The sequence below is a fragment of the Macrobrachium rosenbergii genome, chromosome 27 (genome assembly GCF_040412425.1).
Source record: "Macrobrachium rosenbergii isolate ZJJX-2024 chromosome 27, ASM4041242v1, whole genome shotgun sequence".
Classification (NCBI taxonomy): Eukaryota; Metazoa; Arthropoda; class Malacostraca; order Decapoda; family Palaemonidae; genus Macrobrachium; species Macrobrachium rosenbergii.
In genome coordinates, this window is record NC_089767.1 from 33,884,082 (window position 1) to 33,956,170 (window position 72,089).

General features: G+C 35.2%; 5 protein-coding genes across 11 annotated transcripts in view; 3 read left to right on the top strand and 2 right to left on the bottom strand.

Moving 5' to 3' along the window:
• Window positions 1-23,514, top strand: part of LOC136853587 (serine-rich adhesin for platelets-like) — a 53,160-nt gene extending 29,646 nt beyond the window's left edge. Inside the window, 10 exon segments of the mRNA XM_067129328.1 lie at window positions 7,857-8,165; window positions 11,713-11,837; window positions 12,349-12,488; window positions 14,893-15,481; window positions 17,580-17,690; window positions 18,124-18,204; window positions 19,090-19,242; window positions 19,832-19,927; window positions 21,087-22,070; window positions 22,073-23,514. Coding sequence (XP_066985429.1) covers window positions 7,916-8,165; window positions 11,713-11,837; window positions 12,349-12,488; window positions 14,893-15,481; window positions 17,580-17,690; window positions 18,124-18,204; window positions 19,090-19,242; window positions 19,832-19,927; window positions 21,087-22,070; window positions 22,073-23,362 — 3,819 coding nt within the window. The 5' untranslated portion in view covers window positions 7,857-7,915 and the 3' untranslated portion in view covers window positions 23,363-23,514.
• A 3,599-nt stretch (window positions 23,515-27,113) lies between these two features.
• On the top strand, window positions 27,114-41,378 carry Aprt (adenine phosphoribosyltransferase). 5 transcript variants are annotated; one of them, XM_067129335.1, is made up of 5 exons: window positions 27,114-27,305; window positions 34,170-34,268; window positions 36,379-36,616; window positions 38,864-38,942; window positions 39,368-41,378. In XM_067129335.1, the coding sequence occupies exons 2-5, from the start codon at window positions 34,189-34,191 to the stop codon at window positions 39,502-39,504; spliced, it is 534 nt and encodes a 177-aa protein (XP_066985436.1). In that variant the 5' UTR covers window positions 27,114-27,305; window positions 34,170-34,188; the 3' UTR covers window positions 39,505-41,378. The 5 variants fall into 5 exon arrangements, with proteins under 5 accessions (XP_066985436.1, XP_066985434.1, XP_066985433.1 ...); XM_067129333.1 differs by lacking the exon at window positions 27,114-27,305 and adding an exon at window positions 30,439-30,689; XM_067129332.1 differs by lacking the exon at window positions 27,114-27,305 and adding an exon at window positions 31,056-31,343.
• Window positions 40,822-49,866, bottom strand: mTerf3 (mitochondrial transcription termination factor 3). The gene is made up of 7 exons (XM_067129331.1): window positions 49,684-49,866; window positions 45,886-46,203; window positions 44,959-45,078; window positions 44,139-44,321; window positions 43,823-43,946; window positions 41,968-42,058; window positions 40,822-41,164 (listed from the first exon to the last, which is right to left on the bottom strand). Exons 2-7 carry the CDS (start codon window positions 46,194-46,196, stop codon window positions 40,887-40,889), a joined length of 1,107 nt encoding a protein of 368 aa, XP_066985432.1. The 5' UTR covers window positions 46,197-46,203; window positions 49,684-49,866; the 3' UTR covers window positions 40,822-40,886.
• Window positions 49,867-50,024: 158 nt separating this feature from the next.
• Window positions 50,025-54,394, bottom strand: LOC136853592 (low affinity immunoglobulin epsilon Fc receptor-like). Of its 2 annotated transcripts, none has more exons than XM_067129337.1 (5): window positions 54,249-54,394; window positions 52,796-52,961; window positions 51,976-52,081; window positions 50,880-50,990; window positions 50,025-50,327 (listed from the first exon to the last, which is right to left on the bottom strand). In XM_067129337.1, exons 1-5 carry the CDS (start codon window positions 54,306-54,308, stop codon window positions 50,300-50,302), a joined length of 471 nt encoding a protein of 156 aa, XP_066985438.1. In that variant the 5' UTR covers window positions 54,309-54,394; the 3' UTR covers window positions 50,025-50,299. The 2 variants fall into 2 exon arrangements, with proteins under 2 accessions (XP_066985438.1, XP_066985439.1); XM_067129338.1 differs by having other exon boundaries at window positions 50,847-50,990.
• A 5,450-nt stretch (window positions 54,395-59,844) lies between these two features.
• The window catches only part of rngo (DNA damage inducible 1 homolog rngo), a 14,344-nt gene continuing 2,099 nt past the window's right edge, over window positions 59,845-72,089 (top strand). The window contains exons 1-9 of one of the 2 annotated variants that reach the window (XM_067129330.1): window positions 59,845-60,443; window positions 61,772-61,970; window positions 62,618-62,719; window positions 66,722-66,841; window positions 67,332-67,465; window positions 67,981-68,101; window positions 68,555-68,787; window positions 69,232-69,475; window positions 70,032-72,089. The exon at window positions 70,032-72,089 is cut by the window's right edge and continues 2,099 nt beyond it. In XM_067129330.1, the coding sequence (XP_066985431.1) occupies window positions 60,348-60,443; window positions 61,772-61,970; window positions 62,618-62,719; window positions 66,722-66,841; window positions 67,332-67,465; window positions 67,981-68,101; window positions 68,555-68,787; window positions 69,232-69,475; window positions 70,032-70,246 (1,464 nt within the window). In that variant the 5' untranslated portion in view covers window positions 59,845-60,347 and the 3' untranslated portion in view covers window positions 70,247-72,089. Of the gene's footprint in view, window positions 60,444-61,771; window positions 61,971-62,617; window positions 62,792-66,721; window positions 66,842-67,331; window positions 67,466-67,980; window positions 68,102-68,554; window positions 68,788-69,231; window positions 69,476-70,031 lie in introns of both variants that reach the window. The other variant, XM_067129329.1, reaches the window with a different exon arrangement.

Below are 72,089 nucleotides of genomic sequence, written 5' to 3' on the forward strand. Positions count from 1 at the left end.
GTTTTTATTTATGTTTTTTTTCGGACGGGGGTCTATTGTTGTTCATTTTTTTATCTGTGTCAGATGAAATCTCGGAATTTGCCTCGTCTTTTGTCGGGATAATGGATGAGTCAGTTTGCTATCTTGCAGCTGGCGAAGATGTTGTGCCAGTTATATAAACGATTTTATTATTATTATTATTAAATTCAATTGAACATAGATTTTAGGCCAAAGGCCAAGAACTGGGACCTATGAGGTCATTCAGCGCTGAAAGGGAAATTGAGAGTAAAGGTGGTCTGAAAGGTGTAACAGGAGGAAAACCTCGCAGCTGCACCGTGAAACAATTGTTAGGAGAGGGTTGAGGAAAGCAAGATGGAAGAAAGTGAATGTGAACGGAGGTAGAGTAAAAGAAATGAAAGGGGTTGTAGCTAGTGGCCGAAGGCATGCTGCAGAAAACCTTAAGTAATGCCTGCAGTGCACCGCCTGAGGTGCACTGACGGCACTAACCCCGTACGGGGCATTATTATTATTATTATTATTATTATTATTATTATTATTATTATTATTATTATTATTATTATTCAGAAGATGAACTTATTCATGTGAAACAAGCCCACCACAGGGACCACTGACTTGTAAATTCAAGCTTCCAAAGAATATGGTGTTCATTTGCAAGAAGTAACAGAATGTAATAGAAAACAGGAAGAAGAGATCACTTATTAGAAAAACTTAACAAACTAATAAATAAATATATAAAACTTTAAGCAAATTATTAAAATACAAGGAGAATTGACGTTTTGTATATATCATTCATTAGTGTTTCTACAAGCTCAGGTACAGTTAATCAGGTTTACTGCTTTTCTTAAGAAAAATAGAGCCCCTAATGTTTTCAGTCACAAGAATGTTTATAAGCCACAGACTTTTGCACTAGAGCTGTCAGAAGCCACAATATTTGTCAGCAGATATTTGCTGTTTACGTAAGTCTGAAAACTCACCAAATCACATAGAATTCTTCAGAGCATGATTTCATAATCCTGGCCCTTGAGTGCCAGGGTATAGAGCTGCAAAGGTATAGAGCCAGAATTTCGTGTAGTGCCCGTACTCCTTACCGTGCGATTCCCAGTAGGGGGTAGCACCGTCAGTGCACCTCGCGTGGTGCATTGTAGGCATTACTGAAGGGTGTTTGTAGAGTCCCTGCGGCCCAGAGCTGTACTGTGCAGTATATACCTTCTAGCCTTTTACTTTGCCTCCATTCCAGCTTCCTTCCTTCCATCTTGCTGTCCAGGCTCTCTGACTGTTATTTTTTAGTGCAGCATTGGGGTTTTCTCTTAGTTGAACCTTTAGATCCTTGCACTTCATGTCATTCATTTTCTGGATCTCTTATCTTGCTGTCCAGACCACTCCAACTCCTCTTTTCACTGTTTTCAGCGCTAAATAGCTTCATTGTTCCCTGTTATAGTGCATAAAGTTGAGGGGTATTTTCGAATAAAACCTGAGAATACAAAAGTAGTTTCCCCTCTGCATGGAAAGAAAAAGAAACTAAATAATAATAATAATAATAATAATAATAATAATAATAATAATAATAATAATAATAATAATAATAATAATAATAATAATAATTAAAAAATACAAAGCATGAGTCTTAAAATGGAGTTCCTCAGTTATGTATATGTACATATAGATGTATCTTTAAATAATGTACATATACAAATAATAATAATAATAATAATAATAATAATAATAATAATAATAATAATAATAATAATAATAACAGTATACAGATGGAAAAATTTGTAGTATGAAAGAAAAGTGTTGTATATTTTTGGATTATTCAAATACCTTTTTACGTACACACATTCAAATCGATACATTCTGATTTCGGAAGAAAGTGGCTGAAAGCGCATCGAAGATATGTGAATACAACTTTGCCATATCGAAAAAAATTCTCTCTCTCTCTCTCTCTCTCTCTCTCTCTCTCTCTCTCTCTCTCTCTCTCTCTCTCTAAAGAACTGATATGTCACCTTACAGTAGGACCTCAGGGATTTCAGAATTCCCAAACAATTCATTAATTTAAAATCCGAAAGATCTGACCAACATTGCTGAGAGTAGCATCTTAGGGACTTGAAATTCCTCGAAAAATTAATCAGAAAGAAGTGACCAACTACATTAATTTAGAATGTGAAAGCAGTGTCTAAAATTGATAACTACGTTGTCTTCTATATGCGTCATCTTTGGTTAAACGGTGTGCCACTTAGCTCTCTTCATCCTGAGAGTAGTCAGCCGGGACGGAATCGAGCCGACGGGAAGGCACAAATGGCGGGAGACAGGAGAAAAAGGGTTGACGCAAGAATGCAACATCATCATCACCATAATCATCACCATCATATCTTCCTTCCCCATTCCTCCCTATTTCCTAATACCCTCCCCCTTCCCCATACTCCCCAAAAACCAGCCACCTACCTAATACCCATACCCCGTCGAGAACTGGCACACAGATCATTAGCGTCTTGGCAAGGGGCATCATCGCTGCTTCGTTGGTCTTCATCGTAGTCATGCCTTAGCTACCCGTCTTGCCCTGAACGTCACTTTCGATCTCAGTCTGTGTTTGTGTACGTTTGTGTGTGTTTGTGCGTGTGTGTGTACGTTTGTGTGTGTCGGTGTATGTGTGTGTATATAAGTGTGTTGTGTACTTTTGTTGTTGTATGTCTGTGCGTTTGTGTGTGTGTTTGTGTACGTTTGTGTATGTGTGTATGTACGTGTTTGTGTGTTTCTGTACGTTTGTTTATGTCCATGTATGTACGTGTTTGTGTGTGTTTCTGTACGTTTGAGTGTGTGTTTCTGTACGTTTGTGTATGTGTATATGTACGTATGTGTATTTCTGTACGTTTGTGTGTGTGCTTCTGTGCGTTGGTGCGTGTGTTTGTGTGAGGGCTCTGGTAGGGAGATACTTGAACTTACGAACACACTCTTGTGTCTTGTTCGTAACCTATGCTGCATATTTATGCCGACATGGGATAAATAACTGGCGTTTGAAATCACTTCATCGCCAGAGGTATGTACCATAAGTCCACAGTGATCTCCCATAACTTGTCGATTACCTAACCCAAAAATCTTGAAGAAATCGGGAGGCTAACAGGTCCTTATGGCCATTATGGTACATAGTTCTGGTGGATGTGACCAGAAGGTTCGATTTCAGCCTATCTCATGCGGTGCACTGTAGGCATTACTTAAGGTTCTTTGCAGCGTGGTTTCGGCCCCTAGCTGCAACCCATTTCGTTCCTTTAACTGTACCTCTTTTCATATTTTCTTTCTTCCATGTAACTTTTCCCCATCTCCTAACAATTGATTCATAGGGCAACTGCGAGGTTTTCCTCCTTTTACACCTTTCAAACCTTTTTACTGTCAATTTCCGTTTCAGCGCTAAATGACCTCATAGGTCCCAGTGCTTGGCCTTTGGCCTAAATTCTATATTCAATTCAGTTCAGTTCATTTCAGCCTATCTGGCAATAACACTCGACATTGCATCACAATGGAGAAAGTAAGATAATTTTAGTCCCAGTAAAAGTTTGAAGTCGAGAGACATAAGTCTGAACGAGAAGTAAGTTTTCACTTTCAGGGAGCGCTGTGGATAAGCACTAAACTCTGTCCCTCGGTGATTGTAGATTCAAATCAACGTGGGAGAGGGAGCTTTTTATTTTTTCCTTATTTCGTTGTCACAGCTTTCAGCAAAGGAGGTCATGGTGGTATTTCAGTAGTGTATATACTATATATATATATATATATATATATATATATATATATATATATATATATATATATATATATGTGTGGTCATTGGAATGTGTGGTCATTGGTGTATATATATGTGAATATATATATATATATATATATATATATATATATATATATATATATATATATATATATATATATATCAATGACCACACATTCCTATGACCTCATATTCTACTACCTGTCCCATGACCTCACCTGAAGATCAATCGTACCTCCCTCCATATCTTTTCAATAGACCATCACTCACGCATACTTAGCCATTAGAACCGACGATATCTGTCTGGATCTGATCCATCGTCGCTTCCATCTCCTTTCGCGAGTGTCATCGTCTTGTTAAATCAAAGAAAGTGGATAAAAAAATGTATAAAAAAGTGTTGGGCAGACCTCCTTTGCGCTTGAAGCCGTCAGAGACTTTATTGGAGAGGAGGGATATATATATATATATATATATATATATATATATATATATATATATATATAATATATATATAATATATATATTATATATACTGTATATATATACTTTGCTATATTCTATATTTGGCAAGTCATTGAGGATGGTCTCAGCTATAGAAGGGATGTGTATATGTTTATAAATAAACTTTGCTATATTCTATATTTGACAAGTCATTGACGATGATCTCAGCTAGAGAGAAAGGATGTATATATAATGTATATATATACTTTGCTATATTCTATATTTGATGAGTCGTTTAGGATGATCTCAGCTAGAGAGAAGGGACGTATATAGATGCATATATATACTTTGCTATATTCTATATTTGACAAGTCATTGACGATGATCTCAGCTAGAGAAAAAGGATGTATATATAATGTATATATATACTTTGCTATATTCTATATTTGATGAGTCTTTTAGGATGATCTCAGCTGCTCTTGCGGGGGAGTGTGTATGGTTGGTTGGGAAGAAAAGTTAAACTGCAGCTGGAGAACTGCAGAATTAGATTTTGATGTAAACCGTCTTTGCATATGAGAAAGGAAAGTTAAAAACGTTTAAATTAACCTTTCTCTGTAACTGTGAATGTATTTGTATCATTATCCGTATTTATACTATTATTGTTATTATTAATATTACATCAGTTTTGTTGTCTCTTGTGTATATATATATATATATATATATATATATATATATATATATATATATATATATATATATATATATATATAAACATATATATGTACATATATATATATATATATATGTATATATGTGTATGTATATAAATATCTGTACACACACATATATATATATATTTATAAATACAGATTGATAATTGTATTGTACTTCAAAGGATACCCCCTTAATATCCAGCCAAAAAATCGAAGCAATCAATCAATCAGTCAAGAGAGAGAGAGAGAGAGAGAGAGAGAGAGAGAGAGAGAGAGTAAATTCAGCATCAAAGGTTCTTTCTCTCATTTACCGGAACGAAGCAAGGAGAAGGACAAATCTCTCAATGCCACTCAAAGGAGATAAAAAGGTCTTGACCTTGAAAAGAGGGAAATGATTCATTCTCCTTTTATTTTCATGAGAATATTTGCGAGTATCTGGTATTGGTTCTGAGGGAAAGCACGCCAAATAGATACTTATTTTAGGTACAAACATTCTTTATATTCTTCAGTGAATGTTTGTCCTATATCACCTATAAATATTATTGGATTAGTATGGCACAGAATGACTCGTTCTCATTTTATTTTAATGAGGATGTTTTTTGAATATCTGATATTGGTTCTGAGGGAAATGCAAAAGTAGATGCTTATTTTAGCATAAAAATTCTTCATATTCATCCGTGAATATTGTCTCATTTTACCTGTAAATATTATTGGACTGTTGTGACTTTGATGCACTTTTCAGTCAATTTTTTCCCCATGTTCCCTAGCTGATCAGCTTTTCTATTTAAAACCATATTTTCATATTGCTTTTTGATGATAGACATCCTCTCTGAAATCTATTTCCATTTCACCAGAAGTTCAGATACTTGCACATTGTCACCATATATATATATATATATATATATATATATATATATATATATATATATATATATATATATATATATATATATATATGTATGTATGTATGTATGTATGTATGTATATATATATATATATATATATATATATATATATATATATATATACATATATAAACAGACAACAAAACATTGATATAATACTAATAATAATAAAAATATAAACATAAGTAAATTAACAGTATTAGCGGTATTAAAACTAACTCATTTATTCAGTAAACTCTGCAACTGCCTCCAAAAATCATCGTGTTTTTTTTTCGTATCGTGATTTACAGCTTCAGAAGACTGACGTGGTATAAAAAAAAACTTTTCCTTGACTTATAAAAACCCCCCGTTGATTAATCAGCCAATTTTTTTCTTTTGTCAGTGATGTATTAGAGGGTCACATTTAACTAGAGGTAAACAGTTGCTTTATTTTTTGTGTATATATATATGTGTGTGTGTTTATATATATACATATAATATACATATATATATAATGTATGTATATGCATTATATTCATATATATATATGTGTGTGTGTATGAGTAAATATATGCATACATAATATTTAATGTGTATATATGTTATATTTACACATATATGTACATATGTATTTGTGTAAATATATGTATACATTATGTGTATATATCACCATACGTTTACTGTGATAATTCAGCATTTTCTAACGAGAGAAACAGATCATATTTTTTTTATTTTCAAAATAACTGTATAAGAAAATAGAAAGTTGAAAATGCTGAAATACCATGAAGCCTTCACAGTAACCTGAGAAAGAGAGAGAGAGAGAGAGAGAGAGAGAGAGAAGCTTACCTTAAATAGTACAGGAATTCGTCTTTTAATTAACCTCTCAGCACAGGAAGGTATAAGAGAATTAACTAAGAATCCAGTGAAATTCCTTCTCCCGTGCCAATACCTACCAAGGCCAAGGTGCCACGGTATGTGATGTGATCAACACCTGTTAAGGAACGTTAACGAAAAGAGAGAGAGAGAGAGAGAGAGAATTTTATCACTCTCTCTCTCTCTCTCTCTCAAGAATGATTGATCGAGCTAAGGGTATCAGAAATATTTTTCAGCTGGGAACGTTAAAGAAAAGAGCTCTCTCTCTCTCTCTCTCTCTCTCTCTCTCTCTCTCTCTCTCTCTCTCTCTCTCTCTCTCTCTCTCAAGAATGAGTGATCGAGCTAAGGGTATCAAAAATATTTTCAATTGGGAACGTTAAAGAAAAGAGAGAGAGATATCGAGCTCAAAATATCAAAAGGGAATGTTATTATTCGGCAGAAATATTTGTCAATTGATTTTAAACATTATTAATACATACATTTTTTTCCTCGGACATTGGTTAAAGTATCGTTTATGGCAATACAAAGGAATGAAGAAGGTTCCAGAAAGTATATGTTAAAAGGTAGAAACAGGTTTACCCTCACTGATCAGCTCATATATTTAAAAACATATTGTCTTATGACTTTTATAAGCGTTATCGCGGAAATCTGTGTTTATTTCACCAGACCAGATTCTTGCACACTTTCAACCAAGTGATTATTTGCTTGAATTTACAGAGATTTCAAGTTTATTTCTTCGTTATCATTAAAAAATTGTTTATATTCTTGCAAAAAGACTTCAGTTCTTCTCACTGTCTGTCTGTATTTCACCAGAATTTCAAATTCTTGCACACTTTCACCAAGTGATTGTTTTGTTGAATTTACAGACTTCAGAAATTATTTTGTTTTTATCATTATAAAATTATCTGTATTCATGCAATAAGACTCTCTCTCTCTCTCTCTCTCTCTCTCTCTCTCTCTCTCTCTCTCTCTCTCTCTCTCTCTCTCTCTCTCTCTCTCTCACCAAGTGATTGTTTTGTTGAATTTACTAAAATTTCAAGATTATTTTATCTTTACCAATACAAAACTGTTTATATTTCCAGATTATTTTGTCTTTACCAATACAAGATTGTTTATATTTCAAGATTATTTACAAAATTGTTTATATTCATGCAATAAGACTTCAGCTTATCTCTCTCTTTCCCCAAACAGGCTGAGCAAAACAGCTTCAGCAACATCAGCATCAGCAGCATCAGCGCGCCTGCGCAAAGATGGCCACGTGGACGCCTCGAAATGCCATGCGGGGTATAGCTGTGTCACCGTGGGGGCGACCCCCACCCCCGCCCTACCTCTCCCCCGAGTACCCGAGTAGCGAGACTTTGCCCTCGACACCTCCAGACTCAGACCTGGATGATGAGGGCGCCTCTTCCTCCTCCTCCTCCTCCTCCACGTACCCAGTAGAGAGTGATATGCCAATACCCATCTCCCCCTACGAGGAACCGGAAGTCGATGACTGGTTGGGTACGCAGCTCTCAAACAAAAAACAAAAACAAAAACAAATAAATATAACACTTAGCACCTGACAGAGAAACATGGAAACAAACAAACACTATTGCAAAGATAATATTTGAGCAGACACTGACATATATTCAAAGGCACGATCAGGGACAGGACAAGGAAACAGGCAAACAAAAGCAGGACAAGGAAACAGCCAAACAAAAAGAGACAGACAAAAACAGGACAAGGAACAGTTAAACAAAAAATAGGACAAGGAAACGGTTAAACAGGACAGAGAAACAGGCAAACGAGGACAAGAAAACAGTCAAACAAAAAACAGGACAAGGAAACAAGCAAACAAAAACAGGACAAAGAAACGGGCAAACAAAAACAGGACAAGGAAACATGCAAACAAAAAACTAGACAAGGAAACAGTCAAAAATAAATCAGGACAAAGAAACAGGCAAACAAAAGCAGGACAAAGAAACAGGCAAACAAAAACAGGACAAAGAAATAGGCAAACAAAAACAGGACAAGGAAACAAGCAAACAAAAAACAAACAAAGAAACAGTCAAAAATAAATCAGGACAAAGAAACAGGCAAACAAAAGCATGACAAAGAAACAGGCAAACAAAAACATGACAAAGAAATAGGCAAACAAAAATCAGAACAAAGAAACGGGCAAACAAAAACAGAACAAGGAAACAGGCAAACAAAAACAGGACAAAAAGACGGGCAAACAAAACCAGGACAAAGAAACGGGCAAACAAAAACAGTACAAGGAAACTGGCAGACAAAAACAATCTCGATTAAAAACGTTGAACATCGGACGAAGGAACAAGAACAATAAAACAAGAACCGTCTCAGAAACACCAGGAACTAAACAACAAAAAACATGGGTAAAAGACAAGAAAAAATCTTGTATCAATATAACAAAACAACAGACAAAAAAAAAAAGTGGAACATGGCAAAACACATGATGAACTTTACACTACAAAACTGACGGAATCTTTAGTCACCGGTGCTGAAAAAACCTCACACAACTGACAACTAATTACATTATGTATATAATTAATTCGCATGTCTCTTAAGTGCACATACGTATGTGGCATATTCATTATAGGAATCTATCTTGAAATGGTTTCCTAGAAAAAAAAAGCGAGAATATTTCTTAAATTTCTTGATGCTTCTTAATTATTGTCCATTTACTATTTCATTTCAGTTTTGGTTAAACTCATTATTGTTGCTAAAACTTGACTATTTTCAATTGCTTTTTACATTACTCTTACCTTTCGTTATTTCTTAATCTATTCTCCTTAATTTCGTTTATTTTCATTCATTTTTATTTGTTTTGTTTTGTATAATTTTCAAGGTTTTTCTTCCCAACGCATTCTCACGGCCATTTTGACCTCCAGACGTTTCCCTGTAAGTTGCTAATTGATTTTATCATTTGAGGCCAAGATCTGATCAAATAAGTGATTATTTAATGATCGTGGACAATGAAAAAACTACTGTTTCTTTGTTGTTTTTGTTTGCGAATTTTTGTGATCTGAATCACTTGACAAAACTTCAAGGTGAGAAAACTTCATGATAGTTGACTGAAGCTTCGTCTATTTCAAAAGACGGAAATTTATATTCAAAAAAATAGTTTTAACATTTTCAGCGCAGAATGACCTCATAGGTCCCAGGGCTTGGCCTTTGGCCTAATTTTGTATTCCAATTCCAAGGAATTTCTATTTAGAAAAATTGTGTCAACATTGTTTTCAGCAAAAAATGACCTCATAGGGCTCAGCGCGTGGCCTTTGGCCTTTGTTTTATATTCCAATTCCAATTCCAGTAGTTAAGAAACAATAAAAAAAATCCTACATGATTCCAGTATGGCTGCATGTACTGTAAGTTAAAACCCCATGCTATTGAATATTATCATAAAATATTAATTATTCTCTAGTTTTTTCTAAGAGCAAATCAAATACAATTTCTGTCATAAATACAATAATTTCCCCATCATAGGGCGACCAGAAATCATGGATTATATCTCAAAAGTTTCCTTTTAAACTGAAGAAATTTGCAAGTCAAAATGTCGTTCATTATACCGAGTACTGAGAATCAAAAACTCATACTTTATTCATTGAATAATGAATAAGTTTAAAAAAAATCAAATCTTACATGATTCCAAGATGAACACGCACGTGAAAACTCGAAGCCTCTGAATATTCTGGTAAGAAAATATCATTCTTTAGAGTCTTTCTAAAAACTGTTCTTATACATCAAACAGACAGAGACGACAGCTCGCCCTCAATCAGTTTTTGATTTTTGGTTTTCAGTTTTAGTTCTGGTTTTGCATAGGTTTTTTTCTCTCTAGGTTTTGCTAGTTTTAGTTACTTACAACATTCACAACCTCTCCGTTATTTTAGATAGTGTTTAGTCTCAGAGTTTTCTCTTGCTGTAGAGCAGAATGCCAAGTTATATGTTTGCGTAGGTTGAATAGCTTAATTTTATTGTCTTTCATTTTTGTTACAATATACTGTATTATAAAGATATGTAATTATACATATCGTGTGTGACGATTATAATGATTTAATATTCATTTAAGATAATTTGTTTTGCTCTCTCTCTCTCTCTCTCTCTCTCTCTCTCTCTCTCTCTCTCTCTCTCTCTCTCTCTCTCTCTATTTGGGAACTTGCATTTGTGTGCGTTGTGTGTGTGTGATATGTAAATAAGCATAAGAACATAATATACAGAAATATATATTTTTATTATTTATAAATGCTTACAAATATATATGACTATACTTTACTGAATGTGATTATAAAATATGTACGTACACTACTTCATCTCAAGGGTTAATACACTGTATGCAGACACACACATATGTATATACATATGACTGTGTGAAAATCATGTTAACTCCCTACCAAGTCTAAAAATAAGAAATAATATATGGAGAATCTCTTGATTAAGGGCATATGGCTCCCTTTGACACATGCCTCTAGACAGAATCTCTAAGGTAGGGCGATCTAAAATGATAGTGGAGTTTTTACTGCGAGGAGAGAGAGAGAGAGAGAGAGAGAGAGAGAGAGAGAGAGAGAGAGAGAGCAGTTGAAATTCTTACAGGAAAAGATGTGATGTAAGTGACGGTGTGATTCTGTCAGTATTTTAACTGTACGCGTCTTGAATGTATATATTTATGTCTTGAATGTATATATTAATATATATATATATATATATATATAATATATATATATATATATATATATATATATATATATATATATATATATATATATATATATATATATATATATATATATATATATATATATACATACATACATACATGCAAAACATCCTCTCTGATTGTAATGTTACAAGTCATGTATGTATTTATCTCTTCCTTCCTGAGAATGAATGCATTGTTAAATGTTCTTCAATACCCAACAGCTTTCATTATTCAACTAATTGATGTCTAAGTCTCCCCCACCCTCCTGTGCTACTCAACTATTCCACCAAAAATCCCAAGAAATCTATCAATCAATCCACCAAACCTCACTTCACGTCCATCCAATCACAGAGCAACAGTTGGCGACCACTGGTGAGATGTCTGTCGTGGAAAGACTCCAGTACCTTCTTGATACGGGTCAGTTCGCCGACGTCAACATCCGCGTGGGTCAGGGCAACAATGTCACCGTTTTCAAGGTGAGTAAGTTCTTCAAGTTTGGGATTATTTTTTAAAACATTCTCAAGTTACAAGAGTTTTAGATACATAGCATGTGGTGTCTACTGATGGCAATATAATGTATACCGTTTTATAAGTTTTCTGCATGAGGTGCACTGTGCGCGTTACTTAAGGTTCTTTGCAGCATCCCTTATGCCCCCAGCTGCAACCCTTTTCATTCCTTTTACTGTATCTCCGTTCACATTCCCTTTCTTCCATCTCCTAACCATTGTTTCATAGTGCAACTGCAGAAGGTTTTTCCTCTGTTTCACCTTTCAAACCTTTTTGGTCTCCATTTCCCTTTCATCACTGAACAAATTCATCATAGGTCCCAGCGCTTGGCCTTTGCCTAAATTCTATATTTAAGCTCCTGTGTATAAAGTTTGCACGTCACAAGAGTTTTAGATACATAACTTGTACCCTAAGTCGATGAAGATATAATTCATACTATTCTAAGAGATGAAAGTTCACTCATCTTGTTTCTGCTTTCAGGCGCATCGGTTAATCCTGGCGACAGCTAGTCAACCCCTCTACAGGCTGGTCTACACAGTGAACCCCAGCCCCAGCCCGAATGACGTCACCACCGTCAGAGTGACTGATATGAAACCGACAGACTTCGAACATATTCTGAAGTAAGGTTCCTTCTGATTGTCTTACCTTCTTCAAACATGACTCCAGGCAAAGTTCGTTCAGAATGTGTTTTCAGATAAGTTTTTTTTTTTTTTTTGTGGGATTGGGGTGCTTAGGGCCAGAGTATGATAAATTCAAGGTTTTTAAAGTTTGTTTTTCAGATTCGTAGACCATTTTTTTTTAGCTTATCTTCATTGTTCTCTTGTTCTTTTGTTCAAGTCCTGTTGATAGAAACGAAGAAGTTTTAACACATGGTGATAACAATATTAGATTAGAGGTAACTCAGAGGACATTTTAGAATTGTCGAATTGATTCTGATAACTCCAGGCTGTTGTTTATAATGATCTTTTGCACCTCCTAAAGATAACGATGCAAAAAGGAAGAAAACTGAAGACAAATCTTTAATAATAATAATAATAATAGAAATAGTAGGAAAGAAGTAAACTCTCTTAAGAATGTCCTCTTAAAAATGCACCATCCTTTGTAACAGAATCATAATAATAATAATAATAATAATAATAGTAGTAGTAGTAGTAGTAGTAGTAATAGTATAATAATAATAATAATAATAATAATAATAATAATAATAATAAAAATGCAGCCATCCTTTGTAACAGAATAATAATAATAATAACAATAATAATAATAATAATAATAATAATAATAATAATAATAATAATAATAATAATAATAATAATAATAATAATGTAACTATTGAACATATGGAAATCTGGCAAAGGGGTAATAAATCTCAACTAGAGGTTTTTTGACAAAATTTTTAAGCAGTCCATGTAGAAAGCCCCTTGCCACCGAACTTCCCACGCATCCCGGTAACTGGGAAAAGAGATGACAAATTTCAACCGGGATTATGAACTGAAACTAATTGAGTTTTAAGCCATCCCTCTACCACCCCTTCAGCTTTCGCGTCAAAACCTGCCAAATACACACGACGAATGATATTGAATGGGCGGCGCTCAGCGGTCGTTTATTGTCGCTGAAGTTACGACGCTTTAAATTGTGGCGTTGAAATGTCTCCATACTTTTTCGTTGCAAAACTGGTGTGTGTGTGTGTGTGAGGCTTTTATATGCGAATTTCGTTTCCCTCGGTCCCATAGGGGGTTAGTACCGTCAGTGTACCTCATGCGGTGCACTGTAGGCATTTCTTAAGGTTCTTTGCAGCGTGCCTTCGGTCTTTGGGTGCAACCCCTCTCGTTACTTTTATTGCACCTCCTTTCATATTCTCTTTCTTCCATCTTACTTTCCAACAGTTAATTCATAGTGCAACTGCGAGTTTTTCCTCCTGTTACACCTTTTACTGTCAATTTCCGTTTCAGCGCTGAATGATCTCATAGGTCCCAGTGCTTGACCTTTGGCCTAAATTCTATGTATTCTATTCAGTTCAATTCCCTCGGTCGTATGCTCGTGTGATATGATGGATGGAGATATTTTTAGTTCTGCAGAACTGGAAACTATAATGATCGTAATGCCTTATTGAATATGACAATGGCACCTTTAAGAAGTCAGTGCCTTGTTTGTGAATGAGAGAACGAATCTTGAAATTCAGTTTATAGAGCCAAGCTCTATGGCACTTTCAACCAGCCACTGCTCAAGACAGTGAAAAGAGAGAATTGGCGGGGGGTGGGGACGACGCTTGGACAGCAAGATAAAGAGATCTAGTAAATAAATTTGATGAAGAACGACAATCTAAAGATAAAACTGGGAGAAGCTGCCATAGTTGCAATATTCCCACTTGGAACTATCTCAAATTTCTTTGTTAGAGAGTACCCTGATCTATCTATTAATAAAGTTTTGCGTGTGGTATCCTCTTTATGGAGTACTAGTGCCAGCCACTGGGTTATCAACACTTGCTTTTTCTGTCAGTTGGAATTCTCCTCTAAGATTCTCCAGTTACCCCTTCTAAGTACCCTTGCCTACTCTATCAAAATAACATATCTCAATTGCTGTTTTTACTGCAGTTTTATCCATAGCAGTTAAGCTATTTTTGAAGCCTTTTTGAGTTGTGTCTGTCATTGTGCAGTTTTGACAAATTCATTGTACTTTTGATGTCTCAGTTAATGAAACAACAAATGCAATAATGTTCCATAATGCAGATGTTAATAAGGTGGGAAAGTACTTTCAGTGTCTTAGTTAATAACACAAGAAATGCAGTGATAATTTTAGCGTCCCCGTTAATGAAACAGCAAATGCAGAAATACCCCATAATTTAGGAGATATTAATAAGGATGGGAAGTACTTTCAGTGTCTCAGTTAATAACACAACAAATGCAATGGCAATTTTAGTGACCAAGTTAATGAAACAACAAAGTGATATCCCATAATTCAGGAGATATGAATAAGAATGGGAAGTATTTTTGCCATCAGCTGAATGCAAACCTCCTCTTTCAGGTACATCTACACAGACACCATCGACTGCAGCAACATAAACGTAGCCTTCGAACTGCTGAGGGCGAGTAAGAAGTGGGGCCTGGCTGGCCTGGGCATCAAGTCGCTGAACTACCTGGAGGAATTCCTCGACGAGTACGAGCCCTCGTCAGATGACATGAAGACCAACCTCTTCGACCTCCTCGTCCTGTCTGAGCAGTCGCTCTGTGACATGTACGAAAAGTGCCTGAAGGTCCTGGCCAAGCACTGCAACGACGTCATCCCCTGCGAAGGGTTCCTCAAGCTGGAGAAGCCCGTCGTCTGCAAGGTCCTACACTACAAGGACCTCAAGTTCTCCGATCACCTGAGGCTCTTCGAAGCCATCAGGGACTGGGGTCTCCGATACATCAACATCAAGAACTTGAAGATGTCGCAGCTGGGGGACGTCGTCGAGGAGCTCATTAAAATCGTGGACTTCGAGAAGATAGAGGACAATGACTTCGTGACGACCGTCTTGACCTCGGAGTGTTTAGGGAAGGCCGAGGTCATCGCCTTCTTCATGACCCGTGGGTTGGAGATTCCAAGAAACCTGGACTTCAACAACAACAAACAGGTCTGTTTTTCTTTCATTCTACTTTTATGAATCAATTCTTACACACTGTCCAATGAGTATTACTAGAGACGAAAAATATTCATATTATATTGTGGAATATTTCTTAGTTTGTCCTATTTACTTCTGAAAGATATTCAGTAACTTCATTGACCGTTTAAAATCTGAATTATCCTTAAACCTCTCAAAGAGTAGGGGCTAGTTACTTGATGACCTGTGTTGTTAATTCATACTATGCTTAGAAAATTCTAGTTAGTACAGATGACCACATCATATCTCTCTAGAATTGATATTTTTTTAACTGAATAAACATGGACTTTTCAAATATCTCTTCATCTGAGCTATCTCTCAGACTTGATCTACAAGTAAAATATGTTGTTTCCATAATGTCCATACGTGAACCCTAGCCTTTTAGTATCCAGTGTCCGCTAAATTCAACTTTTTCACCTTGGAAAAGCAAAATTGCAGTGAGACCCTAACCAACTGTCATTAATAAGAAGTTTTCAAATCAATATAACGTACTTAAAATTGCTTTTGTTCTTGTAAACTAATTTTTTTTTAACTGAGTTGGCTCGGGTCTTGTCAGCACTTAAATATCCTTCCAAAACTTCCCACTTTTCGTAAATTATAGAAATTTAAGATACTTCCTTAACATGACTTAGTTTGTGATGGCCAGTGCCATCTGCCTTAGACATTTTTAAGATTCCCACAAGCCTAGATTTAGGTCAGCAACCTAGAATGTCTCGTCACTGAATGAATCGAAAAACAGATATTTCAGACGGTTTGCGTAACCTTTTTGTTCAAAGCACGCAAAAAACGTCATTATTGTTCTTATTTGTCAATTGTTCAAGTGATATTTTGACTTTTCCACTTTTCCCTTGTACTGTAAATCTCGGGTTGTTTAGTTTTAAGGTCGTGTTAATCCAAATTCCTATGACATTCTGGATATCTTTTTAATAATTTTATCTTCTTTCTCCCCCACCTTACCAAATCCTTCCTTGGCACTTCCTGTCGTTTTATTTATTTCACAATAATTATTCCATCCACTGGCCTTCCTTATGTACCTTTTGTTACATTTTCTTAATATTTCTTATATATTCCTTTTGTTCTATTCAATTATGATATACTTTTATTTTTCTGTCCACATTTTGTCATGTATTTTCCTGCACTTTCTTTTCTTCGTTTTTCAAACTTTTCTTTTTATTTATTTACGGATTATGTATGCATACATTATGCATGACTTCTTGTATTTGGCTTCTATCAATTTTCCTGACCAACAATTTATTCAACCTCCCTCGGGGTGATGACTTTTTCTCATTGCTATAAAATGAATTTTTTGTGATGATGTATTTTCATTTTAAAAAATCACTGAAATACATTTCAACCATTTTTCATAATAACATCTTTTTCCCAATTATTTTTCACATTTTCGAGGATGTGTTCATCTTCATTTGGTTACACGTATTTTCATTCTTTCCTAATTTCTTCATAATATGAAATGTCTTCTGTTCTTCATTATTATGCACTAACCATCTGTAACATTTCTTTCAGTTATGGCTTCTCTGTTTATTGATTTCTATTTTATTTCTGTTTTATGATGGACTGGATTCCGAATGCTCTTTATTTCTTAAATTTGTCTACAATAATCTTCACTGGGTTTCCTTTGCCCTGCCAACTCCCAAAATACTGGGATATGAACTTATTTGTCCGTCACATTTGTATGTTTTCTCTATCCAACATCCCACAATTTCACAATGACATTCTGTTCTAAAAATGTTGCCACCCTTCTTTATTATATTCGCAACTGTTTACCCTAATTTTTACAACTCTTGCCCAAATTTTGCAACTTTTACCCAAATTTTGCAACTTTACCCAAATTTTACAACTTTCCTGAATTTTCCAACTTTTACCCAAATTTTACCACTCCGTGGCCCTTAATTCTCCTTCCTTTTCTACGGCTGTGTACCTGACACCCAACCCTCTCTCCCAAACTTGTCAATTCACTTCCCGTCTGTTCTTCAATCAATCCCTCTGTTGTGCCCCTGTTCCACAATTCACTTCCGATCTCTGTCCTCTGTTGTGCCCCGTTCCACATCTATAGCTCCCATTCTGGATATGGTTTTGTGCCACTTCCGAGACGGAGGGGAAGAGCAAGAAGGGTAGCAAACGAAAATCCGGCAACTTGTCTACCGTTCCCGAAAGTTCACCCACAGTACGTACGGTTGGTCCCGTTTTAAGCATGAAAGACAAAGCAAAGGATTTGTGGGGGGTAAATTTATTCCCCACCCCCCACACCCCACAGGATACCAAGAGGGCCTGGTCTCTCTGACTGAGAGGGTGTCAACCCCCCAGTTCTTTTAAGTTCATGTATCTTTTTCAGTGACCTCAGGATTTCAATTTAATTTGCAGTCTGTAGAACTAGTGTAAATGCCAATTAATTTATCATTTTACCTTGTACTTGCTAATGACATTAGTTTACCCAATCCTAGTATTATAGAGCATGACTCCTATCAGTAGCTGTCCATACATGTACAATCATCCATTCATCAAACAAATGTAGAAATAGTATTAGATTTCCTGCTCTGAAAAAAAGCTTTTACTCCAAATAGTCATTGTATCTGTTTAAGAGGGTCTTCTTCTTCCAGATCTCCCTCAAGAATGGAACGGTTTTGGCCTTCCAGAAGGTCTGCCGATTTCGCAAAGGGTATCGGTGCCCTCAGGAACAGGTAAGCCTACTTCAGCATCACAGTCTTTATTGATAGTTTAATGTGAATATTAATCGTTTTGCAACAAGACTCATTCTTGATGTTTTGCATATTGATAAATTTATCTGGCAATGTTCACCCCCTCCAGAAAATTTTTTTAAGGCAAATTATCTTAGAAACAATATGAATTTGACATGTAATGACCAAGGAAACTGTATTTTAATTTAATTGATAAGCAATATGAATTTGACATGTAATGACCAAGGAAACTATATTTTAATTTAATTGATGAAATCTCGGTAACACAAACTTCGAAATTATAAAAAAAATTCTGACTTATGTTGATTTTGGGATTTTATTCATTAAAATATCTTAATATATTTCATGCAGGCATCAACTCGACAATTGTCTCTAACTGTCCAGAGTATGACTTCTGCTATATTGATCCCTTTTCTCTTCATTTTTCACTTTCTCACTCAAGTTTTCTTGTGCAAGGATTTCAGAGGGTCCACCAATGGATTTTTAGGAGGATGGCTATTGCTCCTATTCATCATAGTTTCACATAACTGTACACATCTTCAATGCATTGTTTTGTGCTTTTGAAAATGACAAATTTTAAGAAAGAAATGCTTTTTATGCAATTACTGAAAATGCCCATGCAAAAGGCATTGATAGTTAGATCACAAGTGATCATATACCATTCTGAGATAAAGCTCATTTATTTCTAAAAAAAAAAAAAAAAAAATTTATGGCCCTTCTAAAATCACAGGAATTATGAACCCTGCTGTGATACAGAGTACACCCTACCTATTTACTGTATGACCTTCCAAAGCCTGGTGCTGGAAAACCACAACGACATTGACATAGTAATGAATCTCTCGAAATTAACTCCTCGCTGTCTTCCAGATATACCTTCCACACGAGCTGAGGTTTAGAGTCAGCAAAAACATCAAGCTGATTGGAGTAGGTTTTGGGTTCCTCTTCAGCTGCACAGACATGGGAATCACCATCCACTGCCAAGGACCGTGGGAGACCAGACAGTGGACTGATATCATACAGGTTTGTTATAATTTCTCGAACCTTATTTTTATTATAATTATTATTATTATTATTATTATTATTATTATTGTTGTTGTTGTTATTTAGCCTCTTCTCCACCTGGCATACTATCTCTGAACTGTATTTATCAGTATCATTTGTCTAGCTTTTTTGCTAGTTATATTAGTAGGTTTTCTCAGTGGTCGTGTTATAAGAAAGTAGTATTTGTACAGAACTATTTTCTTTATTAGGAACAAGAGGTCGCTTTCACTAATAAGTAAAACAATTCCCAAGATGTTAGGAAGTCTAGTTAAAATACAAGTCAACTCCAGACTTTGTCAGGATGTCAAAGTAAAATGTAGATGTCAGTGTAAATTACTGAATGTCTGTAGAGACGCAGTTGTTTGTCCTTCATTAAAAGATTGTTACTCATGTATCACTTTGCATTCTTAGTTCAGTATGTTATTTTGATCTGGGTATTGTAACATGCATTCTGGAGTTTGACCAATTTTCACAAAGTATTCAACTGACTGACATTGTCAATTTATTGTGAAGAAAGTGATAAGTAAAGTGCAGATTACAATAAGTCTGTTATCGTTTGTTTTCCCAGACCTACTGCCGAGTTTCAGGTGAAAAACAAGAGACTGCCGACGTTCGTCTCATGTTCTCCGAACCAGTCCGCATTGAAGCTAACCACAGTTACAAGGTTTGTTGAGTCTTTGAAATAGCAGAATGATTCTGTGGATTTTCTAACCTGAGGTATGGTTAGTATTTAAATTTCTTTTTGAGGTGAATGGAGTGCTAGTTATGATTTTGCAGATTTTACAACAACAAAGTACTGAGTCAGAAGGATTTTCAGTTTCCTGTGTAAAAGAATGCTTCTTGCTATATTAGTGGCCAGCAATTTGGACCGCTGTTAATTTTAACACTGTTAGGTCTCTTGGTTCTACGGTCCATAAAGAAAGGTACAAATGTTGCCATTTAGTACTTTGCAAACTCACTCAAACTTCAGAGAACAGTCATTCAAACCTCCTTGACTAGTAAACTTACAGTGGTCTGTTGTGTTTCACTGGTAACATGCAAAACATGTATGTACATGTTTATGGAAATTTTGTAATATAAAATTTGTACCCTTATGTAGGTCAGTGGCTCCAAATGCTCAAAATTCACGAAATTTACTCTTTTCTGAATATAGTAGATTCTGCACTTCCATTATGTAGTTGAAATAAAGGTCAATTTTCACTATACATGCAGATTTAATGAAAATGATCAAGTTTGCAAAGTATGTAAGGTTTTTAAATTGACAGTTTTCACGTTGAGATGAAAGATGAAAGGACTGCATTGTTAAACCTGAAATTCTTCGGCTTTGGTATCTTTACAACACATCACATAAAACTATCATAATTTTCCTGAATTCAAACATTTTTTTCCATATATTTAAGCACGTTTCTTTACTGTTCGTGAGTCAAAGATATCATTCGTGTAAATGGAAATTATGTACGGGGAGAGGATTTGTTTTGGTCACATTTATGAAGCCTGAACTTATTTATTTATTATTATTCTCTTTATTTGAAACTTTCTTTGTGTTTGCATGTCAACTTTAGGCATACAAAGGTTTTTCCTGCAGAAAAAACTGTAATGACGAGTTTGATGGGACGGGCAACATGGAGGGTTCTTGTGTGGCCTAAGGACCTTGATGCAGACCTTTCCTGATAAAAACAAGAGAGAGAAGGAAGAGGAAGGGAAAATGATGGGGCCTAACTGTGAAAGCCCCCCAAAAATTATATGCTTTCTGAGAAAAATTTCCATGTGTAGTCCAGCCAGGAAAGACATTACCCCCAAAAATCAATGTTTTATTTTCACAGGTTATGGTCAAAATTGGACGAATGAGTTCTGGAAGTTCAGATGTTGAGCTGTGGGGAGGCACCGGTGCGCAGTACACCGTTGCAACAGAAGAACTCGACTTCTACTTCATCAAGGCTGCAGTTGACCCGAATACAAAAGTTGAGGAGCGAGATGGTGACACTAATCCTGGAATTATCACAGAGCTGTTGTACCAGATTGACACGGAAGACTATAGCAAAGAAGATGCGAAGACTGAGGTTGTCACGAGGAGACGCCGTCCAAAGGAAGAGGAGGAGGAAGATGAATCGCAACAAACATCCAATGAGACCAGTCCATGGCGCAAACGTCATAGGGCTGCAAATATGTCCTTGCAGACTTCTGAAGTGACAAGAATTAGGCGAAGGGGTGATGGCAGTGACTCGATATCGTATACGCCTAAAAAATCTCCTGTAGAGGAATATAAGCCTATGAGTTTCTCAACTAACAGGTGGAGGACTAGAACTCGTGATGAGGAATCTGATTCCAGTAAGACTACTCCAGTAGAAGAATATAAGCCATCAAGCTTTTCCACGAACAGATGGAGAACGAGGACGAAAGATGAAGATGCTGAGAAAGAAGAATACAAGCCATCTAGTTTTTCAACCAACAGATGGAGATCGAAACCTCAGGAAGAGCCTAGTAAACCTGTGGAAGATTCTAGACCTACCAGTTTCTCCACGAACAGATGGAGAACGAGAACGCAAGAGGATTCTAGCTCAACTGTGGCTAAATCCAATGAAGAAACTCAACCTCCAGGTTTTCTTACAAACAGGTGGAGAAACAGATCACGGGATGAAGATTCTAATAAGAGCACCTCAGACACTCCTTTTGGTACCAGGAAAGTATCAACTGAAGACAAAACTGATGTTAATTCCACCACTAACCGATGGAGAACTAGATCTCGAGAAGAACCACCACAAACCAAAGTTGAGCTTCGTAAAACCATTGGAGTTGACGATGACAAATCAAGTTCCTACCATTCCTGAGGAGAAGAGAGTCGACAGAAAATAAGCCTGCTGAATTACCTTTCATGAGACGACGAGAATCAACAGAAAATAAAGTCCCTGAAATGCCGGCATACTTGAGAAAAAGGTCAAATCCTATAGAGGATAACAAAGCAGCAACACCATTTGGCAGAAGTAGATGGGGAAGTAGCATTACTTCCACTACCAGTAATGATGATAGTAAATCTAGCACAACAACAAAGAGTCGCTTTTTGCAGAGCAGTGATATATCATCTAAGTCTTCTCAACCAAGTGATTTGTACAGAACAAGAGATACTTCTACACCACGTTACAGTTCGAGTAGAGAGCTGCCTTCAGCATCCACTCTTTCAAGGCCAAGTGATAGTGTCATCGGAAGAACCAGAGAATCCTCTGTGTCTTTAACACGAGCTCCTTCCCTGTCAAGATTTCGGGACTCCTCATCCACATCTCGCTTTGGTCCGTCATCTACAAGTAGTTATGGAAGCAGTTATTTAAGCAGGTATGATTCACCGTCAGCTGGTGACACTGGCAATAGTGGATTGTCAGACTCTAGCCCAACTAGCATCAGTAGTAGATACAATTCATCTACCTCAAGTGGGAATACTCCGAGGAGGTATTTAGGAGCTGGTAGTGATTCAACTCTATACAGAACCAGGACAGGTTCCAGTCTTGGCACTGGTGGAACCAACCCGAGTGCTAGCGATAGATACGGCTCCACATCGAGTAGCAGATACACACCTCTAGGAACCTCATCTGGACTGAAAGATTCGGGTTCAAGTAGATTTAGTATTTCAGGATCTTCAAGACCCAATGATTCTGGAACTAGCAGTACATACAGTCCATCAGGACTCAGGGGAGCTTCTGACTCTAGCCCTAGTAGTAGATATAGTACGTCAGTGTCAAAGGGAGCTACTGACGCCAGTTCTAGTAGTAGATATGCTCCATTACTGTCTAAGGGGGTTACCGACGCTGCCTCTAGTAGTAGATATGGTACGTCAGTGTCCAAGGGAGCTACTGACGGCTTCTCTAGCAGTAGATTTGGTAGGTACAGCTCCCCAGTCAACACAAGAGGGGCTGACTCGACCTCAAAGAGTATGGGCAGTAGATATGGCGCCTCAGTTCTGTCTCCCACGCCCAGCACAACTTACAGTGGTAGCAACAGCAGCAAGCTGAGTGCTGTCAGTGGAGCTGGTAGGTATGGGAATGATAGTCCCACTGGTAAATATGGAACCACAGCTAATAAGTACAGCACCATGTCCAGCCGATATTAATATTACTTATGTACTATATATATAATATTAATAGGGGTTTTCTAGTGTAATTAAACGTATGTAACGATTTGTAATGGTATTTTCTTCTTCGTCTCGACTTGCACAGCTTCTTAGCCTGATTAAATCGACAATATAGCATAACCTTTAAAAAATGTATCTCATTTCTGTCTTACCTTCTTACTCTTTGTATGTCTGTTTAGTGAATATGGTGAATATCCTCTTCCTGTCAACCTAGTGTTAGAACCTTTGTCTACACCATTCTCATCTCCTTGCCTGAACGCATTCCGTAACTAAGGTGTTACGTTGAAAATGCGTTGTATATTGAAATGCACGGAAAGAATCTCTTACGTCAAAAAACTATTTTATAGACACCACGCTACTTACAAAAGAGTTATGTTCCGGACGGCCGTTTGTGCGCCTATTTAAGTAGAGTATGATATAAAATCAATACAGTACTGTACTTTTTTCATCCTAAAACACAATACGCTGTACATACAGTATTGCGTGTACAAAATTTGAACTAACGGGTGGCAAGGGGGGTGCGCTCTGAACAATTTTAATTTGCAATCCCGTTTGTTTGTGTCTCTGAATGTTTGTAAGTTGAATGTTCGTAAGTAGGGTGGTGTCTGTACAGTAAAGTGTAAAATGTAGCCCTTGGAGATTGAAAATTCCAAGTACAAACATTTGAAAATGTAAAAAAAAGTAAATAAATAAATGGGGCTAATTTATTATGTGACATACAGAAAGGTCATTGACCTTGACTCGGTTGTGACTTGTCATAAGTCAGGCAATTAAATTTAAAAGTTGCAAAAATAGGTGGGTATGATTATCCAGTCATGTCTGCATGCTAGACCACCTCTCTCTCTCTCTCTCTCTCTCTCTTTTTTTTCTCTCTCTCTCTCTCTCTCTCTCTCTCTCTCCTTTTTTAATTTGCTTCGTAAAAACGTTTTATACCATTGTTCTTTTATTTAACACGAGGAGTACGTCTACGTTTACTTGTTTGATTATATTATATATATATATATATATATATATATATATATATATATATATATATATATATATATATATATATATATAGTGTGTGTGTGTGTTTTTTGACACTCAAAATGGTGCCTTCATATCCTACATGAGAAACGACGTATGTCAAATTATTTAATACTCTTAGTTATATTGCTGATACTTTAGCTAATACCTTTGAATATTGGCAAAAGTTTCTTCAATATTCACTAATATAACGCCTATGAACTCACTGATTCCTACATTTATTTTTGGCTTCAGCTTCAAATATAATCCTTCAAATTCATTTGATAGCACTTGTGTGCATCAGCTATCTTGGTTATGTAAAACTCCCTCCTTTAATTTCTCATAACTTTCTGTATTTAATATTACTTCAAGTATTTTTATAACTCATGTTTTCATAACCTTGATTTTAAAGAATATCCTTTTTTATTTTCGCCTTTTTATGATTATATCTTCATTAATGCATTTCTTATTCCTTTATTAAATTTTCTTTCTTAGCTGAAACTAACACCAATCTGCTTTCCTTTCAGATATCGACTCTAGAGGGGGAGCTATTTGTTCCTGAAAAGATAAGCCCAAGAAATTTCGGATTCAGTGCTCTCTCTCTCTCTCTCTCTCTCTCTCTCTCTCTCTCTCTCTCTCTCTCTCTCTCTCTCTCTCTCTCTCTCTGTCGACTTTTCAGCCTGTTGCAAAGTCTAGATATGCATTTATGCAGTAGGCTACTTTAATTACTTAATATTATTAATGTTTTTGTCTTTTAGGAAGTGATTCGTTGCTCTCTCTCTCTCTCTCTCTCTCTCTCTCTCTCTCTCTCTCTCTCTCTCTCTCTCTCTCTTCTTGGGCACGGTTTGGGTAACTGCTATAAAGAAAGTGTTATACACACGTATGCATGCTTCCAAAATTCGTGGTCTCAAGTGGCCTTCAGTAATACCAATGAATGGACATTGAGCATTTTTTCTGTCTAAATGACAACGAGACAGAATTCTTATATACTTTTTCCTTGTCCCTGTGTCCTTATCAGATATTTCGTGGTTTGTATAGCACTGTGACTTGTCTAATTTGTCTTATGACAAGGTAAAAGTAAGAAACTGTGAAGAAACAAATGAAGTTATATTCTGCAAAGTCAAGTGGCTTTTTGGCGCTCGTAAATATTTAGTTCGCAAATACAGATGGTGCTTTGTCTCAGAAACACTCGATCCCGAGTGGACGACATAACTTTTTTGGTGTTTTACTCCGCATGGGAAGCATGGCAGATGTCTTTAGCTGCAGCGTAAGGTCTTAACTACACAGAGTTCCTTTATAGAATGGTAAGATTCACCTACGCTTTATATCCCTATATCGAGAAGCCCCAGAAGAAAAACTGTAGTCCAGTACGCCTAGGCCTATAGTATTGATTCATTACTCGTGCTGTTTCGACTGTAATGTCACTTGTTTGAACTTTATATACATTTCTGTCATGCAGTAGCCGGCCACTGCAGTTCACGAAAACCTTTTTACCTGTTTTACATCCCTTCCAGGAACGATAGTTTAAACAAAGCACTCTAGAAGTTCCTGTAACTTCGTCTCAGCGTATGAGATCACTAATTTTTTTGGATTTCTAAACCTAGTAGAAAAATGGCGTCTTTCAGTGTTGCTAGTTGTGTATCACGTAATTGTAAAACCTTCCTTCCAGAGTTTTCAGACGGATGAAACCGTTGTAAAAACCAATTATAGGAAATGGATGTCGTTTCCTTCAGGAACAAGCCACATAAAGTGGCTTTTGTCAATGTGTATGCAGGCACAGCCATTAGACTCATGATTTGGGCAACCCTAAGACTATCAAGTAAAGGAATCTGTTTCTTACAAAACAAAATGTTCAAGAAAACTTGGTTTTGTTTTATTGTGTGTCTTCCTTTTTCATACGAGGATTTTATGTTAATTACTGTTTGTTTGGTTTTAGATGTTAGAGGATCAGTTTAATGAACTAAAATAGATGACATCAATGTAACTGATATTTGTGAACTAAATTATTTAAATAAACCATTACTGACTTAATTTTTTTATTTTATCATTATTTTTTCGGTAACAATGACAGCACAGTTCTCCCGATATTTTCATAAGCTTGGAAAACACGACATAATCACTTTTTAAGACTATTTTATTTTACAAGACTGAAATTTCAGAGTTATTTATTTTTGCTGTAACAGTATTTCATAATACTGACTTGTCCACACTCATTTTTTTAGTTTTCTTTTTCCTGAATAAATTTCATAACATGTCTAATTGAAATAAGCCTTAGTTAATAACAAAATTACTAATTTAAGTTTAAAGGAATTAAGAGTTCAAGAAATATTAGCAGTCAGAGCACAACAGCTCCAAGTAACGGTTTTATTTTTAAAGTTCTAATTTACGAAATAAAATGCCCATTTTCTATATTAGCATTATTTTCAACTATGGTAATGACTCGTTATAAAGTTATTGCACTACAGAAAATACACTTATCAAGCTTAGTTTATGATACCTTTCAGAAAAAATTACAAAACCAGTGTACGAACACAAAAAACCTAAAATAGTTAATTATTTTTCATTATATATACATAGATATATGTATAAAGATGGTAAGTCTTTAAAAAAGAATTCTTAAAAGTGAACACAATACATTTTTAAATGCAAATAAACCCTTCAACGGATTACGCACGCTCTGCACGACTAGGAATCTTCAATAAAAAAGGCAAGAAGATATCTCAACGCTGTCGTCCTTGTTGTCATTGCAATGGTAGACGTGAAAGAGATAGACCGTCTTATTACAGATGTTAACACCACCAAGCAAGTTCCTGCGAATTGAATGTGAAATATGGTATCAAATATATACCGTGAACTCAGTATTGGTGCAAAGTTAAGTGCTAGTAGAAGATGGAACGTGGGTCTGCAGAAGGCATTTGTAAGTTCACCATTTAACATGTGGATTGGCAGTGAACATTCATTATTTTAATGTTTAGTTTTCATAGGCTACTGAAGTTTAGTTTTCCAGCGTTTTACATTTAATTTGTTATTCTGACAGCTGATGTCTGAAGCACATTTTTTTCATCAATTCATAGACTTAATGATGCAAAAAAAAAAAAAAACTTACATTATATATTTCTGGTTTAAGGAAAAAATGTTATAGTTTGATTCCAGAGCTATGCTTAACCTCACACGAAATACAAATTAAGCAACCGGGAAAAATGTATTGTATTTCGTGTTGAAAATGCTATATATATATATATATATATATATATATATATATATATATATATATATATATATAAATATATATATATATATATATATATATGCAAAGACGAATTCAACTTTTAATAGTAGTTTTGAGGGAATAGCCTATGGTAGCCTTAAATCCAACCTGAAATAAGTACAAATAAACTTTAACTTAAACACTGTGCCTGATCGTAGGCTAGACCCAGTACATCCAAAACTAACCTAGCATCCCCATAGCAGCTTACATAGGATCCAAGTTTAGAAACAGTGGCGCTCCTTAGCGGGGAGGGGAACTGTTTGAAATCGCCCCCTGGGCCCCAAAATGCGAAATTTAACCATTGCTGCTATGACAGGACAAGCTAAATTTCTGAAATTTGCGTTTGCGAGTGCCTTTAAAACGATCCTACAATTGCTCATAGTCTAAAAATTTACTCATATTCTAAAAATTTCGCTCGCCTCCCACCCCATAAGGGGCCCCAAATGGGACTATGGGCCCCGGCCCCAAAATGTCTAGGGACGCCCCTGTTTAGTAACACCTATTTTTCGTCCAGTAATGTAGTGAAATGTTTACAACAAAGGGTTAGGATAAGGGATGATTCCTTTATATACCTAGGTAATAGAGGGCATACACTTATTAAATACATGTACCCTAGTTACGTTTCAGCTCAATACTGTACAGTACATCTGATCCCGGGAAACACAATAAATACTTGAATTTATAATATATAAGTATTTAGGCTTTGTCCGAATTTGCCATTAAGCAAATATTTTAGCAAGTAGATTCTTATAATCAAAAGCAACTTAGAACCATTTCAAACAACGCATTCCATGAACAAAGTATGTAGGTAATATATACGAACCTTCAAATTTTCCCCATAAACCTAGTCCCATAGACTTCTCATAAATGCTTGTTTTTTATAATCCAAGCCAAGTCAAAGTTCTCAGCAAGATAATACACCATACTTAGGTTAACGTATACCTAATGCTTCGTATAAAATTAATCTAGGCCTTTTTTTTATAGTTTCCTATCCACTTAAAAGGGAGCCGACATTTTAAAAATATTTACCAATGCACTGTTTACGTTCGACTGAAAAAACAAACAAAATACTTTTCAAAATATTTCAAGTGGTTTTTTGGGGGGTTTTCGATATTTCTAATCTTCACTGATAACATGATTTTAGGAAATTAAGAAAAAAAATAACAGGATAAAGGAAGTTACTTTTATTAGAGGCTCGGAGTGAATCAGAGAGCAGTATTGTTAGCGAGACGTGGAGCAGAACTCAGGGACATAGCTCTATTGATTAGTTTATTAGTCTCTCTCTCTCTCTCTCTCTCTCTCTCTCTCTCTCTCTCTCTCTCTCTCTCTCTCTCTCAGTGTTTGAACAAATATAGTCTATCGCTGCCAGAGCTGATTACCCCAGAGCTGGCCCAAAGATAATGATGATAATGCAACATGATTAGTGTGTTTAATGCACAGAAATACTTACAGTAATTCTTGGTTCCTAGTCATCTTCTAAACAGAATCTCTTATCTGCAATACCGCTTTTATTAGTTTTTCCATTAACCCGAACCCTATACTACTGCTAATCAATGTGTTTGGCTCGAAATTTAAAAGCAGTAGAAACTGTAGCAGTAGTAGTAGTACGGTATGTAACGGCTCATGTATTAAGCAAGCTTTCGGTTCAGTAGTAGAGTTCTGCCATAGTTATCGTTCTTAGTATTAGCCCGAGAGAATACCGTAGGAGAATATTATCCTTAACCTAGGTGTACCTTATGTTCAGGTGTTTCATTAAGGAAGTGATAAACCACGATTTTATTTTAAATGGGTTTCGGTATAGAAGGTTAAAATTCTAGGACAAGATTGAGGAACTGACAAGTCTGGATCCAAAATATATGGTAATGATTATCAATTCGTGGAGTAAGGTGAGGAAATTATTGAGATTTCTAAGAAACTGAAGGGGAATAATAATCACAATTTGCACAAAAGAATGTAGTCGACAGTAAAACCAGTTAACTAAGAAAATAAGTATAGAAAAGAAAGGAAAGTATGAGCACTTAGGCCCATACATATGTATACTGAGGTGGGAAAACGAAAGGAATATTTGAAATAAGAAAAGATTGAGGTATGCAGTATAAAAAGGATGTGGAAAGTTTAGAAATAGCTTGGCTTAAAAGTAAAAGTGTATAAAATGCATTTGATGGAGACGAAATACCATAGAATATAAAATTTGAAAATAGGAACGTCTAACATACCAAAACTCATAGTGTTCAAGTGTCAGACTCAGAAGAGTGATAACATCAATATCTTCTTATTACTGCAGTCGACGTCTGTGTACATAACGTCATCCACATACATCAAAACTTCTTTATTAAAATGTTACGTCATTGTTGCTGCTCTCCTGCGGGTAGTAGTTGCTTTGTTTGCAACGATTAAGCATATTTTTATCCCATATATTTCGTTCTGCTTGTAAATTGACATGGCATCGCTTCTCCCTATCATATTTCCCTAATTTTCGTACGAACTCTTTTAGGCATAGGTTACGAAAACATGTGTGTGCATCCCCAAACAATGTACCAATGGAAGTCTCTTAACATGTTATAAAAAATGAGTGTCTCCATGTATGACCTACAACTATTATAGTTTTGTTTACATCTTTCGATTTTCCCAGTGATAATATTTCTCTCTCATTCATCCCATTCGTTTTGTATTTTAATTTTCTCTATGTCGTTTATCGTTGCTTTCATGTTATTGTTCGTGTGTTCACGTTTAAGAGACAAATCTCCCACTGACATTTAAGAAGAGGAAGAGACTGTATGTTATGCAACGACTTGAATATGCTATAGGCTGCTAAATCCGTCATGTTATCAGCATTTATTCTTTTGCCTCATTACTCGTAATTATGCACATTATTTATAATCACCTTTTAATTTTTGTCCTTTATAACGTCTTATATAACTTATAACATAAACGAAAATGGTGAATATTCATAAATAAAATATAGTTTATTCAAGGAATGCACGCTGATAATGTGAATCGGAGGCCACATTGAAGTCTACGTAGCTGAAGCAGGTACGGTTAATGGCCCGTTAAAAGTTTAATAGACAATTGAAAAGCTTTTTGAAACAATAGAATATATATAAAAGTAAATAATACTGTTCCACGGCATCATAACAGCATATATTAAGGCAAGGGAAATTGTTTGCATGACAAAACAAGTAACCATTGTGACTACTTTTTGGGAAAGAGTATGGCGGATATATATGTACTGTAGGAAGTAAAAAATTATATAAAAGTAAAAGACCTCACCAAAACGAAATCTCAAAATGGAAATAGAAGATGAAATTGCAAGGGAAAGTGATAAGCATATAGAAGGTAAAATAAATGAGTAAGTTGAGGCTAACTCATGGTGAGGGTACAAAGAAGTATATAAATGAATTGGGTACAAGCAGCATTCATGATTGATGATGAAGGTCAGACTATATACATATTCTAGAACTAAACTGTAATCATAAGAGGGAAGATAAACGTGAATTATAAATAATTTTGGGGACGAGGAAACAACGGAACCTGGGGAAGAAGAGGAAGAGGAAACGTGACGCACTGTATTTTAAGTTGGGAAAATGAAGAGAAATAGCGTAAAGAAGTAAACAGAATGAACCATAAACCCAACAAAGAAAGCGGCAAGATTTATAATAAAATCGGAATAATAAATACAGGATAAAGGTAAATAACCAGAAATAAGTACAGTATTAAACTAATAGTAAATGAGAAATAGGCTAACTTCTCGTGCGTAAGACCGGCCGAGGAAATCTAGACCTACGCAATTTCAGTTTTTATTTAATCTTTATTTATTTCATTCATATATATATACTATTGAAAGATGTATGACAGAAAAGGCTAATTATCCTTATAAAGCTTCAGACATTGCGATGTAGTTATCAACTGAACCATGAAACGAGAACAATACACGGTCACTCGGCCGTATAGCTTAGGCTAGCTTCAACAACTGAGCCCACCGTCATTGTCAGAAGTCCATAGACTCGTTTATACATAAGTAAGAACAACATTATTTTAAGTAATAATAGACCTACACTAAGCACTTTAAGTAAGTAGACTTTGGTATGTTTATCGAGGCTCTCGAGTAGTTTATAGGCTTAGTCGTAGCCCCCCTTTTGATGATGTTACCCTGAATTAGTGGGCGATCTGGTGCATACCAGAGCGACTGGTAGCCTGTCTTAGGTTAAGCCTAGTTTTGTGTTGTAGCCTATAGGCCTAGATTAATATAGGTTGCATTGTTTTCTTATAAAATTACTCAGGTTAGGCCTAATAGCCTCCCCCTAGTAGTCTACCTAAGGGGACTTATGTGGGTAGCAAGGATTAGAAGTTGGGGGTTGCCCTAAAGCAAGAGCACTTGTTAATAAAATGAATAATTCATGTGTATCAATGGTAACAATCATGAAACAATTTCCTATCCCAAAGTACTAAAACAGTACTAACCTAGCTTAGGGTGTCGGGCTGTAACCTGATCAGGCTCGGCCCCTTCCGCTGGAAACCATAAATGTGACACAGTAAGATACTTGGACGAATCCTCACCTAACCTAACCTAAGGTGCTTGGTTCTTACCTGGTCATCTCTTAGACCCCCATCCGAACTTGACGTAGAGTGCCTAAAGTATAATTAAAATATAGTGTGTAAACTTATCTTGCCTGTAACCTTGCGCATTGGGTTCCGACTGGCAAGGGACACCCCAGTTGCCCCCTCAGCATTCCATAAAGCACATTCCATGCCACAAGATTTGGTGTTATATTCTAAAAGATGCACGTACCCTCTTGCCCCATTCCCTGTCTTGGTAATTGCCTCTTGGAGCCAAGGTTTCTTTTGCAGATGAGAGGCACTTACCAGTGGAAAGGATTGTTTTACTTCAGGTCATAAGTTACAGTAACATCTTAGCTCAACAGATGCATTGGGGGTCTGGCTTCTTTGATAAGTAACGAAGTCTGTTATGTAGCCAAGGCCCAATATCATAGCCTGTACTAGAATATTTTTAAAATATCTTACAGCCAACAGCAATTCCATGTAGTTTCAAATCTAAGCTAACTTGAATTTTACACTAAACGTTCATTTTAAGAGGTTTATCTAAAAATGTTTCCTCTACATTGTTAGCATGGGAAAGATAAATTATAATATGGTAGCAGATAAGCACAGAAGTGTGCTAAGTTGAAGTACATTAGATCTCTGTTAACAACTTTTTACAAACAAGGCAGCTATTGTTAAACTGAAAAAGTTGTCATAAAAACTTGGAGGAGGCAGAAAATGTATTGTTCTTTAGCATGAGAATTCATGAGGTTTGGTTTAAAAAAAGTTGAAAATATGTAAATATTACTGAACAGAAAATTTAAAAACTCTGTAAGCGCTCATGAGTTGAAAGTGTCTGTTGTCCTACAGACTAAAAATGGGCTTGTATAGCCTAAAGATGTAATTCTTTATACAGTATTTGCATTGGTAAATACCTAACCTATTATTCACTCTCCCCCCCCCACAACCATATCCCATATGAAAAAAATATCAAAATGACTGTTATTCAACATTTTCTTTTATTAAATCTCAAAGTCACAGTAATACCCTACAAACTATTTGAATAACGTTTTCTTTTATTAAATCTCAAAGTCACAGTAATACCCTACAAACTATTTTTTTATTTGGAACCCTAAATGTAAGTGTTCCTACAGAAATACAAATCATGTTGGAGTATTCCTCAGTGAAGGCAGGAAACAGTCACTGAGACTCCTGCTCAGTTGCCGCAGGCACACATTTTTTCCTTCAGCCATGGTCAGATTGAGATGTCTTGCTGCTTTATGACTTACCATCAAGTTTAAACTTTTCATCTTTTTATGCAACGTGGATTTTAACGAGAAGTGAACAACAAATGAGGTAGAAAACATAAGCAGGTGTTTTTCAAGAAGAATTACCCTAGTTGAGTAGTTAAAAAGAAGACCATCATCATCAATGTTTTATGTCAGATTTCTTCCTCTATGGGGTTACAATGGACATGAGTCTTTTCCAGACTTGTTTTTGCACTTTCTGGCTGAATTCTCACCAGTTGTAGGTCTTCATCGATACCCAGGCCTTGCACACGAAATAAACACCAAATTAAAAAGAGAAAAAAAAAAAAATGAAGTGAAAGCAAAGTATTCAGCTTATATTACCAAGCTAAATATTGAATGGAGTGGTGAAGTAGATTCCTGCCTAATGTAAGGGGTTATTTCACTCCACTGAAAATTAGCAGGTTGTCATCCACTTTTGAATGAATATTAAAGCTTTACAAGATTGATTAAGTACTTGAGAATAATTTTTTTGAGTAAATGTAAAGGCAGATCATTGTGAAGGGGTAGAGGTATGCTAATTATTTATATTACAGTATAAAGATTATTCCTGGTGGATAAAAATTTCTTCTGTCTAGTTGATAAATAAATGAGAAAATTGTGTTGTTTCTTTTCAAGATAACATGTCTTTATGAAAATTATAATCAGTTTAATTTGTACATTGTAGTTATTTTCTGGTCGTCAACATGTCAGATGAAAGGATCGAGACCATCAGAGACAAGATTGGAACGTACCCAGATTTTCCTAAACCAGGAATACTCTTCAGGTATGTTTGTGCAGAGAATTCTGTGAGTTTCAGCTGTTCCATATTTGAATTCTACTTGTTCTCCTGAGTGTGTAACTACTTCTGTATAGAAGGAAATTAGAGGTTAAGTGGCTTTAAGCAGTTTTTTCAAGTACTTCACATCTTGGATTGCAATTCACAATTAATAATTTAGGCTTTTAGTGGCTTGTTTGCTTTGGCTTTGGAAGTTTTAGTGGGTATGTTTGTAATGGTATCTAATTTAGTATATATTTCAGTCTTCCAAGGTGGTATGTCATTTATGGGACTGTAAGAAAGAAAAATGTATGCTGTTGCTAATTGTTGCCTTTTTTTATTTGCTGAAAATCTGTGCTGGGTTTCCTTTGTGATGATTAGAGAAGGAAATACTGTACTGCATGTCTAGATTACTGTGCATTGTTCCAAAGCAAACACTGAATATCTAAACAAGCCTAAATGTTTGGAAAATGCTTGAGGGACTGTGCAGCTGCAGAAAGCTAAATTAAAGCAGCCACCCTAAAAGAATGGCTTAATCATTAAAGCAAATGATTGTGGAGGCAGCAATGTAGATATCGTAAGAAAAGTAAAAAAAATGAATAAAAGTAAAGTAATAAAAGGTGTGATGCCGACACAATGCCGATGAGTAAAAGAACCTGAGATGAGATTCATTCCTAAGGATGTGAGTTTAGCTTTGGCTTTTAAGATTGCCTTCAATTGTGTCAGCTACTTTTCCAGACACTTGCCCCCAAAAAAAAAAAAAAAAAAAAAAAAAAATTAGCATCTAGGCATTCAGGTCACTTCTGTCACAGGAATAGCTCATTGCAAGAGTCTGCTTAGACCTGTTGATGATGCTCTCCAGAACTTAAGGTCTCACATTTCCGTAAGTTGATATTTGCTCATTTTTGGTGCTTTGGCCTATATTAGTCATTTGTTCATTATGGGAATGGTTTTGCTTGAATAGTGCAACCGCTTTAAGTTTTAGAGAAATGAATAAGTGCAGTTTATTTGAACTTTCCCTGTAGAGTGTCTTAAACTCACTGCTGCTGCTGCTGCTTAGTGCAAGTCTTATATATTTTTTTTTTGAACACCCCTTTTGTTCCCCTGTTCTTATTTTTTTGAATTAATCCTTTTTAATAACAACTTGGGACTAGTATTTAAACTGAATTATGATGGATAGCTTAGCTGCTCATGAATGCTATGCTTGGCGCCTGTCTTTGGTACAGTAATACTTAATCTCAAGTTTTTAATGCGTTGCAAGACTCGCAGCAAATTGAAGAATAACTTGAATCACTAAACCCTTTAAAAATAACCTAGACGCCTTCTAAACACCTATAAGCACTCCCATAACAGCAACAAGTTACTTACAGCACTCCTGTGTGACGAAAAAATGCTCACTGCATGACAAATTTGTTAAAAGCAGAAGTAAGGAAACCAGTCAGAAATTGATGAAAAAATTAATACAGTAATTATGAAGGAAATGAGTACTGTGTAGAAATCAGACACTATAGGAGGAAAAACAAAAGGTACACTTGGCAAAACAGACAAAGAAGAAGAAGGATTGTTTTTACTGACACCAGAGGTACTGAGTGCCCCATACGCATAGCTGACCAGAGGGAAGCGTGCGTCAATATGCAGTCAAAACTTACGGGGTTGTGATAAAAAAGTGGTGGTCTTTTAAATAAAAAGGATAGTGTTATAATAACAGGGTGTCTCTTGGAATATCTGTCAGGGTCATCTGTTCAGTGTCTCATTAAAATGTTAATAATAAAGAAAATTGATGCGAGTTAAATCCATTTCTGACTTTATTCTACAGACAAATTTTAGTGAGTACTCTGAGTGAAAATTACAAAATACTTTTTAATGAGTGAAGACATCACAACCCTTGCAGCATAGGAGAATGCAGAAAACTGTACACAGTTGTTTTGACTAGTGTGTAATATTCTCTCAGTACACATAGAAACATTAAATTGGTTCCCATGACTCCTTCAAAGACTAGTGAAACAATTCATAGTAAAGTACAGTACATGTAGGTCTGTTTATCAGATAACTGTGGTGAATTGTAGGAGTTCCTTTAAATGCAAGAGTTTATAGTGTTTATATGGCATTCTTTTTGCAGGGACATATTTTCTGTTTTGTCCGACCCACCTTCCTTTGGGGTCTTGATAAAACTTATGGAAGAAAGAGTTAAGAAACTATGCCCTGAGGTAGATGTTATCATGGGTCTAGAGTCGCGAGGCTTTGTACTTGGTGCTCCCTTAGCGCTAACACTTAACAAACCTTTCGTGCCTATGCGAAAGAAAGGGAAGCTGCCTGGGAAGTTGAAGCAAGTTTCATACACTTTGGAGTACGGAACGGTCAGTACACTCTCTGCATGTGGTACACTTTCAATATTAAGGTTTGACTTTTAAGGTTATGATTTTTATAAACAGAAACTTATCTGACATGAAAAGGTAAGATTCATTTGATCAGAATATCAAATTTAGGCATTATTCCACTCTTTACAGTATTTAATATACGGAACTTGTAATGAATTACTATAGCTAACAGTTCTGTAGGAATTGGTCTGCTGAAATATGAAATTAATAACCAAAATTGGACACAGAAGTATAATAGTATTGTAATTAATTTTAAATTTTGCTAAAAAATTTATTGATTCTCTAAATTTCCCAAAATTAATTCATGGTCAAGATTTAATGCCAATTTGCCCTTTAAATTATCATTCAGATACTCAAAAAATTTGTGAAATTGCATTTAATTATACTGAAATTGTCAAGAATGTAAATGCTAGAGATTAGTGGATATACCTTGTTCATGTGAGATATAAGGGATTAAAGATGGCTTTCATAAACACATAACAGGTACTTGAGATATTCTTAATGATGATGCTCATATTAACCTTACTAGTATTTTTAAACTTTGCTGTAAATTCAGGTCCCTACCAAAACATAATATAACTAAGATGATCACCAAATCTTTAGTTCCATTTCTTTTGCTACAAGGCCTTGTCAGATTAATTAAAAACCACATAAGGCCTTCGCTGTAACTAGTTCTAAACCCTTTGCAGCAAATAGAGGAATTTGTGTCATATGTATTGTCTTGCATTTGTAACATCTTGCTTGTTTATGCTCATTCACAAATTTACCTAAGTCAAGCAGTTAACTGAAAGTAGATATTTTTCTTCCTTGTTATGCAGTATTATTTACTGTAATTTTTGAGGAGGGTCTTTTAAGCTATTAAATTCATTAGTGTATGCAATAATGGCTGTAGGTACAATAAATTATGAACCACAATATGGTACTTGATTAAATTGCTTAATCTGTGATAACTATACATATGTTTACTAATGTTATATTGGATAATTCTGACACAACTAAGGGGAAATTCTGAGGCTTTAAAAGTATATTGTTTCTCAGTTGTAATGTGATACATATATTACTTATAATATATATGTTATGTATTTCTCGTATTATCCTGGCTTGGGCATTTCTTCAGCAGAGGGATGACAAAATCATATTAGCCATGCATACACACATTAGAATGAAACAGAATGGACTACTGCACTATTTAGTAATAAACATGATAAAATTCAAGGGCTTTTTATGAAACAGCTATGCCAGAGGTTTAAAGAAAATGGATGAAGCTGTATGTGGTATACATGGACCTAGAAAACTTGTGTTAGAAATGATAGAGATTGAGGGTGATGAGGATTTGTTATAAAAGATAAAGAAATATGTTAATGTTAAATGCAGTCAAGGGTATAGTTCATTTGTGTGAATTCTTACAAAATCAGATACCCACCATTTTCATGTCTTAGCCCTGTAGGCATTACGTAAGGTTCGTTGCAGTGTCCCTTTGCCCCCTAGCTGCAAACCCTTTCATTCCTTTATCTGCACCCCATTCATATTATCTTTCTTCCATCTTACTTTTCCACCCTCTACTATCAGTTGTTTCAGAGTGTGAGGGTTTCTTCCTGTTAACCCTTTAAAACTTTTTTACTCTCAATTTCCAATTCAGTGCTGAATGACCTCATAGGTCCCAGCGCTGAACTTTTGGCCCAGATGTATATTCCATGCCATTCCAATTTGCCTGAAGGTCATGGGCTAAGTTCTGCTAGCAATAAGGATTGCTTTTATTCCATTCATCCATCTTCTCTTGAGTCAAATACTCTACTTCTCTCACATATAGGCATTACATTATCACATCTGTTTTGCTTGTAACATGAATGTGTATGGTTTGAATGATGAAAGTTGTAATTGATAGGAAGGTAAGAAAGCCTGTGTTTTAATGACCTCTGTACTGTTGCCTTAATTGTTCCAGTCTTGAAGGTGGTGATAATCAGTTCACTGCAGCCTTCAAGAATGGAATTAGTTCATCCCAGAAGTTCAAGGTTATGTAAGACAGCAGTAGAGAAGAGTTCTCCAAAACAAGGAGATTATTATTTCCTTCAACCACTTGACAGTGAGGTTATTTCCACTGCCTTTGTCTAAATGGCACTGAAACCAGAATTAAGTAAATTACTTAAACTTCACATTATTTGGTTGGGATAAACCTCATTGATTAATAACACACTGTATTTTGACTTACTGTATACATGCTGGCAGGATGTGTTTGAAGCTCAAGAAGATGGCATTAAAAAGGGACAGATTGTTGTAATTGTGGATGACCTGTTGGCTACTGGAGGTAAGGGAATGTTATAAATATTTATTTTGCAATTTAGATGATACCTGGTTTTTAAGGTAAGAAGATGTCATACATATTTATTTTGCAATTTAGATGATACCTGGTTTTTTATTATATATGCATTTTATTTTTAGAGGGTAAGTGGTCTGTATATTATAAAGGTGCTCTGACATTGTAGTTTGGATTCTTGTTCAGCATCAATTAATTTATCCACAAATATGTTCGTAAGCCTGATTTATATATATCCACCGGCAAGTAAAATTTATAGGTGTAAAAAATAGAGTAACCAAGTGAATAAGACAGGCTTTTGGAATCTAAACTACTGCCACTCATTTAATTTCCAGAGAATTGTGACTCATTAAAGTGTTTTTGAATCAATTTCCAGAGAATTGTGACTCATTAAAGTGTTTTTGAATCCAACTTAGGGACAATGAGTGCAGCACATGAACTTGTGTCTTCTATGGGAGGAAAAGTAGCACTTTGTCTCGTCGTCATTGAACTGACCGAGTTGAAGGGGAGCGAGAAGGTCAACGCTCCTCTTGAGACAATTCTTAAGTATTAAGGACTTTTTGTTATGATGTCAGGTTGGATTGATTGCAATGTTCATGCAACAGGATCAGGTTTTGTTTGATGGTTTACATTCCATATTTTAATAATTTTTTAGTAATGGACTTTGAGCCTTGCACACTATTGATTTATGGTGCTAATAAGAATGTTGAAATATAGGTTTTAGAAACCTACACATATTCCGTGTAGTAGTTTGTTACATAGTCCGTGCGTAAATATACAACAGCAATAAAATTTTTATATACAAATCTGTGATAGCAAATGTATTGACACAACACATTCCTAGTTAATCTAACAGTAAATAGCAAGGTTTTTGTTTATATTTTGTAAGACACTATGGTTTTAATTATGAATTACAGCATTATACTATTTAATTGATGTTATTACTTACTTTTAACAAGAAGGATTTGATGATTAAGAATTATTTGGTATCCTAATTAGCAAGGTCACTGATGTCTTAAGGTTATATAGCAGGAGGTAAAGCAGCAGTTTCATCACAGTAAGCTCTGTGGACTACCTTTACAAGGTTAGACATTCGACTTATCTTTCCCTTTATCTTTTACCCCATTTGGTGTATTCCTTTGTGGCTATCCAACTTTTTCAACTGTGTCTTCATCTTCAGGTTTAACCTTGTATTTTAACTGAATTGTCTTGGGTGTAGACTCAGTAGTAGACATATGGCTCAGTTGATTGTTTAACCACCTATTCATAGGAAGAAATAATTTTTGTGTATTTGCCATTACGATTCCCTTAGTGATTCTTCTCTCAGCTGCTTACTGAATGCTCAACATGACTGTCCAGATGCAGCTTGCCTTATTTCTGTCTGTCTTTTAAAATTGGTGTCCACCAGTTACTAATGACATGGCCTGTGTATGATGACTGTTGGTTAATTCTTTTTGGGCTCTGTGCTTGGAGCTGCTGAACATTCACTGCTGCTTTTAATTTAAGTGTATGGATTGCTGCTGTAATTTTTTCTCGTGTGTGTATGCAGAGCCTTTTTGATCACACACTCAAGTGTGACTATAGACATGCATGAGGCATGTCTGGCACAGCTAACCGACCATCTGATGGTGATCTTTTCCTTTAAAATTGGGGATGAGGTATCTAACATTCATGAAATTGAGAACATAAGCTAATGTATTTATATATTGGCTTTCTAGTGAAACAAATTTAACTGTACTGTCAAAAGTTCTTCACTTTTGAAATATTGTGTTCTTTGAAGATTTGTTATTACTGTATATACCAACAACATAAATGTCAATTCATATACTTAGGAAAAGTTTTGTTTTGTATAACAGGTAATACTGACATATAAAAACTTCAATTTATTTTCTGGAATATTATACATATCATGGGCTACTTGAAATAGTACAAAAATCACAGAGTTTTCAAAAAGTTATTAAAATCTTTAACTGGAGTTTTTGCGATGTTAGTACAGAATTCAGCATCATCCCCAGCTACCAATGAATCAGGAGAAACGTAATTTGGTTTCGAAGGGTCAAACTGATCTCTGCCAATTAATTTCAAATATTTGTGACGCTCCTTAATCCTAAAATCTCTAGACATTAATACTTTGGGGAAATCGACTATCTGCGTATGAGTGAAGCCTATTTGATTGTGGATGTAATCAAAGCGACGCATGAGAGATACACCATCTGAAAATCAAAATAAACATTATGAACGCGGTCATATTCAATAATCAGTTCTCAAAGTTTACAAAGTTGTACTTAAATCTAAAACAAGAATATTCCTGTATGTATCTGCAGTCACATGAACAGTTCTAATTACACAAATATACTGATATGTAACGAAATCTGTAGTTTGGTTGTATGTACTGATTTAAAAAAGAAAAAAAGGAGGTACCTGAAATATTTTTAACAAAGCCTTACTATATTTTAGCATTTCTGGATAATTCTCTTCAAACTCAAACAAGCCACTCTCTGTACCTCTGTCATAGGAAATGAAATTTTTAAATCATATGTTTTTTTTTATACAAACCCATTACTTGTCATGTCTAATGCTGAGCAATCAGCACTCCCAGACATTCCATGTAATGCAAAAGAACACCTCCCAATGGCTGGTGCACAAATCTGAAACCCTGGAGGTCCTGTGCTGGAAAAGTTGTTCCCATGTGTTGTCTAGGTTTGCCCAAAAGTTTGAGGTTGGGAGGACAGCAAGGGCATAAACTAAAGGTTACGTATTGGAAAATAAAGTTGTGTAAAAAAATTCATTTAAAACAATTCTGATATGCATGAGTAGCTACTAGGAGAGAACATGACAAATATCTTCCTTTTCCTGGCCTTGAAGCCCATGCCAGACAGCAGGAATTAATCACGAATCATCATTCTCTGCTAACACCACACTTTTCCAGCTAGTGCAACTGATTATTTTAAGAGGTTTGAGGTTTGTATATTGTAGGACACCTCATTAAGTATACTATAGGATGACTAATACTTACGCAACATCCATAACTTTGGTTTACTGAGTAATAAACTCTTCATTTCATCAGTTGAAAATCCCATCTCCTCTAGGACAGAAAAATTTCTCTTCTGGAAAATGAAATAAATTAGTATATTATAAAATGAAATAAATTAGTATATTATAATAAATGCAGTTGTACATCCAAATAATTTAATAATCTTATAAGTTGAATAGTGGTTGAGTTAGCTAAACATTATATACATAATATAATACATTAACAAATATCCTTTGATGTAGAAAGCAAAGCTGATTGTTACTTAAAGGTATAAATTAAATACATGCTAAACAGTAACAAGAAAAATTAATAAAAATGTGTTTACGAGAGTTTAAAAACTCAATAAACAAAATTAAAAATGCAGTGAAGGTATTTAGACAAAAACAAACTTAAGCACTGTACATTTTTTAAGTATATACATACTGTCATTATTCTTAACTGATATACTGACCCCAAATATTTTCTACACAGTATAGCATACATATTGATAAAAATGTAATATTTACATAAAAATAAATATAATTTTATAAAATAGACTTCAGTACATTCTTGTTATGCTTTTAGTAAAGCTAGTATTCATTGATTATGTTAATACTACCCATTTGATTAAAGCTTTATTCACAATATAACATGTAATTTCCCTATATAAAAGAAGTTGTAATTGTTAATAGTATATCACTAAATGTATTCATAAACTGTCCATTTGATGAATGGATGGAAGACTAAATTAGGTCATAAAAGATAAAACTAATACTAAGCCAAATACCTATTCAGAATTAATTTTCACGATATAAAACCTGTTTAATACAAAGTGATCAGTTATATGGTCATGATGTCCTCAGACACAAATCTGAAGTATTCAAGATGCAAGAATTATAAATACAGTTGGAACTAGACATTTATGAAAATTTGGCTATGAAGCCAAGCACAAGCCATTCAGTGCTTAAGACAAGAAAAAATAGGAAGTTGGAGTGGTTGGACAGCAATAAGGAAGAAAGCGGGAACAGAGGTAAAGTTAAAAGGCTAAAGGGACACTGCAGACAACCTTTACTAAAGCCTACCATGCACCTTGTGAGGTGCACTGACAGTACTACCTCCTATAGGGGAGGGAACTACCCAGCTCATTCTATCTGTTACAGCCATTCCCATGGTTACAAACAGTATCCATAACCAAAACCTAATAACCTTAAAAACCTCAGCTGTTCTCTAAATATATATCAGTGGCTTACAAAGATTTTTTATTTTCACTTTCACTGGAAAAAATCTGCCAAAACTTGATCCTTTCTGAAATACAAGCTGAAACATATTCCATCATTCACAGGTTTAGTCCTACTGTGCGTGAAATATCAATGTAATTAGTATAAATACGATTAGTTTGAAGCTATAAAAGTGATCTCTAGTATCAATTTGGAAGAAGTGCCATTACTGTACTGTATTGACTTTTATAATAGTTTATTGTAATTTGACCATTATTTTATAACATTCACCTCTAGAATAAGAAAGTCTGTTCTTTTCTCTAAGCTTCCTATCCATACCTGTTTAAATGGTAAATTTTTTTCTAGTAAGCAAGCCTGATTGAGCTGATATCCTGCCATAGTATCTTCAGCAAAAGAGATGAAGAAAACAGATTTATGTACATACAAGGACCTCAGTACAATCAGATTTCACCGTCAATCACAAGAGATGAAGAAAACAGATTTATATATATACAAGGACCTCAATACAATCAGATTTCATCATCAATCACATTCTTTATTAATGTAAACTATTAAGTTAAATTACCTTTTTGAGTTTCCTACAACCAAACCTTCAACCCTGTACACCTTAATTTCCTTACCTTGATGAGATTCAAGTCATGGGTGATCAACTTGGGTTGTTTAGTAGCAAGAAGTCTTACTTCAGCGTTAGTAAGCTTAAACGTTCGTTGAAAAAATCCCAATTTGCTATCAATTTCTACAGTGCTGCAAGGAATGAAAAGTCAGTTCAACATCTAAGTAGAGATGTCTCAGGGAACATAGCATGACTCAAAACATACTTTCTATATAAAAAATAAACATTTCTACATATTCATACAATACATGAAAGAATGTAGTAACAAACCAATACAGTATCATATCTCTGTAAATTACTAAAGTATTAATCGATAACCATACCTGTGCAAGAGCCATTTTGGGTTGTGCATTACTATTCTCGAGATCTGTGACTCTTGAAACTTTTTTGAAATAAGGTAATTGATTCGTACTTGTAGATCGTCAATACTTTCTCTAAATATATGAGGATTAAGACTCAGCCATCTTCCCAAATCGTCAGCAACCACACCCACGTCGTTAAGAAATCTGTTGATAAAACATGCATGCATACAGTATACACAATTACAGTTAGTTTATAAAATCAGCATATCTTCAAAGTTCTGTCCCCAATGACCAAAAACTAAGATATATATCATATTAATAAACACCTTATAAATATCATCTAATTTTAAAAATACTTCACAAATATTTTTACATATGTTTACATACATATTCATCTTCCTGGCTACCATTTACCCTTATATTACTCTTGCTAGCATTCACTTTTTTATCTATTCTGATTTTATATATACTTTTTTAAAACAGTTTTTCATTGTTCCATAAGTCATGCAACCAATACAATTTAAATCTGAGCTATGTAAAAACAGATAAGATTTAGCCTTTACCTCCATGCATAATAATCCAACATCATCCATCTCTTCAAAACCTTTCAGACTCCTTAGGATTCTATTCATAATTTATGGTAAAACACTGTAAATCTTAATCAGATGTAATAAATGATTTTGCAATTGTTAAAGTTGTCAAAATTTAAAACATTTGAAGGAACAATAAATAACATATAATACATGAATGATCTGCTATGAACTGCTACAGAAAACCCTACACATGGACAAGTGTACTAATAGGAAGCAATAAACAATTACATACTGTAGATAAAACTTACATTATATGCTGCTTCAAGTCCTCAAAATCTTGTTTAAGAATGTATGTGCTGAATTCTTGATCTCTTTCCCACCTGGTCAAATTGACACCAAGTTTTACCATTTGCTGCAGAGTATGTGACCTAGAAAATAATAGATCTTTAATGAACACTGAAAGCTACAGACCAAAAGATTAAATTTGATCCAACACCTCATTAGTTTATATAGGCCTAAGTAGCATTTACACAGGAATGACAGAGTGAGGACCTTGTGAGCCTAAATGAACACCTGGAGTAAAGATTAAGAGAACAAGTTCTGAGGACCAACAAGAAATCATGAAATGGACAGAAACCTTGTTAGTGAAGCCTTGAGCTGTGCTTTTTGGACTTTCAAACAGACTGCTTCCCCTCCACCCTTTTTTTTATTTTTTTTCAAGGACTGAAAACACTTGGCCTGCTGCTTCTACATGGCCAACAAAGAGGACATTACAATATTTGAGTCAAAAAGCACAAGTGAACCTCAAAGAGGCTGGTAACAATTTTCAAGGGATGGCATATAAAAAATTTCCATTACAAGTCAGAGGCTGAAACAGTCCTAATTTCAAGACCTGTACTTCACCTAGTTTATTATACACCTTGTCTAAATCATTTATTCTCCTGAACTATACTCACACCACTGACTGGGAACAGGTGGTTTCATAAAACTTTGATAACTGAACAAACCTAGTATACATGTAAAAAGAAATGCTGTAAGTGGTCTGTGAGATGTACTGTAAAGTTCCAACTACCTAGGAATGTTTCACAGCTCTTTTTATCACTGCTCCACGATTAAAACTGTAATTAAACAAGCATACAGATGTAATTAAAAACAAGTAGTCTAAACTTAACAAAAACAAACAAACAGAGAAGCATTCTATTTTAAAACTATCGTTTACAACAAAACCAACTCACTTATTTGCATATGCGGCTAAGTTGAAGGTTGGACGTATCTCAGGTGCAACATCAAATAACTCTTCTTCTTTGGCAATTGAAAGGGCATCATTTTTCTTCTTAATAGGCACAACTGCATCATAAATCTCTTCACTCTTTGGATGGCAATCAAGGGATGTATCATCTAATGGCCCTTGTAAAATCAATGCTTTTTCCTGATGTTGATCAGTGGCTGCGTTACCTGAAGAGTTTCTCTGTAGGAAAGTTACAGCAGGTCTCTGTATCAATGAAGACCTTAAAAGAGAACCCCCTCTTCTTAATATAAAGGTCATTGTAGATCTGTAAAGGATAAAAGGCAAGATTACTGTACATTTGCTTACACACCATATAGGCTAACTACTTGTAGTTTTAACAAAATGATTCATCATGAATGCTTCTCAACATAACTTTATGCTAACAAACATTACTGTCAACACAAGAAGCTTATGGGGAAGTGAATTAAAATAATGAAGTTTTTAAAAACTAATTTTTTTCTAAAATACTACTGTTAATATAACAATTTCTGCTCTCACTTATAGAAAGGTAATAATCCCTGTAAACTTGTGCTAAAAAAATTATAACATATGCTGACTAAGATATTCCCCAAACACATTCAACTGCTTTATTAATTTTTCTACTAATAATGTAGGAATGTTGTCTCAGAACTTAGAGTGAGGGCACTCCTTGTTGAAACTCAGGCTTATTTGCAAGGAAACATGTACACTGCATTTCCTAAAGATATGTACACTGCATTTTATAGAAGCCTCAACTGCAGAGGAAGGGCATAGCTTTTCCACTACCATACCAAATTATATTTGACAATGACCCAAAATACATTAGTACCGGAAGAAATTTTTCAAGAAATGAACTTGACATAATTCTGAAACTAAACTACCAAATGATGTAAGAAAGGCACTGAGGATACTGGAACTCTCTCTTCCCATCAGTAAGCAGAGCCTGGGTAGTACATCATGAATTATGCCCCTCACACTCAGATTGGTGGTCTCATATTTCAACAGTGTCTTTGCCTTCTTTTTACATTATTCCTGTAAAATTTGATCGTTTTTTAAAGTGAGCATCGCTGAAGGCCCAAAAATTAGTCTGTAAGAGTGGAGAAAGCCTGCATCATCATTTTGATACACGATGATGCTTTGGAAGATATTCCTGGGTATCAAAGGGGTAATACAATCCCTCAGAAAAATATGTGCAAAGTTTCTGTGTACAGTGATTGATGCAAAGTAGTGGTGATGAATTTACTGCATCAGATGAAACAAGCAACAATTGCGAAGAGAAACTGCTACAATGACCGTGAATGGAAGTCATAAATGTGTGAAACAGAACTATTTGAATGTCCTTCATGCCTATTTTGAAGGCTGGTCCATAAACTTACAGCCACCTCACTTTTGCAAAAAGAAATAAGAAAATATTTTCATGCAGCTACTCAAGGAGTACCTATCAATCAAAGTAGACCATAACAAAGAGAAGCACTAACAAATATGGCATAAAATCTTATTTTGAGTGAAGCTAACATAGTATGTCCAAGTCAGTGTGATGTGTCATGGAGTTTTGCAATCCTTTCTTGAAATTACAACGATTTGCTTGTAGTGCCACTTCAATAAAGACTACCCATGTCTTTATGGACAATTACTAAAATTCATGAGTTGTTACCCAAGAGCTATACAACAATGGAAAGCATCAGTGTTGCCAAAGTGTGGAGAATTAGTGAAATATATGGAGGAGATATGACTCTTAAGTAAATGAATGCTGAGCCGAGCCCCACACTCCGCAAGCATGATGAGGAGCTTACATCCACAGATTTTGTCCTAAATTTTTTTAATTGCATTTTTCAGATATAAAAACTTCTCAAGGTTATGTTGTTTTTCTTAATCACTTTGCAGATTTTCACCATTTCTAAACATGAACAGGTTGCTAATCTTCTATATAAAAGCTTCTAGAAAAAGTATAAAAGTTTTACAGACCACTTTTAACAGAATTAGAAACAATAAATATCAAACATATATAATTTCTATCACCAGAAATAAATTCCTCTAACTCTTCATCAGCAGTCCTCGGCCCATCGGTTTAACAAAGGGCTATGAAACATAAATATCAAACATAATACTGGGTCGGTTTACCATGTTGTTATGCTGCGTTGTAAACCGAAAAATTGTTGAAAATCATCAAAAATCCAAAGAAAACCGTACTTTTAATGCTTTTGTTGCATTGAAAACGATGTAAACTGCATTTTTATTGAATTTTTCATAAAAAAAAAAAAAATTTTGATTATTCTGCCGTTTTGGAGCCATATTTCTTCCATCGGATCGGCATCATAACCCCGGAATATACGTTGTAAACCAGGAAATAATTTCTGATGAATATATTTGAAAAGCGTCGTAACCTCGGAACGTTGTAAGCTGGAACTGTTGTAAACAGGGGACTGCCTGTACATCAGCCTCCTGATTAAACCCTGTTTACCTATCTCACTGGTTTATGAAATTTATCTTTCTTTCTTTCTTTAAATATTCAGCAGAAAACCCTTACAGACAGAATAGAAAAAATGCAAAATTAATTTAAAATTTACTCTGAAGTGAATATGAATTAAATAAAATATTAAATATGGTGAAGATTAGGTACACAATCACCGAGGCCAAATGATTTTTTTAGTGGATATAGCAAGAATTGTCTGACTCCCCTACACAATGGCAACTCTTAGGCTTGCAAGACAGACTTCAAAGGTGTTTCAAGAGTTTTCAATGAAACAGTACCTTATAATTCTTAACACTACTGGCAATAGTTTTTCCAGCACTCTAGAATTAAGCAAAGCAAAAATTACTATAGATTGCCATTGTATGGCAAACTAAAATTCAATGCATAACTAGTCACTTAAAAGCTGCTCTCACTGCCTTGGAGGCTGTTTTGATATATGGACCTGCACAGTTCTTCCTCGCTTTTGGAGAACAGTAAAACGGATGTTGAAGAACTGCTCCCATTGAATAAATAAGTAGTTCAGTAGAATGTTAGTCATCGTAGCACTGTTCACGGTAGAGGTCAAATTCCAAATGGATGAGAGTAGGACCAGATCACAGGGCAATACAGAAAATTAATTTTAACTGGCATGAACCACAGTGAAGGGTTATGACTGGGCTACTATGCATCTAGGGGGGACACAGCCATGACGCCCCCTCCCTCTGTCAGGTTAGGGCACGGCATCTAAGGTTAGGTTAGGTTAGATTAAGTCTGGTCAGGTCATTTCCTCTCTGAAATGCCTACTACAGAAATGTTCACTAGGCCTACAGTAGTCCTAACCCCTCACTCTGCATTCCCTCCCGTACTGCAACCATTCCCATTGAAGCCATATTTATACTAGCCCCATGGGAAAAAAATGTGAAAATCAGAATACAATAAATATCTTGGTAATAATAGATTTGTGGTAGATTTTACTACACATATTAAGGAGACATAAGAGTACAACATTAAAAACTCCACTATCGAGTTCGGGTATTAGGCTCAAATAAACCGATAATACCTATAGGCATAGTAGGTAGCAGTATCCGGGCACGAACGCGGAAACTCAAGGAATACAGTATGTATAACTATGCATGCTTTCCTTACTACGGATACTTGGGAGAATAATCAACAAGAAAATAACTCCATTATCGAGAACTGGTACGGTATTAAAGTAAGAAAAAAAAAAAAAAATAGACCGTTCCCCGAAGTACCAAAGTGCACAGGCTTAGACTTGGTTTTGACCTAGGTCCCGTTTATCTGCGGTTACCTTACCTGATTATCCTCCTTAATCGTCGCTCACACGAAGATCTGAAGCAGCCAGGGATGCTGCCTTCTGAATATTAACGGCAATATGTCTTTCCTTCATTTATAACAACATAATCGAAGTGTGAAATAAATCGTGGTAATTACTCCATACTGGTCACTGGTGTTGCATAGTAGTATTACTACGAAGGCGTTATCTTTATAACGGCTCATTAATGCGTCCTTGTTACATTGTGGCCACACTTTTTTCATTTTAATTTTTATGAGGCATCACTTATGAAAAAATATCGGCCATTACTGTTCCTTTTCCCATACTACCATAATTTGGAACTTATAATAAAAACAGATCCTAGGGTAGTTCGCATCAAGTGATTTCTCTCTCTTTTTATTGCATGTTCGAAGTTACAATCAGAATGCCCTATTAATGGTGAGTCCTGGGACAACAAATTGGCTCAGTGTAGCACAAACATTATGGAAATTTGCTCCAGGATGAAAGAACCTTTTGGAAACTGTCAGAACCTTTTGATTCTGATTTTTAAAAGGTGCAACTGACATCATGCTTTAAGACCTGATTCTTTACTGCATGTCACCATCACCACAGGTGTCAGCGCCATCTGTCGTGTGCTTATTCGGCATCTCGCGAGCACAGGTATCTGCAAGAGACAATGACATATAGACAGTATAATTTATAAATGATGACACCTGTTTTATATTTTACTTCATCCCTTAACCTTTAGTGTTTCTAAAGAAGGGCCCCATCTCGCTCAGATAGGTAACTGGTTCATTCTATTCAATCAAGATTAAATCTCTCGCATGACTCATTTCCTTAAAATAGGAAATTATTTGTGACACTGAAAATAAAGCTTAGACAGCCCTCTAAACCTATTATTCTGGTACATAACGTGCTAAGACTACAGACAGTTAGTTAAGATGAACCCCATTTCGGCAAAGGAAGTTAGTTGTTAATAGAAGCTGGAGAAAAGATGTCAGATTTTTTAATGCAGAATTTTATAAATTGATAGCGCATGAATTTAGTAAATATTTATCTGATATCAAGATTTTACTTCAAGTACCATTTTTCATTCAAAGTCGGTCACAATAACAACAGATGAATCAATAAATATTACTATTTTCATCATTTAGGATACTTCTAAAAGATTAACTTTGACTACCATACTTCAGCCGAAGACTTATGTTCGTCTTACACTTTGTGGTCAAGACAGTAGGAATCTGCCCACTTGTAATCGAGGTCTTCCCTTATCTCCACACAGTTTTCTTTTCTTTCCAACCCGTAGTCAGGTTGTCCAGGGGCAAAGCTGGAATTAAGAAACGATTCGTCAGATTTCTTTTAAAGCCTAAATTTACGGAAACAAAACCTCTATTGTATTACTTCAGATTTAAATGTGACTTACTATACTGCTATACGTAAATGTGTGATGCTTGTTAAAAATACTTTAGAAAAGATATTTGCTTCGTAAATCAAAGTTAAAACAGATAAACTAGGAAAAAGAACGTGTATAGTTGAATCATGAAAGCAAACTCTTTATATATATATATATATATATATATATATATATATATATATATATATATATATATATATATATATATATATATATATATAAAAGGGAACAAATCAGTTTTATTTTAGTAGCTATTCCTACTCAATCCATTGAGATCTTTGACGTGTATTCCTATAAGTACTAACCAGCACTTATATTTTCACGCTGCAGACGTTGCTAGTGTTAGTTATAAATACATTGGCTAAAGTCACTAGACACCAAAAAGTTTATTTATCCTTCTGTCTACAAAGGAAATATCTTTCATGGCCATTACGTAAGAGAGATGACTTTACCAGAGCATATACATATATTCGTATATATATAGTAAATGGCTGTCTTGTATTCCAAGGGAAGATTCAACATAAAAGTGCATATTATGTAATATTTAAAAACAGCAGTAGCAAAAGCAGGAAATATAAAAAAAACAATATAAACAACTAGGTGACACTAGATAAACTGCATTACTCCTCAATCTAAAATATTTTCCTCCTACTATATCGTGACATGGATCGATATAAAAATCTAATGAGACTGATTCTTGGATTACTTATTGTCCCATGAGCCCGCATTCTATACAGATAATAGCAGTAATAGTAATAGTAGTAGTCCGCATACTATTACGATAATAGTAGTAATAGTAATAGTAGTAGGAGGAGGAGGAGGAGGAGGAGGAGGAGGAGGAGGAGGAGGAGGAGGAGGAGGAGGAGGAGGAGGAGGAGGACATTAAAAACCAACTCACTTAGAGAAGGTGGTGGGTTGACCACTGATCCATTCAAAGTACCCATCGACTTGTTGGTCATGGAAGCCGATCCAGACGTTTGAGGCGTTGCTTGCTGCTAACGCGCCTTTGAAAACGTCATATTATTAGTAATCAGAAGAGGGAATCCTTTGTAAATTAATCTTTTATAAGTCCCATACTTTTACACGGAGGTGTCCCAAGTGGACACTCAATATTACTCGAAACTGAGTCCATTATATTTCAATTAAAAAATTCTAAGATATTGTTTAACATTTCTAAGCTATTTTATTTAAATATTTTGAGGTATTGTTTACCACCTAATGACCATTTTCTTACCTGCCAGTTTAAATATAAATTTTGAAGAATGCCTTGCACTTAACAGGTAAAAGATAAAGTAGTTTCTAAAACTCACAATTTAATTAAAAAAGAGGAAATACTCTAGATGAGACTATACCCTACCCATAATGTTCGTCCTTCATGAACAAAACAGTTGAAGAAGGCTTCAGAGTAGCTGAACTTGACCAGCAAGCTAGGAAATTCTCTATGTGAGCTAATTACTTTTTCATTTTCCCCAACTTTCTCTAGTAACAAACAAAAACCCATTTTCCTATTTCCTAAACTTTCCCCTCATTAAAAACTACATTTTATTCTGCCTCCTCTAACCTTCCCTCATTAAAATATTTCCTTATTTCTGTTTCTTCCAACCTCCCCTCATTTAAAAATCCCTTTTATTCCGTCTCTTCCCAGACAGTTCTTCTGGTACATAAGGCCCCATCTCCTTGAAAAAGTATTGGAGAGGAGAAGACGAAGAAGATCTTACCAGCAATGAAGTAATTCTCATCCTCACTGCGGATAGTGGCCAAGCTTCCACCAATGCCTTTACAGAACTCGTACCCGTGAAACCAGTTTCCAGAATCGTTCGCCAGATAGAAGCACGAGGACCCGAACTGAAGCCATCCTGGCTCGCAGGATATGTCACCCGACACCTTGAGGTTAATTTGATGTTTATTGGTTATTTAAATAAAGAATGGCTTTGTGATATTTATATATATATATATATAAATATATATATATATATATATATATATATATATATATATATATATATATATATATATATATATATATATATATATATATATATATATATATATATTTATATGAAGCTTTGTCAGTAGCAAATAATATGACTTTGATCATAAAATGTTAGGATGTTGTATTATGTCGAGCCTTCCAAAATCATATGTAAAACAAAAGATGGCTTATTATCTGTTTCACCTAACAGTAAGCAAAGATATTCAGGAGAGGTATTATGAAGTTACCAAGTAAGTTTTACATACTATGAAACAAAGCTTTCAAACTGGCTGCCATTAGACAACTCAAACGTAAGCTCACTTCACTGATATATCGAGACTGTAATAAAAATAGGTCGATATCGAGGAGAGTTCCAATTATAAAATCCAATCCTTCAAAACACTGGCAGGCATTCAAGAAGCTCATAACAAATCTTCCAAATATAGCAATTTCAACCAAATGGTGGGACAGAACAGAGACAGAGACCCGGCTGAGAAGGAAAGTGACCTCGGTTAGAAAGTAGGGAGGAAAAAGAGATAAAATAAAGGGTTAGCACCATTTGTTATTAAGGAAGAATCTTTTTGATAATGTCACTGAGCTAACCATTTAAATCAAACAGGATTACTTTGTAGTTACGAATTCCATTTATTTAATTTCTTATTTTCCTTAAAAGGTCTGAATTACTCTGACAAATGCCACTCAACATTGCTTGGTTTTCCCACGATAAAAATGTACTTTTTTACTTTTATTCTTCTTTCTCGCTTGCAGAAATGTCAGTAGAAGTGACAAATGATCCATTCTGCCTCTCAGTTGTCAGATAATTTGTTCAAATGTGAGAATATGAGGGAAGTGCGATTGGAAAACAGAATGGCTGATGTTTGCAGAGATACGACTTAGAGTGCTGATGATGAAGAGAAGCTGCAAAAGATGGTGAGTGTTCAGGTTTTCCTTCAATGAAAAGAACTTGAAAGTGAATGTTGAGACGAGTAAGTTGACTACAGTACATGAGACATTCTGGAAACCAATTTTTTATATAAAGTGAAAATTATTGGGTGATTTGGCAAGAATATTTTACCAACGTAAATGAAATATATGTAAAGAATAAATTTATGAAGGCTCAAATAAGTGAGGAACACCTACTGTATATGCAGTGCCATGAATTGTTGAAAAGAACAGAAATTTGCTTAGTTAAACTTTACCGAAGATACAACAGAGCCGAAAGCCACCAACACCAGCAGCATCGGAGCGGAATCAACCATTTTCGTTGAGCTCCGGAAGAAGACTGACTTGGTACATCGAGATCCCCTATATCAATGCCACCGTTCGAATCCCATCATTAACGACTTCAGATCTCATTTGCTCCGCAAACACATTAAGCGGGTGACTCAACGGTGTGTTCAGAGAGAAAATTCGTAGGTTGCAGGTCTAGTTTGTTTATATACTGTCAAGTGAGGTGCTACCAATGAGTCTATTAGAGCAGTTTTTTGAAAAGACGTCAAATATTGGTAATGAGAAATTTGAGAATATCTGTGTCATTTGGGGATGTTAATGATTCCCGCCAAAACTTTTATCGATTCGCGACTTTTTCTATGCATTTGTAGTTTTATATCTACAGTATGTTCTTTTACAAGAAGGATAATTGGTAGGCCTAAACAAAAACAACAGAGTTATTAGACCAACTTCCCAAAGAAAAAAACTCAATCTCTAGACTCTAGACAGTCTAACTCTGTGGTAAAACACTCAATTCGCTTTAGCAAGGTTCGTAGTTCGATCCAAGCGTGCCGCCCACCGATCGTGAATGAGAATGGGTTCCAGGGTCAGCTGGGGTCAAGGAAAGGGCATGGGGCTAGCAACTTCATCTTTAGAGGCTTTCTGAGGAACTGCAAGGCTCTATCCTTCTTGTGCCAAATCATCCACAAATCATCCACAGAGAAAGTTAAGAGGGCATTGTGGCTTTGACAAATACTTCTGTATCTGGTAAAAGTGACAAGTAGATTCTACATATATATTTCAGCCTAAAAAGCTATAAAAACGATTGTCCACTTGGCTACGATGGTGAGGGTGGGTCTATTCAACTCTAATATATATATATATATATATATATATATATATATATATATATATATATATATATATATATATATATATATATATATATATATATATATATATATATATATATATATATATATATATATATATATCTGAAAACGAGAGGCAATCGATTTTTATCCTTCTCGTGGTCACGTCGGCAACGTGGCCTAGATGTGATATGGAACCAGGTTCGTTTCCCGCTACCGGATATCATAATCTCTTCATATTTCTTGCATTTGGATATATATATATATATATATATATATATATATATATATATATATATATATATATATATATATATATATATAAGAAAATTCATTCAGCAACAACCCATTTATCTTTCTACATTGAAAAATATCACCAAACATTTCACAGTAACTGTTTTCAAATATCATCTTAACACAAGAGAATAACACCGACTAAAGAGAAAACATTTTTAAAATGTTTAGAAGCTGATGGAATACACAAAATGGCATCTACAAAATCATGCAGCTATTCGCCAAATTCTACCTAAAAACAAGTTAGCTCAAATTCCAATCAGTCACACTTACCATTTACCTTCCCTTTGCCCAAATCACTTGCAACGCCATTTTTCACGTACCAGACTCTTGCCAACTTAGCTGAAATTAAACACACTTTTAGAGATGTGACATAAAGTCTTGATTCTTATCGCAAACTTACGCCATCTATAGAATTTAATTTTTTCATTGAATACTGTTATTAAGATGGATTTTTTTCCGAAGATGGAGCTCTTATAATTGAACTTTAATAACGTTTCAAGCTTTCCTTCTGAATCTCTGTGTAAAACAGTGCAACACAATTATGATATTAATAAATATTTCATTAAAATACGAGAAAATAGTATTTAATAAAAAGCACAAAACTACCTTAAGGTACACAGAAATCCCCATATTATCAATACTGGTCTGGTTACAACAACAACAACAACAACAACAACAATAATAATAATAATAATAATAATAATAATAATAATAATAATAATAATAATAATAATAATAATAATAATAATGATAATAATCCATAAAAAACTCATAATAGCACGAGGCACTAAAATGGTGAAGAAACCCACAGTGGTGTAAATGTAAACATATATATTAGAAATATATATATACAAACAAGAGAGTCGATCGGGTTCTCGAAAGCTGTCGTTTGTATATACATTTCTAATATATATTTACATCTACACCATTGCGAATTTCTTCACCAATAATAAATAATAATAATAATAATAATAATAATAATAATAATAATAATAATAATAATAATAATAATAATAATAATAATAATAACAATAACTGAGACATTATATGGCACTTTTAAAACCTTGTATGCATCTCTTAAATAAATACAAATGGCTGACGGGGCTCGGCGCTTGTAAAACTTGGGTTATATTTAGGCTAGATTTTCCATTAGGGAGCAATTTGTAACGCTCACCAGCCCGTTCGATGTTGACATACTCGCACAGGTAAACCGCGAAATTTGCCTAATTAGAGAAACACCTGCGAGAAAAATCGATGCAGTGGACTTAGTTATGAGAGTGTGACACATCGAACAAGGCGTAGGACTGATGTTTAAGACAGGTAAGCAGCGTATCAGGTACGACGATTAGCGGGAAAAAAAGACAGGTAAAAGGATGTATCAGGTAAGATAATTAACGGCAAAAATCATAGCCAGGTGCATTTAGCACACACATACACGGTCTTAGACAGTCAACAAATACTCTAAGTCTATTGCCATAGATAGATTCTGACGTGGGTAAAAGAGTACAGTATTTAATTCATTGGTTTACTATTGAATAATATTTATTTATGAGCATTTCGCCTCTCACCGCCAAAAAATTCATAAACTACTCAACCACAGGTCCTTCACCCCTACCCTTTTAATATCCCATAATTAATATTATTTTAGACTTTAATATCAGGATATAGAAAGCTCTAAACTACCTGAATTGTTGTGAATACAATTTTGGATGGCATAAAAAATCGTTTCGAACCATATTGGCAATGAGCACACACTACTTACGCAACTGGGTATAACATATATAACAATTGGGGACATTTATGTTGTCAACGAGTCACCAGTACAAAAATTTCTATTTTATCTCTTCACCTTGGCATAAATGTAGAATGTTTTGGTAAGCTACGGTACACTAGGGGCCAAGAGCAGACAAAGAGAATGTACGATGAAGAATACACGTGCTTCTGAATACTGTTTGCTCATCCTCATACCAAGAACTACAAAGTTATTTTCATACAATTATATGGCTACTGGGTAAAAAATAATTTCATTATCGTTATGCAAAAATGAAAGAGGCTGTTGGGACTGGAATATAAGAGGTCATTCAGCGCTAAAAGGGAAATGATAGTAAAAAGGTTTGAAAGGTGTAACAGGAGGAAAACCTCGCAGTTGCACCATGAAAAATTTGCTAAGAAAGTAAGATGGAAGAAAGAGAATATGAACGGAGGTACAATGAAAAGGAATGAAATGGGTTGCAACTAGGGGCCGAAGGGACGCTGCAAAGAGCCTAAGTAACGCGGTGCTCTGATAACACAACCCACCTACAGAGTATGAAAGAGATTGTTACATACAGAACAGTTAGACTTTAAAGTATTACTCTTATATGATATATATGAGGGTTAGTTACGTTAGGCTCACTGCCACAGTTCTGTAGGTGCAAATTTATTTGAATATGATTACAGTCTACCCTGATATTTTCCAGTGGTGGCGATCACTTTTCTGAAAAGCCAGTTTTTACGAAATGTTAATCACTCAAAAGAATGCTCATTTGCCAACAATCATACATCACTTCCAGTAACAAGAGGAATATCAAATCAAATCATAACACAAACAAACAACTCATGTGTCTCAAAAGAACATCAACAACAAACAACATTAAAGGGCTTGTAGGTGTGGCACAAACTTTAAAACAATTGTTTCATTACAGAGCTCAGCAGCTGAGATGTATCTGTCTACCAAATAGGATAACAGAAGGAATGAGAGACTAGGCAGCGGTATTCTAAATACGGTATACTAAGCTCCTTTCAGCTGATATAGGAAAGGAAGGAGACATTCAATAGGCAGCTGAGAACGGATTAAGAAAAAAAAAGGGGGACGGAGGTCAATCATTGTTTATTCCTCTTTTGGACGTTATAATGCGACTCCTGTACAAAGTAGGCCGTTATTCCTTAACATGTCATGTAATAAATAATATATTAAAGGTATCTTAAAGTATAGTTGGATATCGTCGACAGTAAAAAAACACTTTCATTTAAAGAATTATGAACTTTAGACATACAGCAAGGCAAGATATTTCATTGCGAGTAGCATGGAAGGTAGAAAACAATAAAGAAAATGAATTGATCTTTTCACAAAAAGATGGCTATTGTACTGTCATATATATATATATATATATATATATATATATATATATATATATATATATATATAGTAAATTTATACAAAAAGCAAGAATACTACCGTATAGCAATGGATAATGCCAAACAAATTTCCCATCAGTCATACAATGCATAAATTCAAAACGGAAACTTCTAGTATATATTGGATTCAATGAATGAAATGAGTAACTTGCCTTATATACGCAATCGTAAATTACTTTGAAATTACTTTCGAGTTCCTCCCTGGTTGGTGATTTAATGCGCTGCTCCTTACCAGTCGATTATATTGTAACTTTAACAAAAATTTCACCACTTTAAGAACATCCAGAAGCATATTTGTTACCAAACATTTTAACCTAAGTCTCTGTTATGATATTTCCCTGCGAAATACAAACATAGACCTTCATCTTTCGACAAAGTTACATTCCTTATAACAAAGGTATTGACGTATCAGTGCTGACGCTTGCGAGTTGTGATCGTGAAAAGAAAAACTAAGAAGTTGAAGGTAACAGTTTTTACCCATGATTCACCCTTTGTTGCTTATAAATGCGCAGTTGGATACCGTAAGGACATGTACAGGAAAGACAAAGCCACAAAGGCATCTAAACGCATGATAACAGTCGATGGAACTATCTTTAAAGATGAAGTATTATAATTTTCTTTATTAAAGAATTTATATATTCTCGATTGAGTTTATTCCCTCACATTCGGGCTTATTCCCCAGCAAACTCACATTGCGTCATACGTCTCTTTAGCTGCGTCACAGCGAAACATCGAAGAGACAAAGAAACGCACCAAGGGGACAGGAATTTGTTAGTTGCAACAAGTTTAGCGTAACAAGGAAACAAAGAAAAAACGCACACGAACAACAGTTTCTAGGAATGTCAATGAACGACTTCCGGGGTCAAATTAATATATTTGTTTCTTGAAAAGTCAATAAGCTTTTAAAGTTACTATTATAATATACCGTACATGCTAATGCATAAAAAATAAGGTTAAATGAACCCACATTAACTTCATGGACTTCGCGAACCTTCGACTTCAAATATGTAAACAAACAGCATCAGTGACAAAAGATAAAGTGCGCGAGTTTTCAGTGAACTTTTAAACTTAATGACGTAACCACCTTTTTGCCTTTTTAAAACAACTTCTCTAATTTATCATGAGGCACGTGGTCACTTACGTAAAGTTAAAAGCGAAAGAGAGTAAATGGAGAAAGAAAAGTACCCAATGAACCCGAAAATAAAAAAATAAAGCGTGAAATAATGGTCAAGTGCCAAGTGCATGCTGCGTTTTGTTTCGCTCAGGTACGTTTGCCAGCTTCCTCATGGCTCAGAGGTAGAGAGAGAGAGTGAGTGAGAAAGAGGGAGAGAGTTCAGTCAACTTCTGCTCCTGCAGCTGATTCGCGCAACATAAGAGAGAAAGAGTCAGGGAGATAGATAGAAAGGAGAGAGAGAGATAGACCACGTCAGGAGAGAAGGAAAAGGAAGAAGAGGAAAGGTCGCTCGCTTCCTGCGAGGGAGAGGAGTGAGAGAGAGTTCAGGCAACTTCTGTTCTTTTGCTGCTGAATTGTGCAATTTAAGTGAAGAAAGATAAAGAGAGAGAGAAAAACCACGTCAGGAGAGAAGCGAAAGGAAGAAGAGGAAAGGAGAGAGAGAGAAAGAGAGATTGTTCAGTCAACTTCTGCTGCTGCTGGTGATTCGTGCAACACCGAGAGAGAGAGAGAGAGAGAGAGAGAGAGAGAGAGAGAGAGAGAGAGAGAAAGGAAAATAAAAATAAATAAAGATGAGGATTTCCGTGACCACCGAGAACTCCACCTACCCCATAGAAGTGGCTGACGACCTGGAGCTCGAGAACTTCAAGGCTCTGTGTGAGATGGAGGTGAGTTTTATTATAGGCCTAATTTGTTTCTAGAAATATCCCCGGCTACGCTGCGTTGCCTGGGAATAGGCCTAAGTAAAGGGATGTTGCTTAGGCCTATGTAGGCTACTGTAGGCAATGCTTAGACTGACCTAGGGCTAAATATACGGTAGGCTAGTGTGCTTAGACTAGGGTATGTTATTACTAGGCCTATGGTGACTCAAATAATAAAGTAACGTTGCCTGCATTGTGTAGCTTGGGTATAGGCCTGAGTGAGGTAGGCTAGGCCTTATGTAGGCAATGCTTAGGCTTACTTGAAGACACAGTAGAGTAGTATGCTTGGACAAGGGTTTATTATTAATTTTCTGACCCAGAGTAATGTAGGTTGCCTAGGCTATCTGTGGACTATAAATGTTGGCCTAGGCCTGCTTATACCATAGGCCTAATCCTATAGGCTGTAGTTCAGATGTAAAATTAGGTGGTTCTAATGTAGAATGGCTAGTAGAATTGACCAAATGTCAATTGGAAGAGACAATGCCAACATTGCTGTTCCTTTGTCATTTTGTCAGCTGTCATTATACTAGCTCCAAACTATAGGCTAAATAGGCCAATAGGACCTTTTGCTACTCTGCTAGGCCTACTTCTAAATGAGCATCTAAAATGAAACCTAATAATATATGATGTATATGACCAAAGTTAGCCTAAACAAAGACCTTTGCTATTTACTAAATAGGCTTGTTAGACTAGCTATCCTGATGAAAGTGTCATTTCAGTTTCTGCAAAAAATCATCTGCTGTAGTGATTCTATCTTATCTGTTATTTTCTATCTCCTGAGTTTCATAATTAGTGATTCTGCATCAAAAACTGTGAAATTATTTACAGTATTATTGATTCCGCATCAAAAACGTGAATATATTTAGTATTGATTCCACATTAAAAACTGATTTATTTACTGTTGATTCCACATCAAAAGAATTGAATTTTTTACTATTGAGCCCACATAAAAAACTGTGAATTTATTTATTATTGATTCTGCATCAAAAATTGTGCTTTTCAAAAACTGTGGGCGCTTCCTGATGAAGACCTAAATTTCATAATCAGTCAATCAATCAATCAAAAACTGCTCTTTTTGTTAGCTTTGTTAGCTTCTGGTATATCAGTCAGTCATGACTTCTTATTCATTCATAACCTCACAAAATGTTCTGCCTAATGTTGTCCTCCTTCTTATTTTATTATTGGCCTAATGCCATTGTTTCTTTGTTTCACCAGTTAGCATGTGCTATTTACTACTGTAGTTTTAACTTCATAGTTATTCTTGACAAGAGAAATTAAATCCAAAATATTTTTAGGTTGGTATCCCTGTGGGCGAAATGATTGTTGTTTTCAATGCCCGGCCTTTAACCGACAATAAGAAGTCCTTAAGAGATTATGGGGTAAAGGATGGTGAACTGGTGTTGGTCATCCGAGGAGATGTAGTGTTACAGAGGGCCGCAGAACATCTTCAGCAGCAGCAACAAAGAAGACAACAAAACCAAGAAACACCTATGGGTAAGAAGTCTTTATAAGATAAAAAGTGTTCTATTGACAGTTACTAGATGTCTTCGTAAGTGGGAAATGTTATCAATATTATGGAGAATTTTTCCAAGATTGGCTTTTTTTTTTTTTTTTTTCCCCTACATACGTCAGGGCTTCATTATGATAGGCTGTTGGCATCTCGAAATAGATGAGAATTTTTCGAAGACTGGCTTGTTTTTTTCCCTACATACGTCTAGGTTTCATTTTGATAGCCTATTGGCATCTTGAAATAGATGAGAGTCAGATGTATCTTAAGAAGGGCGTGTTATTAAACCCGATTTTTATCTCTTAATGGAGTTATTAATATTGATGTAATAGATTACAAATTTAAGAATGCAAACATTTTAGTTTGCAAAAGTTTCTATTTTGTGTTGACAAATTTTGACTGTATGAGATAGAGACCTTACTTTTTTTTTGTGCTCTGTAGTCTTTCTTGTTTTCTGTAAGCAGACACTGTGATTCAAGGCCCATCATCCAATTTAGCTATGGCAATTTAAAAAATATAGTATGCTCTGTATATTGTAAGTTTGAGGCATTGTCATCTGTGTATAAATCATTTTGAATACCATTATACTGTACATTTTCAACTCATTTTCGTCATTTTCATTTCTCCAACACAGAAATTAACCAGATTGACTTCAGTTCCATACGTTTGCCTTCTGGTGGAGCACAGCCTGCGACCGACAACTCGTCAGCTGTAGGTCATGGCACCAGTAGCCAAGGTCAGGATGGTGAGGAGCAAGACGTGGGTGGTAGTGACTTTCAAGATGGGGATTTGGGCCTGGGCAGTGCAGGTGGGAATGTTTTATCCAGTATTACGTGACTGTCCGGTTGGAGCAGAGTTGTAGTAACCAAAACGCCATCCTGTGCGCATTGCTCGCACAATTTCACTACAGGAGTACAGTACTTTACGGAGCGGGATACTAAGGGAGGAAATATAAGACAGGCTGTCTTAAGGAGCTTGTCATTCTGAAATTCTCTAGAGATAATTGTACCTGACTGCAACTCGGCTTCCGGGTGACTAGTATTTGCTGTGACTTCTTGACTGGACCCACATAACCAGCTAATTGTTTTTAGTGTTCCTAATATTTTTTGTAATTTTTTTTTAAAGGATTGTTTTTGTAGATTGTCCAGTATATTTTTTCTTTACTGATTAAAAAAATCTTCTGTTTTTGCGAGGTTGGCCGATTACCATAGTCAACCTTGAGTTTGGCTGAGTAGTTAGAGTTAGGGTGCTTATTTCCATATTCAGAATTCCAGCAGTGCAGTAATTTTGTGAAAGTGTCGTTTTTTATAATGTCTGAGATTTTCTTGATTGAAATAATTACTTGCTAGTTTATAAAAGAGGGCAGATCTGTCAAGAAGTATATCAGTGTTTGACTACGTAGTAAATTCTTTAAGTCTTTCTAATGTGTTGCCAAATTTAAGGAAATTGAAATTATTCAAGCTAAAAAATATATATTACTGGTTTACATGAGCCCCAGTTTTTGCCCAATTTTTGGAATGACACAAAGATTGCTAAGAAATCAAGTTCGGCAATAAGTGGCAGGCAAAGCTATCTTCCATAGTAAGCAGATGCATAAATAGTTAGCTGGTTTCTTCAGTGCCTCTTGTCCTTTATGATTGTCTTGCCTCTTTTCTTTGCCAGGTGTCTTTATGCTGCTGGAATATTACAGTATTGTTGGCTTTTTCTTTTCCTTTCATTATACCTTCCCATGTTTTGAAGGACTGGATTGCTTTTTTTTTTTTTTTTTTTGTAATTTGCTAGAGAGCTACATGTGTTTAGTTTGTTTTGACCTTTGGTTATTTTTTGTATTCCACTTTTCATCTAATTTTCTGATTAGCTCATACTGGTACTTACCAGCAAACTGTGTCATATGCTTTCTGCCCTACATGGTTTTTATCATCAAATTGGCATAAACTTGGTAGGCTTACTTTCTGTAAGTAACCCTACATATTTTATGAGATTAACATATTTTCAAGGTACTTGAAAGTTTATTGGTTTTCACAGATGTTTGTGAATTGACTTTGACTTATTAATTTTGAATTTTTGTTACATATGGCTACTGAAAATTTTTGGTAGAAACTATGGTGCTTTATCTTTCAAGGGTATGCAAACCCCTTTGATTTTATTGGCCTTGGAGTGAAATAGCATGTGTTTTTATAAAAACCTTTCCATATGAACTCATTAATTGTATTTAGCCCATATTAAGGTCCATCTCATTAACTGTTCGTAACCCAAATTGCTATCTATGTGGGAGGTTGAGATGTTGAAGGCCCCTCAGTGTTTTAGCACTTCTGTAGAATTTAAGTGTTTGTAAAATGGTTATTCCAAAAACATAGAATGTGAAACAAGGTGCTCTTTTTAAGAAAGTGTTTCAGGATGGGAAAAGCAGACTGCTTACTTGCAAAATGAGATAAATTTGAATAAACAGTGAAGACAAGACCAAAGAGTTCTTAGCCTCTTTTGCAGGGAATGTTTTTGAAAATCATAAAAACTGTTGACTCACTCATTCAAAACTGGTTTCGTCAAAAGTCATATTAATGTTAATATTCAAGAAACTTGCCTTAGCCAGGTTCAAAATTAAAAGAGTTCTTTCCTACTCCCTCTGGGAATTTTCTGTCCGAAGATAGTTACTTCTTGAGCAATTGGTTCTCAGAAGACAAAACCTGATAGCTCTCCTGAGCAGAGCACATAGTCCTATCCCTTGTAGGAAACAGAGAATGTGGGAGGGATGACAAAGGGAATGAGAAAAGGTCCTGGCTTCTAGTCATTTGGATCTTTGCAGACTTGGATAGAAAAGACAATCTTTCAGTGATCATTCCTTGCATGTCTTGATTGCCAGAAAATGGTTTAGTCTTGCCAATCTGTCTAAAAAAGAAGAAAGACAATAAGTAGAGGAATAGCAACATTGGTTGGGATGATGCTCCTTTCATTAAATTATTACATAGGCTCTGCTTGAAGTGAAGGTGGCTGCATGATGCAATACTACTTAATCTTTTTCGTCCGCAGAGGAATGACATGTCTGGGATTCACACGCAGCACATGAATAGGCACTGTTAAAATAAATTTTGTAGTGTAACTTGTCTGTTTATTTTTTTTATGGAGCATTTTTGTTTTTACCGTGGTATTCATATGAGAGTTGCTCTTAAGAGCATTTTGACTGTATGCCACCATTACATGGATAGTCTCATACAGTATTAGGCTTCAGACTTCACAGTCCCAGTATTGTGTGGAGCGGACAGTCTAGGTTTTATTATCAATTCTTCATAGCACTCACTCTTGGAATGTGGCATTTTTTGTATCTGTGATGTTGTGCAGGTATACATAATACTGTACTTATCCATTTTGGATAAGTATATACTTATCCACTTTGGAAAGTTCCTCGTTGGGCGAGCGGGTTCTGTTCTCAGCTACCACTCTGTTGGCTGTGAGTTTGAATCCCCGACCGGCCAATGAAGAATGAGAGGAATTTATTTCTGGTGATAGAAATTCATTTCTATTTTTACGACTTCCGTTCTTCGGTGAACCGAAAAATCGTCGTAGAACATCGTCGAAAATCGTCAAAAATCATAAGAAAACCTTACTTTTAATGCTCTGGGTGCTGTGGTTTTATTATTGAGTTTTACATCAAAAAAACCTTCAAATTATGATTATTCTGCCATTTTGGGTCCTTCCGTTGCTAGGTAACCCCGAACATGCGGTAAGCCAGAAATAATTTCTGATGAATATATTTGAAAAGCGTCGTAACCTCGAACGTAGCCGTCATGCCTGTAATGTGGTTTGGATTCCAAATAAGCTGTAGGTCCCGTTGCTAGCCCTAGCCATGTAAAATAAATTAATCAGCCCTAGCTGTTAATCAGCTCAGTGGTCTGGTTAAACTAAGATATACTTATCCATTTTGGAAATCACACTGCAACAGATCCATCAGTAATGGGATTTAATCATAGCTGCTCTGTTTCTTATTGCTTTTATTGTTCGTTGAACTATTATGGAATGTGGGAATATACCTCATCATGCTCAGAAATCTCATTATATATTAGCAATCCTTTTGCTTCTTGAGCAGTAAAATGTATTATGCTGACATTACCAAGAAAAAAGAGAAGAGTTAAACTTAAGTTTTCATAAAATCATCAAATTACAATGTACAGTAATATCAGTAGACAGAAAGTTTCTAAGTTATCTGTAGAATGGAAAATGTTTACAGTATTTGCCTTTGAAAATGCAACTGTTTCAATGGGAACAAATTTTTTAATCTGTTAAGTGGTAAAGTGAACAGAGAATGAAATATCCTACCTTCATTGTAATACATGAGATTTGGTCAGTTCCATATATTACTGTCACTAAAAAACAGAAATTTCCTTGTTTCTAGAATTATGAGAATAGTTTAAGTACATCAATGACAGGAATGAAATTTCTAGTCAGTGTTAAATAATTGCATTTTACATTAAACCCTCATTTAATCACAAATAGGTCCAAGAGGGTATGGGATTAATTAACAGCCTAGGCTATGATATCCTAATATCCTAGTTATTTCATGTTTTTATTTTCTTGAAGTCTCATTTCTCATGCATTTGTGTTTTTAGACTTAAGGCACTTTGACATTACATGGTTTACTGTAATTTGTGATTTTCAGTAATTTATGATTTTCAAACTGCTATACTGTACATGTTATTAACATTATATTGAAAGAAATATTAACTTTTACCCCTTCATATTTTAGGCAGCGGACAAGACGATCCTGCTGTCATCCGAGACATGCTTCTTGCTAACCCAGAGCAGCTAGCTCTCTTGAGGCACAACAACCCTAGACTGGCAGAAGCTCTGACTAGTGGTGATTTAGGTCAGTTCTTATAGTCAGAGTGATGCTTCAGTGAATGATTTCACTTGAGTACAATAATTACGTAGAAATAATGTCTTGCATTTAATAACCTCTATTGTTTATTGAATCCTGGTTCCTTAGATGTTGAATATAAGTGAAGAAGTGTCATTACTAGATTTACAATAAGCTTATCAGAGTTACTGTTCAGTATACAAAAATAGTTCAAAATTTTCCTCATTATTGTTTATAAATTTATAATACTGTACAGAGTATTTAGATTCATGATGAGAATTAGCCAAATCTGAAGTATTCGGCATGGGGTCTCGCAAACCACTTGCCAGATTCCATAGCCTTGAGTATATCTGAACTTATCGAGAAGCTAAGCTGATTGAAAATTAAAGTTTACAGATGTTTTATCACATACAGCGCACAGTAGCGTTATGATGTTTCTACATGTGTTGAAAATTGCATGACGAGTCATCAAGAAATTTTATTTTTTATTATGTTCCAGAAAAGTTTGCTTCTGTTTTAAAGGAACAGCAGGAAATCAGGAGGGATCGAGAACGCCAGAGGATTAGGTTGCTCACAGCTGATCCTTTTGACATGGAAGCTCAGCGTCTCATTGCAAATGAGATCCAGCAGGAGGTGAAAGAATTTCCTTCTCTCTATAACCAAATTATATGGTATCTTGGTTAAAATTTCTAAAAACATACTAAATGCACTATAAACTAACTTTTAATATACTTTCGTAATATGCAGGCCTTAAAATGGTTACATGCTTTTATGTGTGCAGCCTTTACTGAATTGATCTAAATAGCTAATAGCTATTTAGTAATGTATTGTCAAAGTCTAACTCAATTACTCATAAGTGAAGGATGAGAATGATTGACATATTCGAGCCTTTCATCAGAGGAACCTGTTTATTAAGCGGAATATGAACTACAATCTCTTTGGTTGCTAGTATAGGTTAACCTACATGATGGAATATTGTAGGCTGCAATTACGGTAGTTTTGTTAATCAGCCTTATCATGCGGTAGTTGGAAGTTAATATCTGCTGTAACTGAAGTGTTAATTACCAAAGTTATATATATAAGTTTTTAAAATTAGTTTTCAAGTTTTCTCTTGGTGATTTGTAATGCGACTCCCTTTCAATTTACAGAACATCAATGCCAATATGGAAGCAGCAATGGAGTACAACCCTGAAATATTTGGGAGTGTTCATATGCTGTATATTAACTGCAAAGTGAATGGTCATAATGTCAAGGCCTTCATTGATTCAGGTAAGTGGAAATCATGGAAAAAGGTTCAGTGGAATTTTTTCCACTATTGAAGATATTCAGTCTTGATTTTTAGTGAATTTATCAACAAATTGTTTTGCTCCCCAAGTGGATTAAGGTAATTTTAGTTATACGAAAGGAAACACCTATGTTATTAAATTTTGGGTTGTTCCTCGTCCTCCCATTTTTTGAGGAAATATATTGTTGAGCTTCTCACTATCAGTGTTTCATAGCAATGGTGTGTGGTTTTACATAAAAATTTTGCATCTTACAAACTTAGATGCAACTTTGGTAGTTACATTGTTGTCAAACAGATAATTGATAGTATCAGGCAAATTGAGTTTATGTCTAAATCATTCGTGTATTTGGTACAGTGTTTTTATGCTAAGGTGATTCATTGTATCAGGAAGTGGTCGGCTTTGTCACAGCAAATGATTTCATCATAATCTTTTCCAGGTGCTCAAACCACTATTATGTCTCAGGCATGTGCAGAGCGATGCAATATAATGAGGCTTGTCGATACTAGATGGGCTGGAATTGCCAAAGGCGTTGGCACTCAAAAAATCATTGGCCGCGTCCACATGGGCCAGATTCAAATCGCTGATAATTATTTGGCATCATCTTTCAGTATATTAGAAGAGCAACCCATGGATATGCTGCTTGGTCTTGACATGCTCAAACGACACCAGGTAAGTAAGAAAGAGGGAGAGTTTTATGTTATTGAGAAGGCTTTTAGATTTATTTGAGGCATTTTTTAAAGTTCTTATTCATCTGCAGCAAAAACCTTATCTTATTAGAATTTTCCCTTGCTGTTTAATGATGACATGTCTTAGGGATAACTGTATGACTTGAAAAACAGAAGCAATAATTAATTCCAAGATTTTAAAGTTTAGGGAATAAAAAATGCTTAATTTCACAAAAGGAGAGGTTTCTTCCTAATTAGCTGTGCTATTTCATGAACATTCCCTTTCTCCAATTTTTCCTTTCATTTAAGAACACCTTCTGCCAAGCCCTATGAGAGTCTAGAAATGTCCTTCACTGGTTTAATATGTGATTAACAATTATGACTAATTATTAAAGTTCATTCTTAAATACTGGTCCATGTTACTCATCTCACTATTCAATATTGACAGATGTGTATCGACCTGAAGAACAACAAGCTGTTGATTGGAACAACAGGTACGGAAACCCCATTCCTAAGCGAGAGTGAATTACCAGATTGCGCCAGACTGACACCACTGAACGAGGAAGAAGCAAGGCGGGAATCAGAGAGAGCAGCAAAGGAGTCTGAAGACCGTGCGTTAATGGAAGCGTTGGCAGCCAGTGCCAGGGAAAGTGCCGCTGCTAATAATTCACAGAGTTCCAGTTCAGGTGAAGGTATGTAACATTTGCGTCTTTCTACCCTTGAATTTTTCTCTTCAGTTTTTTGTCATTTGGTACATTTTTTTGTTTTGTTTGAAAGATTCATCATTGTGCTTTACCCCATAGAGGGTAATGCCATCAGTGTACATCATGCGGTGCACTAGAGGCATTACTTGAAGTTCTTTGCAGTGTCTCCTCAGCCCCTAGCTGCACTCCCTTTCATTCCTTTTACTATACCTCCATTCATAGTCTCTTTCTTCCATCTTACTTTCCACCTTCTTCTAACAAGATTGTTTCATAGTCATAGTACAATTGTGAGGTTTTCCTCCTGTCCCACCTTTAAAACTTTTTTACTCTCAGTTTCTCTTTCAGCACTGAATGACCTCATAAGTCCAAGCACTTGGCCTTTGGCCTAAATTTTATGTTCCATTTCATTCCATATATTTTGCATAGTCCTCTCCCTGAATTTTTCTAACCAGTTATTTGTCCTTGAGTGGATTTTTCTCTTAACAGGAGATTCATTATTGTGCTGTACTGTCAATGATATGATGGTTTTGTCTCTCTTCCTCAGGTACATCTAAACAGTCTTCTTCTAGTCCACCTGCAGCTGCAGCTGCTTTACCAGCAGACAGTGTAACAGCACAGGATAATTTTACAGAATCAGACATACAGGAAATAATCCAGATTGGATTCACTAGAGTTCAAGCAATAGAGGAACTTAGGAGACAAAATGGGAACAAAACTCAAGCAATGGCTGCACTTCTCGCAAAGTCGCTGAAAATGTAGTATCGTAGTGTCTTAGTTTTTATATATTAAAACTCATTTTTATAAACATCATTAGTTATAGATATTTCATCAGAAGGGAATTATTCATTATCCACATAGTGTTATATTAAACTTTTAAATGTCTGGCTCCAGAAGTGGCTTTGTTTATACTATGCTGATGGTTATTTATTCACAGATTTGATTTGATTTTATTATCAAAATTAACTTGGAAGGTGACTTCAAATTAAAACTATTACTTGATCTATTAAGATAGTTCTATCCTTTATTATCAGGAATGACCTAGGAAAACTGTTTTATCTTTCAATTAGAGCTTTCCTCTCAATAGTTGTTCTGTAAGAAAATGTGTGTATTTACATGCATGCAGTATAATATAGGGTAGTCTATTTGCTCTTGTTTAAATACCATTTTTGTATGAGTAAACCATGCCACCAGTACTAGAGTTGTGTTTTTAAATATTAAGGTTTATATTTGTTTCCATATGAATAAAATACTGTTATTTGAATCACTTATATTAAATAGATAATCTCCATTAAAAATTGTATTAGTGATAAATTCCATCACCACCACTGTTGTTCTGAAATTTATATAAATATAGTTATTATAGATCATCTCGTAAAAATACAGATTACTTACATATTACCTTATCTTTGTTAGCACTCGCAAGGCCAGGTGTCTGGTTAAACTACTTAATAAGGATAATATAAGACTTGCATCATTCATAAGTGCAGATACAATTGTAATTGCAGCTGTAAATTAACAATTTTTCATAGTCTTTCTCCTCTACTTCTGTTTTACTAAACTTTTACATTCCTTGCGTGTACCCTGGTCTTTATCTTTTTGTTCTTTTTTTTCACTAACTTTGCAACTGTGTGGCTGCCAGACTTTTACTTGTAAGGTACATAACATCCTAATTTTATTCAAAATATTGCTGCTGGACACAAAACTTCATTTGAGCATTTCGGACTAGCATATGCTGACGCAACTTTGCAGGTGTGAATGTGCTGTATCTTTTTCTGGATAATTTAATGTCTATGGCTTCGTCTTAAGCTGAAATATGTATCCTTAGAGCAGCTTTGTCACTTCTGAAAGGCTACACCGAGAAATCTCTGGAGCAAGTCTGGTGGTGAAATTATCCTTGTTTACTTGTCTTTCTTTTTGTAATTATTCTTTTCTTTTTCATTTGTGAAAGGTTTTCCCATCTATTGACATTATTTTGTCTGATGTCTACTTGATCAGATTCAGCAACCCTCACATTAATAGACAGAATCAAATTACACACAAACAGCACAGTGCGTACTGTGTTACTGTTAGAACTCACACGTAGTGTCGTAATTTCCACCAACAACAAACTGCAAATCTTTGCTCAAAATCTCAAGACATTTTGTCACTCTATATTTCCAGGGCCTTTGACCCAGTCAAATATTAATTCAACAGGCTAACTCTATTGTAAGTTTTTACTAGGTGGTATGGTTCAAAATAGCTCATGACAATAATAATGTTAAATATTGTACTTATGGTAATGGTTATTTAGTGTATGACTGTTAGAATGATGAAAAGTATTTTCTTCATAAGCAAAAGGGGAATGGATGGTCCAGCTGTGATTTTGGGAGTAGATAATTTATTACCTGAATCTTACCGACTTTGGGAATGCTAATATTTAATGAGAAAAACTGTTTAAACATTGAAATCTAATTATAACTCAAGTATAAATAAGAACACTTAGAAATTCACATGTTTTTAACAGATGTAAGTCACCTATATATATGCTAGACAAGTTTTTTGAAGATCAATGTGTTCAGTACCTCAAGGTAGTAAGGAGCTTGGGTTTTCTTCAAATGATAAA

Bases quoted from the DNA above. Each gene is read 5' to 3' on its own strand.
- Aprt (XM_067129335.1), top strand. From the start codon at position 34,189: ATGTCAGATGAAAGGATCGAGACCATCAGAGACAAGATTGGAACGTAC. The intron at 34,269-36,378 runs GTATGTTTGTGC...TTCTTTTTGCAG, and splicing joins AAACCAGGAATACTCTTCAG to GGACATATTTTCTGTTTTGT. The intron at 36,617-38,863 runs GTCAGTACACTC...ACATGCTGGCAG, and splicing joins ACACTTTGGAGTACGGAACG to GATGTGTTTGAAGCTCAAGA.
- mTerf3 (XM_067129331.1), bottom strand. From the start codon at position 46,196: ATGACCTTTATATTAAGAAGAGGGGGTTCTCTTTTAAGGTCTTCATTG. The intron at 44,322-44,958 runs GTAAGTTTTATC...TTTTATCAACAG, and splicing joins GACTTGAAGCAGCATATAAT to ATTTCTTAACGACGTGGGTG. The intron at 42,059-43,822 runs GTAAGGAAATTA...TTCATTTTCCAG, and splicing joins ATGACTTGAATCTCATCAAG to AAGAGAAATTTTTCTGTCCT.
- LOC136853592 (XM_067129337.1), bottom strand. From the start codon at position 54,308: ATGGTTGATTCCGCTCCGATGCTGCTGGTGTTGGTGGCTTTCGGCTCT. The intron at 52,962-54,248 runs GTAAAGTTTAAC...ATTAACCTCAAG, and splicing joins TCGGCTCTGTTGTATCTTCG to GTGTCGGGTGACATATCCTG. The intron at 52,082-52,795 runs GTAAGATCTTCT...ACGTTTTCAAAG, and splicing joins TGAGAATTACTTCATTGCTG to GCGCGTTAGCAGCAAGCAAC.